The following is a 72,089-nucleotide window of genomic DNA, read 5'->3' as shown; positions in this document are numbered from 1 at the left end:
ACTGTAGACATTGGTGACCAGATCATCGAAGCATTGGGGGGTATATCCCGACAGCTGGCTACCATGACTGAGTACATTCCATGAATGGCGGATGCCCTGGAAGCGATAGCCAGGAACACTGCTTGCACAAGCCTCCCAGTGATCCCAGAGCGCAGCACTCCTCCCCTAGGTTCCACACTGATACGTCCTTACTGTACAGTATAAATGCACACGAGGCCCATGCTTGAGAGAAGGTCAGTCTGTGACCTGTCCTTTATTTCATAGCACTCAAGTGCTGGAAGTGGGTGGAGCTTCCCCTTTTATATCTGAAGGTCTAGATTAGGAGTGTCTCCCACAAGTTCACCACCTAGTGGTCATTGTTCTCACAGTGTACAACTTAGGTCAGATTATACATGGGTTACAATGCTGGTTGAATATATGACATCACCTCCCCCCCCCCCAAAGTCTTATTGGGATCACAGGTTGAGTCTCTCTGGTAGTTTACGCTCCCTTGTAGAGCGCCTGAGTTGGGGCTCCGGTTGTTGGGCGCTGGCTTGAGTGTCTGCTGTTTGCGGTGCCTCAGGCCTGTCCGGACTGCCCACAGTGACTGGGCTCTCCTCCCTTTGGTTCCTGTGTTCGGTCACCTGTGGTGGAGTGAACTCTACATCGGGTTCTTCCTCTGCTTCTTCTATGGGGTTGCTGAACCTCCTTTTTGTTTGATCCACATGTTTGCGGCAGATTTGTCCATTGGTAAGTTTAACTACCAGAATCCTATTTCCCTCTTTGGCAACCACAGTGCCTGCGAGCCATTTGGGCCCTGCAGCGTAGTTGAGGTCAAAAACAGGGTCATTTACACCAATACATCGCGCCCTCGCATTCCTGTCATGGCAGTCATATTGTGAATGGCACCTGCTCTCGACAATTTCTTTCATGGTGGGGTGTATAAGGGATAACTGGGTTTTGAGCATTCTTTTCATTAGCAGCTCTACAGGTGGAACCCCTGTGAGCGAGTGTGGTCGGGATCTGTAGGCCAACAGGAGGCGTGATAAGCGGCATTGTCGGGAACCCCCTTGGATTCTGAGCATCCCCTGTTCGATTATCTGCACTGCTCGTTCTGCCTGGCCGTTTGAGGCCGGCTTGAATGGTGTCGTTCTAACATAGTTAATTTCATTGCCTGCCATGAAGTCCTGGAATTCAGTGCTTGTGAAGCACGGGCCATTGTCGCTGACCAAGGTGTCCGGTAGACCGTGGGCGGCGAACATTGCCTGTAAACTTTCTACCGTGGCAGAGGATGTGCTTGAATTTAAAATGTCACACTCGATCCATTTGGAGTAGGCGTCTACTACGACCAAAAATATTTTCCCCATGAAAGGATCTGCGTAGTCCACATGGATGCATGACCAAGGCTTGGCAGGCCATGGCCAGGGGCTAAGGGGGGCTTCCCTGGATGCATTGCCCAGCTGGGCACACGTGTTGCACCTGCGAACACAAAGTTCCAGATCTGCGTCGATCCCTGACCATCAAATGTGTGACCTGGCAATTGCCTTCATTGTGACAATGCCCAGGTGCCCATTGTGGAGTTCTCTGATGAACACCTCTCTGCCCATCTGGGGCATGACTATGCGGTTTCCCCACAGTAGGCAATCGACCTGAATCGAGAGTTCATCCTTGCGCCTGTGAAATGGTTTAAATTTCTCAGGGCATGCTCTGTACGTGGCTTCCCAGTCCCCATTCAGGACACATTTCTTGACTAGAGACAATAGCGGGTCTCTATTTGTCCAGACTTTAATCTAACGGGCTGTCACGGGTGAGCCTTCGCTTCTGAAAGCTTCAACAGCCATGACCATCTCAGCAGCATGCTCGGTAGCCCCCTCAGTGGTGGCTAGTGGGAGCCTGCTGAGTGCATCGGCGCAGTTTTCGGTGCCCGGTCTGTGCCGAATTGTGTAGTCATCGGCGGCTAACGTGAGTGCCCACCTCTGTATGCAGGCCGATGCGTTTGCATTTATGGCATTGTTGTCGGCCAAAAGGGACGTTAGGGGTTTGTGATCTGTCTCCAGCTCAAATTTCCTGCCAAACAGGTACTGGTGCATTTTCTTTACCGCATATACACATGCGAGCGCCTCTTTTTCTACCATCCCATAGCCCCTTTCAGCCTGGGACAGACTTCTAGAGGCATAAGCTACCGGCTGTAGCTGACCCTTGGCATTGACATGCTGCAACACACACCCGACACCATAGGACAACGCATCGCAAGTTAACACAACTTTCTTACATGGGTCATATAGCGTTGGAACAAAACAATTTGCGTGCTCTATTAAAAGCCGTTTCCTGGCTGTCCCCCCAGACCCATTCACGACCTTTGCATAGGAGCACGTGTAGCGGCTTGAGCAGCGTGCTCAATTTGGGAAGAAAGTTACCAAAATAGTTCAGGAGCTCCAGGAATGAACACAGCTCCGTCGTGTTACGGGGTCTGGGTGCTCTCTGGATTGCTTCCGTCTTGGACGCAGTAGGGCTGATCCCGTCTGCTGCTACCCTCATCCCCAGGAATTCTACCTCTGAAGCTAGGAAGACGCACTTCACCTTTTTCAGTCGCAGCCCTACCCGGTCCAGTCTGCGTAGCACCTCCTCCAGGTTGTGGAGGTGTTCTTTAGTATCGTAACCCGTAATGAGGATGTCGTCCTGAAAAACCACCATCCTTGGAATCGACTTGAGGAGGCTTTCCATATTTCGTTGGAAGATCGCAGCGGCCGAGCGAATCCCGAACGGACATCTGTTGTAGTCAAACAACCCCTTGTGTGTCGTGATGGTGGTCAGCTTCTTCGACTCACTCGCCAGCTCCTGGGTCATGTAAGCTGAGGTCAGGTCCAATTTTGAAAAAGGTTTTCAAAGAGGTCCTCCGCTCTCGTTAGCGGGTACTGGTCTTGGAGTGACACCCGATTGATGGTGGCCTTGGAATCGCCACATATCCTAACTGACCCATCCGCCTTGAGCACCGGCACAATCGGGCTCGCCCAGTCACTGAAGTCGACTGGCGAGATGATGCCTTCCATCAGCAGGCGGTCCAATTCGCCTTCTATCTTTTCCCGCATCACGTACGGCACCGCTCTGGCCTTGTGGTGTACTGGCCTGGCGTCCAGGTTTATGTGACTCACTACCTTGGTCCCCATGAAAGTGCCAATGCCAGGTTGAAATAATGAGTCAAATTTGTCCAGGATCTGTGAGCATGATACTCGCTCCATAGAGAAAATTGCATTGACATCGCTCCATTTCCAGTTCATGACAGCAAGCCAACTCCTCCCCAGTAGTGCAGGACCGTTCCCTGGGACAATCCAGAGTGGCAGTCTGTTCTCCGAATCTTTGTGGGTCATGACTACCGTGGCGCTGCCTAGCACCGGAATGATCTGCTTTGTGTAAGTCCGTAGCTGTGCGTCAATCGGCGATAATTTTGGCCTCCTGGCCTTGGACGCCCACAATTTTTCGAACTGTTTGATACCCATCAGGGACTGGCTGGCCCCCATGTCTAGCTCCATTGATACTGGGATGCCATTGAGGAGCACTTTCATCATTATCGGTGGCGTCCTGGTGTATGAACTGTATACATGCTCCACATGAACTCGCTGAACTTCAGCTTCCAGTGATTTCCCCCAGCGTTCATTTCTGCAATTTCTGCAGGTATTTTGCTCACCTCTGCAAACTCCGGCTGAGTGTGTGCCACCACGCCTCCAGCATGAGCTGCTGTTTGAAACAAAAGGTCCCTTGCCAGTCGATCGTCCCTGACTGCCCCTGTTGTTGCTAGCGGCCATTCGTGCGTGGTTTAAATCCCAGTTTCTTGTCGCCATTGATACGTCCTTACTGTACAGTATAAATGCACACGAGGCCCATGCTTGAGAGAAGGTCAGTCTGTGACCTGTCCTTTATTTCATAGCACTCAAGTGCTGGAAGTGGGTGGAGCTTCCCCTTTTATATCTGAAGGTCTAGGTTAGGAGTGTCTCCCACAAGTTCACCACCTAGTGGTCATTGTTCTCACAGTGTACAACTTAGGTCAGATTATACATGGGTTACAATGCTGGTTGAATACATAACACGCACCACCACTGCGAATGACAGATGAGAGCAAGGACCAAGATCCTGCTTCAGCATCAGAGAATGTTGCCCCCTCGGCACCCCCCCGCTCCCGTACCCGTGCAACCACTGCCTCTGCCTTCATCCCCTCCAATGAGGCACGGCCTGAGGAGTTCCTCGGCCAGGCGCCTTAGAGCGAGGAGGGGAAGGGGTAGAGGTGGGGAGAAGAAGGGGACGGGGGAAGGAAAGTGAGGTGCATGTCCGCAGGTGATGGCTGTGTTATATCTCCATCTGGGTGTTTGCAATTTGTTGTAATGTTTGGGGGGAGGGGACCACCCTCCGACTTTGCCTTTGTATTCTGTGTTGCTGGACATGCTGAACATTTAATTGATGTCAATGGTGGAAAAAGTGGGGTGTGGGCTTTTTTTGGGTGTTTGGGGGTTGGGTGTTGGGTGTTTTTGCCTGTGATATTTATGATTTCAGACCAATGTTGGTATAATTTATTTTTTATTGAACATAACCTTGTTGCGCATTGCCTCAGATAGCTGGACCGTTACACACTGGTGATTCCTTAACATGAAAGGTTTAAATAAAACTTAGCTTCAATCAAAGCAAACGTTAACTGCCACCAAGGTGATAGGCACCACTGATGTTTGAGCTGCACACACACAGTAGTGTGTCAGCGTTGTCACTCACAGCAACGTTCTTTCAGGCAAATCGTTCAAATATCAGCTCCTCACGTAAGAGTCTTGCAGTTATGAAGCCACCACGGGCCCTTTCCTGCGGTCTGGAGGGGGTCGTGGGCATGGTTGCAGAGCCAGCCTGATTGTCTGGCCCTAGGTCAGCGTCCAGCCCCTCGTCCTCCTCTTCCTCTCTCTCCTAAGGTGGAGCATCAGTCCCTTCTGACAATTCTTGGCCCCTCCTGATAGCAGCATGGAGCACACAACCACAAATTTACCTACTTGCTCAGGGTTGTATTGTAGCTCCCCTACTGAGTTGTCCAGACATCTGAAGCACAACTTAAGCAGTTATTGTTTTGTGGACCACATTGCGTGTGTCTCTGTGGCTCTGATTGTATCGCTTCTCGGCCTTGGTGTGCGTGTCACACAGGGGACATCAGTCAGGTGATTAGGCCATATCGGTTATCACTAAGAATTCAGCATTGTCCTTGTGGCTGACTCTTAAAGATGTCAGAGACAGCGCTCTCACGCAGGATGTGAGCCTTATCGAAGGTGTCCGGACATTTGGCATTCACCGCCAGTATGATCTGGTTGTGGTCGACAAGTAGTTGGAGCTTCAGGTAGTGAAATCCTTTTCTGTTACGAATATGCTCCAGGTCCTGAGAAGGTGGCCACATGGCGATGTGAGTACACTGTATAGCTCCCTGCACCCGGGGGAACTTAGCAATGCGGTAGAATGCTCCAGCCCTGTCAGTCTGAGCTTCCGTGGTCATGGGGAAGTTGATAAAGTCCATCCTTCTCGCATACAGGGCCTCCGTAACCTGTCTAATGCAGCGATGGGTTGCATGGTGAGACAGATGGAGGCCTGAAAGGAATCGGATGGGTAGAAAGACAATGCCGTGGTGACCTTGACGTCGACCGACACTGATGTCATAAGAACATAAGAACATAAGAAATAGGAACAGGAGTAGGCCATACGGCCCCTCGAACCTGCGCCGCCATTCAATACGATCATGGCTGATCTGATCATGGACTCAGCTCCACTTCCCCGCCTGCTCCCCATAACCCCTTATCCCCTTATCATTCAAGAAACTGTCTATTTCTGTCTTAAATTTATTCAATGTCCCAGCTTCCACAGCTCTCTGAGGCAGCAAATTCCACAGATTCACAACCCTCTGAGAGAAGAAATTCCTCCTCATCCCTGTTTTAAATGGGTGGCCCCTTATTCTAAGATCATGCCCTCTAGTTCTAGTCTCCTCCATCAGTGGAAACATCCTCTCTACATCCACCTTGTCAAGCCCCCTCACAATCTTATATGTTTTGATAAGATCGCCTCTCATTCTTCTGAATTCCAATGAGTAGAGGCTCAACCTACTCAACCTTTCCTTTTAAGTCAACCCCCTCATCCCCAGAATCAACTTGGTGAACCTTCTCTGAACTGCCTCCAAAGCAAGTATATCCTTTCGTAAACATGGTAACCAAAACGCAGTATTCCAGGTGTGGCCTCACCAATACCTTGTATAGCTGTAGCAAAACTTCTCTGCTTCCCCAGGGTGCAGGGAGCTATACAGTGCACTCACATGTCCTGATGGCAGACTGCATATCTGGCCTGATGAGCTCGCATATTTCATTGTTCACCATCTTGTGGAAGCGCAATCTCCGAAGGCAGGTGTGGTCGGACACATCGAGGTAAGACCTCTTTTCCCTGTACATGCGGGGTGTGTATGGTCTGGCCCACCTCCTCATTCTTGCATGTCTTAAATTGGGGACATAATGATGTGCATCACCCATTGAGCCATCTGCACTCTGCAGCATCTGCGTATTAATCGATGCAGGCCGAGAAATGGCTGGCAATGAAAGTATACCGATTGATCAGAAGCAATAATTTCCTCACTAAAATACATCTAGAGTAAACCCTGAATAGTCCAGAGTCTGAAAATATGTCAGTTGGTCACTTCACCTGAGAAGAACTCCAGAGTAAATGCAAACTCCCCCGAAGTTGAAGCAGCTTTTTGAATGAAGCAACCTGCGATTTTAAAAATGGCAGCCACACCGCTGGCTTTAGTTCAGACCAGTTCCACTTTTTCTGGCGTTTTTTTGGGCAAGCGATATTGTGGGCGATATGTGTGCGAGGTGGTGAAAGTGACAGTGGGTGATCTCCTGGGAATTAGTTTCGCCAAATGTGCTCTTTACAACAAAAAAAAATGGGCAGGCGGTATTCCGTGCAGAAAGTAACGCTGGGCGATATTATGAGCGTTTCACCTATTCTGGTGTTTCCGGCCAAAAATAGTGGGCGGGCGGTAATAGTTTTTTCCGACGTTACGCACATGTAATGCTCGGCGATAAGTTTCCGAAAAATGCCCGTCAGTTTCCATTTTGTGACTAAATGGGCGCTATATGGGCGTTATACATCATTTCAATGGTAAAATGGACGTTAAATGGGTGGTAAGCATGCAAAAAACGAGGAAAATCTAGCCCAAGGATTTATTTTTCCATATTTACAAATCCAGGTTTTAAAATACCTTAAAACTCCTAAGACCCTTTGGGTATTTGTGTGTGACCTATGATCCGAATCTTACACTGAGAGTGCGTGAAGCAAAAGCAATTGCTCTCTCCTCCCCACTAACTAGTACATGAGAGATCATTGCCCCAACTCAATACAGAGAGGCGTCACATGTTAGCTTGATCTCCTTAGATACATCATAGTGAACTAACATGGTACTCTCTACCAATTGGCTTTTACACTCCTTGAATGCTGCGTCACATTTTTCTGACCACTTCCAATGGACCTATATTTTTAACAGCTCATTCAGTGGATGTAAAACTGTAGCCAAATTTGGTAGGAAATTCCCATAATAGTTCAAAAGACCCAAAAATGATCGAAGTTCAGTGACATTCTTGGGAGCAGGTGCATTTCTGATTGCATCCAGCTTTCCCTTGATTGGATGTAAACCATCTTTGTCTACTCTGTGCCCTAAGTACTCCACTGAGTTTTGAAATAACTCACACTTGTGAGCAATCACTCATACTCTGCGCTTCTCTAGCCGTTTGAGCACTTCATTCAATACATTATTATGGATTTGCCTGTTTGGTGCTGAAATGAGTATGTCATCTAAATAACATAGTACCCCTTGCAAAATCTGGTTCATCGCTGCTTGGAGTACGGTGGGAGCAGAAGACACTCCAAATTGATATAGGCCTAGATGAGTTTTTGTAGTCAAGCATGACTTGGTCTCCTCATCTAGTTCAAGTTGGAAGTAGGCATTTGTGAAATCTAACATTGAGAAGATCTGGTCACCTGTCAGCATGTGAACAAATTTTATACATTTGGCAATACATTACCCTCTAGAATGTGATTTACGGGTACTTTATAATCGCCACACAACCTTACCTTACCATCAGACTTAGGTATAACAACAATGGGTATAACACCAATTACTTTTATCTACCTTAGAGATAATGTTCTCAGTCTCTAGTCTTTTGAATTCTTGCTCAACTTTCTCCTTGAGTGCGTATGACTTGCAGTAAACTGGTCTTGCATCCTTCTGCACTCTGACACTCACCTTGAAGCCTTGGATCAGACTGCCTGTTTCATGGAGCACCTTCGGATACTGCTTGATGACATGATCTTTTGATACAAATCTTGTTTCCATATGAAAAATCTCATTCCAATCCAGTTTCAGTCGTCCCAAACAATTTCTACCTATCAAGGCCGGCTTGCCTCCTGCCATTACTATGAGAGGCATGCTCTGAAGCTGATCTTTGTATTCAACTGGTACGGTGATACGTCCTACAAAAGGAATTTGCCCCCCTGAGTAGCCTCGCAGCTCTATCTCTGATTTCTCCAGTTGAAAATCATGCAACTTGTCGAAGTATAGAGCAATTCCAGTACTATGCTCATGGATGCACTAGTGTTGATTTCCATGGGTATCCTGGTTCCTGCAAAATCTACTTGGACGACGATACTTTGAGAATCACTGTTAGATACCTTTGTGCTCCTGATGACATGTATCTCCAGAACCTCCTCGTACTGTTCTTCTCTTCAATGCTATGTAGTGTCTGGCGATTTCTACTTCTAGCATTGAACATTGGTTTACTCTTCAGTCAGCATGCCTTCACAAGATGCCCAGTTTTCTTGCAGTAGAAACACTGTGCCTTCACATATGGACAACTTTTTGCAATGTGTTGTCCCAGACACTGATAGCACAACTTCAATGCACTGGTACCTTAGCCAGTTGCTGAGGCCTTGGGGCCCAACTGCCTTTTACTTTTAATCTGCAGGTGATTCATCTCAGTTGTCTGACGACCGGAAATGGCACAACATTCTTGGGAGCATTGGTCGGCCATATCAATCGACATAGCTGTCTGACAAGCTAAATCAAAAGTCAAGTTAGGTGCTGTCAACAACTTCCTTTTGATTACTTCATTTTTCCTCCCACAAACAAAGCGGTCATGCAATGCTCAGTCCTGAAAGTTTCCGAAATTACAGTGAAAGGATAGCTTTTTTATGGCTACAATGTACTCACTGATATGCTCATCATTCAATTGATCTTATATTCCAAAATGATAACTTTCAGCAATTTCCAAAGGATCAGGATTGTACTGCTGTTTTAACTTGATTAGAATCTCCGTCAGTAACATGACCTTTGGCTTGATGGGAACAAGCAAATTTTTCAGGGTTTCATATACCTCGGGGCTTGCTTCAGTCAAGAAAATAGCCTGTTTCCTTTCCAAAACCACCCAGTTACAGTTTTCATCATCGGTGACTTCAACAATACTATTCGAGGTGAAAAACATTTCTAGCCACTCCAAATGTCTCTTGGTCATGATGGAACTCACCCAAGTGCCCTATTATTCCCATTGGTGTGGCCATCTGGACTCATGCAATGTCGACAGTTCAGCCTAGTGTGATTGTAATTCACCTTGGATTTTTTTTTAGCTGTTCTGCAAAACAAAGAACCTCTCAAAGTCTCTCTGTTGGTTGGCTGGAACATCCACCAACAAAAATTTCAGCTAGGGAATCCAAAAATCCTATCCTCATCACCAATGTGATACCTTCTTACGAGTAGTTGCATTACTACAGTAGTCCACTAGGTGGAGCAGTAGTCCACTAGGGGGAGCTCTATCACACTTATAACCTGGTATATTCAGTTCCCAGTCCTGAACATCTTGCAGCCATATCTCAGAAATGGCTACCACGTCATACCCAAGTTGAATTTGTACCTGCAGTTCATTCAATTTATTCCTTATAATCCATGTGTTTATATAAAGAATGCTTATTTGGGCCACACACCTTAACCTGTCCTTGAGCTCTGATGTTTTACTCACATGTTTCTTATTTCTCTCTCCTGGTTTAATCACTTAAATCTTTTAGTTTTCCCTTTATCTGTAATGTCCAAAGTACAATTTCTGACTGCTATTCTACTCTCTTCCCTTTCATTTATTTTTGAACTGTTAGTTGTATTACATTTTCCACCTGAGCCCTCCCCGCCTTTTACTAGTTTATCGTCCTTGTGACCGCCCAATTTATCCTTTCCACTAGAACCCTGGTCGCAGCTATGATTTTCACCCTTGAAGAGATCAGAGGAGTCGAATTCTGAAAGATGAATGTATCGTGGCAACTTTCAATAAATTTTGCATTTTGTGGCAGGATCTTTGCATGTTGTCACCCAATAGGGCATTAAGGGAGTGGAACCCTTTTCTGTTGCGTATATTGAGGGAGTTAACGATGGGAGTTTTCAAAGTAACATGGGTGCCATCTATTGCACCCTGGACCTTGGGAGAGCCAGAGCGTCCATAAAACCAGATGCTTCTATCGCCCTGTTGCCCAGCTACGATACCAAACTGGATGATTTCCCCAATTCTGTAGACAAGTACAGCAATTCCCTGTAGAATGCAGTCCTGAATTGCACCCTGACTCATATTACAGTAATCCCTGGGGATGACTCAAATGAGCCATGGACTATTTTAAATTTTGGTGGCGTTAGAAAACAGATGGTCGCAGATCATCCGTCCAATATACACCCCACCCAATATCTCTTTCTTTTGAGTAAATGGACGTTTCTTAGATTGACAAGACACAGCTAATAGTGTGCTCCACGGAAGCAAATAGCAATTTCTCTTGTTCTCCACTGACCTGATTTGGATATGGTATAGAAGTAATAATATGAAAACTTAGGGCACATCAAACTGACAGGAAGAATGTTGGAGGCTGCTGGAGGACATAGATTAGAGGATTGGATAGATAGGTGGCAAATAGAGTTCAACATAGATTTCTTACATTACAACAGTGACTACAGACAAAATTATTAATTGGCTGTAAAGCGCTTTGGGATGTTCTGAGGTTGTGAAAAGCGCAAAATATTTTTATTTGGAAAAATATAGAGAAAGAAATTGTATTTTAATCAACAAAACTTTCAATGGAGTGGAAGAACCGAAAGATCTAGGAGTGAAAATTCACAGATCTTTAAAAACAGGATGGCAATTATAAAAGAATAAAAAGGGAAAATGGACTATAAAAAGGGCGAGTTGGATTTTATATATAGCGATATTAAATACTAAAGCAAGAAGGTGACTATGATTATTGGACAAAATTCTGAGGGACGAATTAATCAAGGACAGTCAGCATGGATTTGTTAAGGGAAGGTCGTGTCTGACCAACTAATTGAATTTTTTGAAAACGTAACAAGGAGGAATGATGATGGTAGCATGCTTGATGTAGTCGATGTGGATTTTAGTAAGGCTTTGACAAGGTACCACATGGCAGCATAGTCAGAAAAGAAAAAGGGGCTGAGATTGCCCCTTTTTAGAGCCCTATTAGTGCGGGCGCGAGGGTTTGCGCCGCGCCCCAAACATTTCACGAGGGTACCCATAGCAATGATGTCATCACGGTGCATGCTGACCCTTATCGCCCCACGGGGGAAATTACCCCGCGGGACGCAAGATTGGTGTGGGGCGATGCCAATGACAGCATCGCGGGTCACGAAGCTGTCGTGGCTGAGGCGCCCTGGCCACCCTTAAAGGGGAGGGCGTGCGCCACAGCATCCATCTTTTTGTCGGCCGACTTTGCAGTCAGCCCGACAATGGTGGCTGCTGGTTCAACTGGGCCACCAACATTCAGCCCGGCAGCCCCTCTTGGCTGCCGGGCCACTGGCCCGGCCGAAACCCGACCTGGTGGCTCAGTGGGCACCAGGAAAGTGGCTGCAGAGTACGCAGCGGCCCTCCCCTTTAAAAGAAAGCTGAGCCTCACACCCCACTAAAGCCGCGGTACAGACCTACGGAGGCTTTAGACAAAGACCCCAATTTAGCGACATTTAGCGGCCCATCTCGGCGGGCGCTAAATATTCATTCAATTCAAATAGTGTGCCCCAAAGGGCAATTTCACCCCCAAAGTTCCTGGGATCCGAGGAATATCGCAAGTTAAGATCCAAAATTGGCTCATTGGCAGGCAGCATAATGTACTGCACAAGATAAAAGTTCACGGGGTTGGGGGTAATATATTAGCATGGATAGAGGATTGGCTAACTAACAGAGAACAGAGAGTCGGGATAAATGGGTCATTCTCTGGTTGGCAACCAGTAACTAGTGGGGTGCTTCAGGGATCAGTGCTGGGACCCCAACTATTTACAATCCATATTAACAACTTGGAAGAAGGGACTGAGTGTAACGTAGCCAAGTTTGCTGACGATACAAAGATGGGAGGAAAAGCAACGTGTGAGGAGTACACAAAAAATCTGCAAAAGGACATAGACAGGCTAAGTGAGTGGGCAAAGATTTGGCAGATGGAGTATAATATTGGAAAGTGTGAGGTCATGCACTTTGGCAGAAAAAATCAAAGAGCAAGTTATTAGTTAAATGGACAAAGATTGCAAAGTGCTGTAGTACAGCGGGACCTGGGGGTACTTGTGCAAGAAACACAAAAGGATAGTATGCAGGTACAGCAAGTGATCAGGAAGGCCAATGGTATCTTGGCCTTTATTGCAAAGGGGATGGAGTATAAAAGCAGTGAAGTCTTGCTACAGTTGTACAGGGTATTGGTGAGGCCACACCAGGAATACTGCGTGCAATTTTCGTTTCCGTATTTATGAAAGGATATACTTGCTTGGGAGGCAGTTCAGAGAAGGTTCACTAGGTTGATTCTGGGGATGAGGGAGTTGACTTGTGAGAAAGGTTGAGTAGGTTGGGCCTCTACTCATTGTAATTCAGAAGAATGAGAGGTGATCCTATCGAAACTATAAGATTATTAGGGAGCTTGACAAGGTGGATGCAGAGAGGATGTTTACACTGATGGGGTAGACTAGAACTAGAGGGCATGATCTTAGAATAAGGGCTGCCCATTTAAAACATAGAAACATAGAAACAAAGAAAATAGGTGCAGGAGTAGGTCGTTCGGCCCTTCGAGCCTGCACCACCATTCAATATGGTCATGGCTGATCATTCACCTCAGTAACCCTTTCCTGCTTTCTCTCCATACCCTTGATTCCCTTAGCTGTAAGGGCTATATCTAACTCCCTCTTGAATATATCCAATGAACTGGCATCAACAACTCTCTGTAGTCGGGAATTCCACAGGTTAACAACTCTCTGATTTAAGAAGTTTCTCTTCAACGCAGTCCTAAATGGTTTACCCCTTATCCTTAGACTGTGTCCCCTGGTTCTGGACTTCCCCAACACTGGGAACATTCTTCCTGCATCTAACCTGTCGAGTCCCATCAGAATTTTATATGTTTCGATGAGATCCCCTCTCATCCTTCTAAACTCCAGTGAATACAGGCCCAGTCGATTCAGTCTCTCCTCATATGTCAGTCCTGCCATCTCGGGAATCAGTCTGGTGAACCTTCGCTGCACTCCCTCAATAGCAAGAACGACCTTCCTCAGATTAGGAGATCAAGACTGAACACAATATTCCAGGTGAGGCCTCACCAAGTCCCTGTACATCTGCAGTAAGATCTTCCTGCTTGTTGTGTTCCTAACTCAGATGAGACTGTACACAGGGAGGTTAAAGTCACAGTGACCTCAGTCTTTATTAAGACACTCCAGAGTGCGGAACAGACCTTAGGGGCCGGCTTATATACAGCGTTCCCAAGGGATGCTGGGATCCCTTGGGACTTTAGGTGATGCACTCCCTGGTGGTGGAACATGGGAGTGCATGCTTTACAGATACACAACATCAATCCTCCCCAAAGTCAAAGTGAAAACTATTCACAAGGTGAAGCGGTCAGGAGCCTTTCTTTCCCTGGTGGACCGCCTCGGTACAAATGTCAGTTCTGGTGTGTTGGCTGTGCCCTTGCTTGGCAGGCATGTTGTTGGCCCTGCAGGGCTGCTGGGTGAGCCTGGCCTTGCTGGGCTGTTGGGCGTGATGGGTTCGATTTCCTGGTCCGGCGTGGTGTCGTTGATCCTTTGGGTGTGTGTTGTGGGCTCAAAAAAGGTGCTGTCTGCTGTGGGTTGTTCAGGGCAGTCTGTGAACCGCAGCCTCGTTTGGTCCAGGTGCTTTCTGCAAATTTGTCCATTGTCTAGTTTGACTACAAGCACCCTAGTCCCTTCTTTAGCTATCACCGTGCCCGCGATCCACTTGGGACCATGTCCATAGTTTAGCACATACACAGGGTCATTCAGATCAATTTCCCGTGACACAGTAGCACGACCATCGCTTGCATTTTGTTGCTGCCGCCTGCTCTCCACCTGATCATGCAGGTTGGGGTGAACCAGTGAGAGTCTGGTTTTAAGTGTCCTTTTCATGAGTAGCTCAGCCGGGGGCACCCATGTGAGCGAGTGGGGTCTCGTGCGGTAGCTGAGCAGTACTCGGGACAGGCGGGTTTGGAGTGAGCCTTCTGTGACTCATTTGAGGCTCCGTTTGATTGTTTGTACTGCCCGCTCTGCCTGCCCATTGGAGGCTGGTTTAAACAGGGCCGGGGTGACATTTTTGATCCCATTGCGGGTCATGAATTCTTTAAATTCGGCACTGGTGAAACATGGCCCGTTGTCACTGACCAGTATCTCAGGCAAGCCGTGGGTGGCAAACATGGCCCTCAGGCGTTCAATGGTGGCGGTGGCGGTGCTTCCCGACATTATTTCACATTCAATCCATTTTGAAAAAGTATCCACCACACCAGGAACATTTTACCAAGAAACGGGCCAGCATAGTCGACATGGATCCTCGACCATGGTCTGGAGGGCCAGGACCACAAACTTAGTGGTGCCTCTCTGGACGTGTTGCTCAACTGAGCACACACGCTGCATTGCCGTACACAGGACTCTAAGTTAGAGTCGATACCGGGCCAGCACACTTGGGATCTGGCTATCGCTTTCTTCATCACTATACTCTGGTGTGTGCTGTGGAGATCCGAGATGAACGTCTCCCTGCCCTTTTTTGGTAGCACTACGCAGTTACCCCACAACAGGCAATCTGCCTGAATGGACAGCTCGTCCTTTCGCCGCTGGAACAACTTGATTAGCTCTTGTATTTCAACGGGGATGCTGGCCCAGCTCCCATGCAGCACACAGTTTTTTCCTCGGGACAGCAGAGAATCTTGGCTGGTCCAAGTCCTAATCTGGCGGGCCATGACAGGTGATTTACCATTTTCAAATGCTTCCAGGATCATCAACAAGTCTGCGAGCTGCGCCACCATCAACAAGTTTGCAGGCTGTGCCATTTCCACCCCCATGGTGGTCAATGGTAGCCGACTGAGAGCATCCACACAGTCCTCGGTGCCTGGACTGTGGCGGATGGTATAGTTATACACTGATAGCGTAAGTGCCCACCTTTATCTGCAGGCTGAGGCATTTTTATTTATCCCCTTGTTTTCAGCAAACAGGGATATAAGGGGCTTGTGTTCGGTTTCCAGCTCAAATTTGAGGCCAAACAGGTGCTGATGCATTTTCTTTACCCCGAACACACACGCTAATGCCTCTTTCTCAATCATGCTGTAGGCCCTCTCAGCCTTAGACAAGCTCCTGGAAGCATAGGCGACAGGTTGCAACTTCCCCGCAACCTTAGCTTGTTGTAATACACACCCAACACCGTACGACGACGTGTCACATGCTAGCACAAGTCTTTTACATGGATTATACAATACAAGCAGCTTGTTGGAGCATAAAATGTTTCTGGCTTTCTCAAAAGCAATTACTTGATTTTTTTTCCCATACCCAGTTCTCACCTTTACTCAATAACACATTTAGGTGCTCTAAGAGGGTGCTTAACCCTGGGAGGAAGTTACCAAAATAGTTGAGGAGTCCGAGGAATGACCGCAGCTCCGTGACATTCTGTGGCCTGGGCGCATTCCTGATAGCCTCTGTCTTGGTGTCTGTGGGCCGAATGCCATCCGCCGCGATCTTTCTCCCCAAAAACTCCACTTCTGTTGCCATGAAGACGCATTTCGACTTCTTCGGCCGCAGCCCTACGCGATCCAATCGCTGGAGGACCTCCTCCAGGTTTTATAGGTGCTCGACAGTGTCCCGACCCGTGACCAATATGTCGTCCTGAAAAACCACTGTGCGTGGTACCGACTTGAGTAGGCTCTCCATGTTTCTCTGGAAGATCGCTGCAGCCGACCGAATTCCAAACGGGCATCTGTTGTAGATGAACAGTCACTTGTGTTGATGCAGGTGAGGCCCTTCGCAGACTCCTCCAGCTCCTGCGTCATGTTGACCGAAGTCAGGTCGAGCTTGGTGAATGTCTTGCCTCCTGCCAGCGTCGCAAATAGGTCGTCTGCCTTAGGTAGCGGGTATTGGTCCTGTAGCGAGAAACGATTAATAGTTACTTTATAATCGCCGCAAATCCTGACTGTGCCATCACTTTTGAGTACTGGAACAATCGGGCTGGCCCACTCGCTGAATTCCACTGGGGAGATGATGCCCTCGTGTTGCAGCCTGTCCAGCTCGATTTCCACTCTCTCCCTCATCATGTGAGGTACCGTTCGCGCCTTGTGATGAAAGGGTCGTGCCTCTGGGACCAAGCGGTCCACACCTTCGCCCCAGAAAAGTTTCCAATGCCTGGCACAAAAAGGAAAGGAAATTTGTTAAGAACCTGGGTACATGAGGCCTCATCGACATGTGATAGCGCTCGGATGACATCCCAGTTCCAGCGGATTTCACCCAGCCAGCTCCTTCCAAACAGTGTGGGCCATCGCCCGGGACAATCCAGAGTGGCAATTCGTGCACCGTTTGCTTGTAGGTGACCTTGACCATGGCGCTGCCCAGGACAGAGATAAGCTCTTTGGTGTACGTTCTCAGTTTCGTGCGGATGGGGCTCAGGGCTGGTCTGAGTGCCTTGTTGCACCACAGTCTCTCAAACATCTTTTTACTCATGATGGATTGGCTAGCACCAGTGTCCAGTTCCATGGCTACGGGTAAGCCATTCAATTTTACGTTTAGCATTATAGGTGGACATTTCGTCGAAAATGTGTGCACCCGATGTACTTCAGCATCTGCCTCCTCTCTCTGAGGCTCGAAAGTGCTTTGGTCCACCATGGACCGATCTTCCTCTGCCACGTGATGGTTAGTAGGTTTTGCAGAGCTTGCAGCTCATTGGAGGTGCCCCATTGTTCCACAGCTCTTGCAAACATAGCCTTTGAAGTGGCATGAATAGGCTGATTGGAAGCCTCCACAACGCCAACAAGTTGTGAATTGCATTGCATTCATCCTTTGTTGCGGACTCTGAGTCATCTGGGTCACCTGAGGCCTGCTGTCAGTTGCAGACCCATGGGTTCTGCCCTGTATATTTCTGCTCACAAACACAGTTCCAGTTAATTTATGAACATTGCTTGCAATTGTGTGCTGAGAGATTTGTTTGGTGTTATCACTGGTGGACATAAACGCCTGTGCTATCACAATGGCATTACTGAGGGTCGGTGTCTCTACAGTCAAAAGTTTTCGTAGGATGGTCTCATGGCCAATGCTCAGTACAAAAAAGTCTCTGAGCATTTGCTCCAGGTGGCCATCAAACTCACATTGTCCTGCAAATCACCTTAGCTCGGCGATATAGCTCGCCACTTCCTGACCTTCAGATCACTGGTACGTATAGAACCGATACCTCGCCATCAGCACGCTCTCCCTCAGGTTAAGATGCTCCCGAACCAGTGTACACAGCTCCTCATACGACTTATCTGTGGGTTTCACCGGAGCCAGAAGATTCTTCATGAGGCTGTAGGTCGGTGCCCCGCAGACCGTGAGGAGGACTGCTCTCCTTTTTGCATCGCTTCCTTCTCCGTCCAGCTCGTTGGCTACAAAGTACTGGTCTAACCATTCGACATAGGCTTCCCAGTCCTCACCCTCCGAGAACTTCTCCAGGATGCCCACAGTTTGCTGCATCTTTGCCTTGGATTCGTGTACTTGTCGCCGGTTGTGTTCCTAACACAGATGAGACTGCACACAGGGAGGTTAAAGTAACAGTGACCTCAGTCTTTATTAAGACACTCCAGAGTGAGTAAAAGGCCTTAGGGGCTGGCTTATATACAGTGCTCCCAAGGGATGCTGGGATCCCTTGGGACTTCAGGGGATGTGCTCCCTGGTGTTGGAACATGGGAGTACATGCTTTACAGATACGCAACACTGCACCTGTACTCAAATCCCCTAGCTATGAAGGCCAACATACCATTTGCCTTCTGCACCGCCTGCTGTACCTGCATGCCAACTTTCAATGACTGATGTACCTTGACACCCAGGTCTCGTGGCACCTCCTCTTTTCCTAATTTGCTGCCATTCAGATAATATTTTGCCTTCGTGTTTTTGCCCCCAAAGTAAATAACCTCACATTTATCCACATTATACTGCATCTGCCATGCATTTGCCCACTCACATAACCTTTCCAAGTCACCCTGCAGTCTCTTAGCATCCTCCTCACAGCTCACACCACCACCCAGCTTGGTGTCATCTGCAAACTTGAAGATATTACACTCGATTGCTTCATCTAACCCATTAATGTAATCTAACCCATTAACCCATTACTGAGCCCTGCGACACTCCACTAGTCACTGTCTGCCATTCTGAAAAGGACTCGTTTATTCCGACTCTCTGCTTCCTGTCTACCAACCAGTTCTCTATCCATGTCAGTACATTACCCCCCCAATAACATGTGCTTTAATTCTGTTCACCAATCTCTTGTGTGGAACCTTGTCAAAAACCTTTTGAAAGTACAAATACTCCACATCCACTGGTTCTCCCTTGTCCATTCTACTAGTTACATCCTCAAAAAATTCCAGAAGATTTGTCAAGCATGATTTCTCTTTCATAAAGCCATGCTGACTTGGACCGATCCTGTCACTGCTTTCCAAATACGCTGCTATTTCATCTTTAATAATTGATTCCAACATTTTCCCCACTACTGATGTCAGGCTAACCGGTCTATAATTACCCGTTTTATCTCTCACTCCTTTTTTAAAATGTGGTGTTACATTAGCTACCCTCCAGTCCATAGGAACTGATCCAGAGTCGATAGACTGTTGGAAAATGATCACCAATGCATCCACTATTTCTAGGGCCACTTCCTTAAGTACTCTGGCATGCAGACTATCAGGCCCCGGGGATTTATCGGCCTTCAATCCCATCAATTTCCGTAACACAATTTACCGCCTAATAAGGATTTCCTTCTGTTCCTCCTTCTCACTAAACTCTCGGTCCCCTAGTAGTTCCGGAAGGTTATTTGTGTCTTCCTTCGTGAAGACAGAACCAAAGTATTTGTTCAACTGGTCTGCCATTTCTTTGTTCCCCCTTATAAATTCACCTGAATCTGATTGCAAGGGACCTACGTTTGTCCTCACTAATCTTTTTAGAGATGAGGTGAAATTTCTTCTCTCAACTGATTGTAAATCTGTGGAATTCGCTGCCTCAGAGAGCTGTGGAAGCCGGGACATTGAATAAATTTAAGACAGATATAGACAGTTTCTTAAACGATAAGGGGATAAGGGGTTATGGGGAGCGGGTGGGGAAGTGGAGCTGAGTCCATGATCTGATCAGCCATGATCTTATTGAATGGCGGAGCAGGCTCGAGGGGCCATGTGGCCTACTCCTGTTCCTATTTCTTATGGTCTTATGTAATAGTCAACAGGTGTTTTTGTGATTGGAAGGCTGTTTCCAGTGGGCGTCCACAGGGCTCAGTCCTAGGTCTCTTGCTTTTTGTGATATATATCAATAATTTAGACTTCAATGTAGGGAGCATGATTAAGAAGCTTGCAGATGATACAAAAATTGGCTGTGTGGTTGATAGTGAGGAAGAAAACTGTAGAATGCAGGAAGATATCAATGAACTGGTCAGGTGGGCAGAAAAGTGTCAATTGGAATTCAATCCGGAGAAGTGTGAGGTAATACGTTTGGGGAGGGCTAACAAGGCAAGGGAATGCACAATAAATGGTGGATACTGAGAAGTGTTTAGGAACAGAGAGACTTTGGAGTACATGTCCACAGATCCCTGAAGGTAGCAGAACAGGGAGACAAAATGGTTAAGAAAGCATATGGGATAATTTATTTTAAAAGCTGAGGCATAGCATAGAAGAGAATGGAGGTTATGCTTGAACTGTATAAAACACTGGTTTCGCCACTGCTACTGTACTGCATACATTTCTAGTCATTACAGGAAAGATGTGATTACACTAGGAAGGGTACAGAGGAGATTTATGCAGATGTATACAGGAATGGAGAATTTTAGCTATGAGGAAAGATTGGATAGGCTGTGGTTGCTTTCTTTGGAACAGAGGAGGCTGAGGGGTGACTTAATTGAAGTGTATAAAATTATGAAGGGCCTAAATAGAGTGGATATGAAGGACCTATTTCCCTTAGCATGGATGTCAATAACCAGGTGCATAGATTTAAAGTAATTGGTAGAAGGATTATAGGGGAGTTCAAGCAAAATCTTTTCACCCAGTGGGTGGTGAGGGTCTGGATCACACTGTCTGAAAGGGTGGTAGAAGCAGAAACCCTCATCGCATTTAAAAAGCACTTGGATATGCACTTCAAGCTAAAGGAAAGTGGGGTTAGGCTGGGTAGCTCTTTTATGGTTGGCACGGATACGGTGGGCCGAATGGCCTCCTTCTGTGCCATAAATTTCATGATTTTGTGATTCTATGAAAGCAAGGAGACAGAGTTAAAGGACGGATATCAAGAAGCACTTCAAGCCAAGGGTAGTTAATACTTTGAATGGCCTGCTGGAAAGGGTAGTGGGGGATCATTGAAGATGCAGTTCAATTCTATGACTGGAGAACTGTTGATTTTTATACAGGATGAGCTAGAATACTTCTTAAGCTGTGGTTCATCATCATCATCATAGGCAGTCCCTCGAAATCGAGGCAGACTCGCTCCACTCTAAAAGTGAGTTCTCAAGTGACTGTACAGTCCAATATAGGAATTACAGTCTCTGTCACAGGTAAGACAGATAGTCGTTGATGGAAAGAGTGGGTGGAGAGTCTGGTTTGATGCACGCTCCTTCCGCTGCCTGCGCTTGTTTTCTGCATGCTCTCGACGACGAAACTCGAGGTGCTCAGCATCCTCCCAGATGCTTTCCCTCTAATTAGGGTGGCCAGGGACTCCCATGTGCCGTTGGATATGTTGCATTTTATCAAGGAGGCTTTGAGGGTGTCCTTGAAGCATTTTCTCTGCCCACCTGAGGCTCGCTTGCCGAGCATGAGTTCCGAATAGAGCGCTTGCTTCGGGAGTCTCGTGTCAGGCATGCGGACGATGTGGCCCGCCCAATGGAGCTGGTCAAGTGTGGTCAGTGCTTCAATGCTGGGGATGTTGGCCTGATCACCAGCACTGATGTTGGTGCGTCTATCCTCCCAGTGGATTTGCAGGATCTTGTAGAGGCAGCGTTGGTGGTATTTCTCCAGCGATTTGAGGTATCTACTGTATATGGTCCACATCTCTGAACCGTATAGGTGGGTGGGTATCACTACAGCCCTGTAGACCATAAGCTTGGTGCCAGATTTGAGGTCCTGATCTTCTAACACTCTCTTCCTCAGACGGCCGAAAGCTGCACTGGCGCACTGGAGGCGGTGTTGGACCTCATCATCGATGTCCGCCCTTGCTGATAGTAGGCTCCTGAGGTATGGAAAATGGTCCACGTTGTCCAAGGCCGCGCCGTGGATTTTGATGACCAGGGGCAGTGCTGTGTGGTGGGGTCAGGTTGGTGGTGAACCTTTGTCTTACAGATGTTTAGTGTAAGGCCCATGCTTTCGTCTGCCTCGGTGAAGATGTTGACGATGGCTTGGTGGTCAACCTCTGAATGTGCGCAGACGCAAGAGTTGTCCACATACTGTAGTTCAATGACAGAGAATGGGATGACGTTGGATTTAGCCTGGAGGCACCGAAGGTTGATCATGTTCCCATTGATTCTATAGTTTAGTTCCACTCCAGCGGGGAGCTTGTTGAGCGTGAGATGGAGCATTGCAGCGAGGAAGACTGAGAAGTGCTTTGGCGCGATCACGCAGCCCTACTTGATGCCAGTCCGGACGTGGGTTGGGTCTGTGGTGGATTCGTTGGTCAGGATCAAGCTTGCATGTCATCGTGGAGCAGGCAGAGGTTGGTGACAAACTTTTGGGGGCAGCCGAAATGGAGGAGGATGCTCCATAGGCCCTCGCGGTGGACAGTGTCAAAGGTCTTTGTGAGGTCAAACAAGGCCATGTACAAGGGTTGATACTGTCCTCTGGATTTCTCTTGTAGTTGTCGCATGGTGAAGATCATGTCTGTTATACCCCTTAGTGGACGGAATGCGCATTGTGACTCTGGGAGGAGCTCTTCAGCCACAGGAAGAAGACGGTTGAGGAGGATTCTAGCGATGGTTTTCCCAGTGGCTGACAGCAGGAAGATTCCTCTGTAGTTGCCGCAGTCGCACTTGTCCCCTTTTTTAAAGGTAGTCACGATTACGGCATCTCTGAGATCTCCCGGCATGCTCTCCTCCTTTCAGATAAGAGAGATGAGGTCATGCATGCGTGCCAATAGTGCCTCTCCGCCATATTTTAGTGCCTTAGCGGGGATTCCATTTGCTCCTGATGCCTTGTTGTTCTTGAACTGACAGATGGCCTTTTCTACCTCATGCAGGGCTGGGTTTTTGCTGAGATGGTGGCGGGTAGAATGCTTCGGGATGGAGTCGAGGACACTCACATCAAAGACAGAGTCTTGATTAAGGAGATCTTCCAATTGTCCCTTCCAGTGGGCCCTGACTGCCTCAGTGTCCTTAATGACGGCCTTCCCATTCTTGGCCAGCAGTGGGGTGGGGTCTTGGGCCGTAGGTGGACTTAACTGCGGTGAAGAATCCTTGCATGTCATGGCTGTCGGCCAGCTGCTGAATCTCCTGTGCTTTCTTCACCCACCATCTATTCTTTAGGTCGTACGTTTTTTGTTGGACCTCGGCCTTCAGCCTTCTGTAGAGCTGCTTTGCTGCTCCTTTTGTGATGTTCAATCTGTACAAAACATTGATTGTCACAATTGAAGTTATGTATGCAATTTTCAGCATCCCAGTAACAAAGGATGTTGGAGCCATGAAAAAAGTGCAAAAGCAATTCTTAGGATGATACTTAAGATGAGAGCTTTCGATATGATCAGATACATTAGCAACTAGAGCTGTATATTCTAGAGCAGAGGCGATTGGAGGGATATAATAGAAGCGTTCGAAATTTTGAAAGACTTTGAGAGGATAGCAGTGAAAGATTATTAATATTTGTCAGTGAAATGATAAGAAGGGGCACATATTTAAGATTAGTACTGGAAGCATAATGGGGAAGATGGAATAATGTTTTAATGCAATGTACAATCTATTACCACAAGTGGCTGTTCATGATATGTAAGAGGGAAAAAGATAAACACTTAAAAAAATAAAAATATTAAAGTGTCCTGGGAAAATGCAGGAAAGTTGGATTAGAGTAGATAGCTCCAAAGTGGTTGCTAACAATAGTATAGGCACAATAGACTGAATGGTTTCTTTTAGTGCTGAAATTCTAAGATTCATTTGTACAAATTAATACCTGCTTTTTTCCAATTCAAAATAATCTACAGTAAGGTAAGGCTTTGGGGTAAAATTTCTATCAAGTATAGACTTGAATGTAGGGGGGTATGATTAAGAAGTTTGCAGATGATACTAAAATTGGCTGTGTGGTTGATAATGAAGAAGAAAGCTGTGGATTGCAGGAAGATATCAATGAACTGGTCAGGTGGGCAGAACAGTGGCAAATGGAATTCAATCTACAGAAGTGTGAGATAATGCATTTTGGGAGGGAACGGGAATGCACATTAAATGGTAGGATACTGAGAAGTGTAGAGGAACAAAGGGACCTTGGAGTGCATGTCCACAGATCCCTGAAAGTAGCAGGCCAGATAGATAAAGTGGTTAAGAAGACATACAGAATGCTTGCTTTTATTAGTCGAGGCATAGAATACAAGAGCAGGGGGTTTATGTATGAACTGTTAGGCCACAGCTGGAGTACTGTGTGCAGTTCTGGCCACCATATTACAGGAAAGACGTGATTGCACTGGAGAGGGTACAGAGGAGATTTATGGGGATGTTGCCGGGAGTGGAGAATGTAAGCTATGAGGACAGATTAGATAGGTTGGATTTGTGTTCCTTGGAACAGAGGAGGCTGAGGGGAGACCTCATTTGAGGTGTATAAAATTATGAGCGGCCTAGATATAGTGGATAGAAAGGGCGTATTTCCCTTAGCAGAGGGGTCAACAACCAGGGGGCATAGAATTAAAGTAATTGGTAGAAGGTTTAGAGGGGATTTGAGGGGAAATTTCTTCACATAGAGGGTTGTGAGGGTCTGGAACTCACTGCCTGAGAGGGTGGTAAAGACAGAAACCCTCACCACATTTAAAAAGTAGTTGGATGTGCATCTGAAGTATCATAACCAACAGGATTACGCACCAAGAGCTGGAAAGTTGGATTAGGCTGGATAGCCTCTTATTGGCCGACATGGACACGATGGGTCAAAATGGCCTCCTTCTTGCTGTAAACTTCTATGATTTTATGATTCTCCTAATCTCCTGCTCTAACTTTGGGGAAATTTTGGAAGAAATCCAGAAGAAACAGTGTAAATAGCTGTTTATGCGCTTTCTCAGGGTTTCATCTGATGTTACGATGAGAGAACCCATGCAGAAAATCCAGGGGCTAGACTTTGCATTAGTGTCCAGATCACCTAAAAGTGGGCGGTACTTCCAACGTTAGCAATTATATTTGTTTCTGTGATCGCCGGAATATCGCTCATTTTGAAACCCGCTAGTTTCCACTTTTTAATTTGGGCGTTAGCTGCAGCGATGTGAAACGGGAGTTAGCGATTTATTCCGTCGTGCAAGGCTGGCATCCAAAGCAGCAGGCTTTTCCCGCTTTTTGGGAAATGAGGGGTCATCTGCCCATGTGCAGAAGAGAGAGGAGAGAAAGAGAGAGACAGAGAGATAGAGGTGGAAGCGTGTATTGATTGGAAATAGGTGGAATTATTGATTTATTGCATTATTACTCCCAGATTTTTCAATATGGATATTGAATTAGTTGAGGAAGCATTAGTTGAAGAAGTTATGCGTAGAGGGGAGGATGTGGCCCAATTGGAAGAGGAAATTGGAGGACAGCGGCGTGCAAAGCGCTTCTCTGAAGAGGCCAATGCTGCCCTGGTTCAGGAGGTGGAGAATTGATGGGCCCAATTGACCCGGGGTGGTCCTGGGAAACCACCCCCCAGGATGTACCGGAGAATATGGGCTGAAATTGTGGAGGTTGTGTCGGTGTCCAAGGACAACATAAAAGAGCCGAACCAGTGCCGCAAGCGCTGGAATGACCTCGTTGGTTCCAGCAGAGTAAGTATTACATTTATTTATTTAATAAGTTGTAATGATGCAATGCTTATTGTAAATATAGATCTGCAGGATTGTAATTAGGCTGGTAATCTTGATGTCATGCGTTTAATCCTAACCTTATTCAAGTTATTCTCAGACGGTAGACATAACCATGCATTTAATTGCATACGAGGCATATTAACATATAACGTTAACATTAATGATGATTAGCATGGGATGACTAATTGGGGACTGTCTGTGTGCTGTGTGTGTTGTGTAATAGTAATAATAATAATGTGATATCTGTCAGTATTCTGATATATGTCATATCTGTAATAGTACCTAGGCAATGATCTTATGCCATGCCATGCTCTTGGCACCTTGATAGAAAAAACTATCCAAGAACTGTCCAAGGCGCACTGGAAGAGGACCAACAGATTATTCCCCTTTAACAGACCTTGAGGAAAGGGCGTTGACCTTTGTGGGAGTGCGCAACAGGTTGTCCACCCATGGTGGTGCTGAACCAGTTATAGTGCCATGTGAATAATGTATAAACCATTGGTGATTCAATTTAATGCTATTTCAGTATAATATATGATTGATGTAATATTATTTAATGTTATGTGATGTTATGTAATTAATGATGGGATCATGAAATATCATTATAAAGCAATGCAGATTCTGTACTATCATGGTGTTAATTAGGGATGGTTTTCTGGACCAATATGTCGAGGAACCAACTAGGGAGCTGGCCATCTGAGACTGGATGATGTGTAATGAGAAAGGACTAATTAGCAATCTTGTTGTGCTAAGCCCCTTGGGGAAGAGTGACCATAACATGGTAGAATTCTTTATTAAGATGGAAAGTGACACACTAAATTCAGAAACTAGTGTCCTGAACTTAAGGAAAGGTAACTTTGATGGTTTGAGGCGTGAATTGGCTAGAATAGACTGGCAAATGATACTTAAAGGGTTGACGATGGATAGGCAATGGCAAACATTTAAAGATCATATGGATGAACTTCAACAATTGTACATCCCTGTCTGGAGTAAAAATAAAACGGGGAAGGTGGCAAACCGTGGCAAACAAGGGATATTAAGGATGGTGTTAAATCCAAGGAAGAGACCTATAAATTGGCCAGAAAAAGCAGCAAACCTGAGGACTGGGAGAAATTTAGAATTCAGCAGAGGAGGACAAAGGGGTTAATTAAGAGGGGGAAAATAGAGTACGAGAAGAAGCTTGCCAGGAACATAAAAACTGACTGCAAAAGCTTCTATAGATATGTGAAGAGAAAAATATTAATGAAGACAAACGAAGATCCCTTGCAGTCGGATTCAGATGAATTTATAATGGGGAACAAAAAAATGGCAGACCAATTGAACAAATACTTTGGGTCTATCTTCACGAAGGAAGACACAAATAACCTTCTGGAAATACTAGAGGGCCGAGTGTCTAGTGAGAAGGAGGAACTGAAGGATATCATTATTAGGTGGGAAATTGTGCTGAGGAAATTGATGGGATTGAATGCCGATAAATCCCCGGGGCCTGATATCATCCCAGAGTACTCAAGGAAGTGGCCCTAGAAATAGTGGATGCATTGGTGATCATTTTCCAACAGTCTATCGACTCTGGATCAGTTCCTATGGACTGGAGGGTAGCTAATGTAACACCACTTTTTAAAAAAGGAAGCAGAGAGAAAGCGGATAATTATAGATCGGTTAGCCTGACATCAGTAGTGGGGAAAATGTTGGAATCAATTATTAAAGATGAAATAGCAGCGCATTTGGAAAGCAGTGACAGGATTGGACCAAGTCAGCATGGATTTATGAAGGGGAAATTATGCTTGACAAATCTTCTGGAATTTTTTGAGGATGTAATTAGTAGAGTGAACAAGGGAGAACCAGTGGATGTGGTGTATTTGGACTTTCAAAAGGCGTTTGACAAGGTCCCACACAAGAGATTGGTGTGCAAAATCAAAGTACATGGTCTTGAGGGTAATATATTGACATGGATAGAGAACTGGTTGGCAGACAGGAAGCAGAGAGTTGGGATAAATGGGTCCTTTTCAAAATGGCAGGCAGTGATTAGTGGAGTGCCACAGGGCTCAGTGCTGGGACCCCAGCTCTTTACAATATATATCAATGATCTGGATGAAGGAATTGAGTGTAATATCTCCAAGTTTGCAGATGACACTAAACTGGGTGGCGGTGTGAGCTGTGAGAGGAACACTAGGAGGTTGCAGGGTGACTTGGACAAATTAAATGAGTGGGCAAATGCATGGCAGATGCAGTATAATGTGGATTAGTGTGAGATTGTCCACTTTGGGGGCAAAAACGCGAAAACAGAATATTATCTGAATGGCGGCAGATTAGGAAAAGGGGAGGTGCAACGAGACCTGGATGTCATGGTTCATCAGTCATTGGGTGAAGAAGGCAAATGGCATGTTGGCCTTCATAGCTAGGGGACTTGAGTATAGGAGCAGGGAGGTCTTACTGCAGTTGTACAGGGCCTTGGTGAGGCCTCACCTGGAATATTGTGTTCAGTTTTGGTCTCCTAATCTGAGGAAGGACGTTCTTGCTATTGAGGGAGTGCAGCAAAGGTTCACCAGACTGATTCCCGGGATGGCCGGACTGACATATGAGGAGAGACTGGATCAACTGGGCCTTTATAAATTGGAGTTTAGAAGGATGAGAGGGGATCTCATAGAAACGTATAAGGTTCTGACGGGACGGGACAGAATCGATGCGGGTAGAATGTTCCCGATGTTGGGGAAGTCCAGAACCAGGGGACACAGTCTTAGGATAAGTGGTAGGCAATTTAGGACTGAGATGAGGAGAAACTTCTTCACTCAGAGAGTTGTTAACCTGTGGAATTCCCTGCCGCAGAGTTGTTGATGCCAGTTCATCTGATATATTCAAGAGGGAGTTAGATATGGCCCATACGGCTAAGGGGATAAAGGGGTATGTAGAGAAAAGAGGAAAGGGGTACTGAAGAAATGATCATCCATGATCTTATTGCATGGTGGTGCAGGCTCGAAGGGTCGAATGGCCTACTCCTGCACCTATTTTCTATGTTTCTATGTTTCTATTATATGTGAGGTCTGTCAGTATTTTCAGCAGTAGTGTTGCTCCTCGTATATATGCCTGCGTAGCATAAGCATTTTCATGTGACCCTGACCTCTCCTTCTCTTCTACTAACCTCATTTATGTTTTCTAGGTCAACAGGCCTCGCAGGTGCCCCAGTTGCCCCAGGTCGCCCTGCTCAGCATTAGACTTCACAGGATCCCCAGCTTCAAGCTCAAGTTGCACCTATTGTCTCTGGAGGAGAGGAGACAAGAGCATCTCCTGTACTCCTGCAGGTCTTCCTTTCCACAGAGAACAATGAGGACATGGAGGAGGAGCCTACAGCTCAATTATCTTATATCCCTGCGGCCACGTCCTCTTCAACCGAGGAGGTAGCGGGGCCAAGCGTTTTACAGCAGGGCACCCCGAATGGTTCCATGCCTGCGACGACCCTGCAGAGGTTGGTTCCGCGAGGTCAGACTGCTCCAAGACCGATGGATCTTAGTGTGGACATGGCCAATTTATCCAGGATGAGCATCGACATAGGTCGAGAGCTCCTCCGAGCAATGGGCAGATTATCTGGCCAGGTTGCCGCTCTGTCCGCGATCGTCTCCGAGAAGATGACGCGGATAGCAGTGGCGCTGGAAAGAATAGCCGAGACCATGGATGCCAGAGGGCAGCCAGTGGTCCTGAAATACGGCACTACACCGTAGTGTAGTGCCATACCGCCATTGTTAAGGAGACATGCGAGTCAGGAGGAAGCTCTTGGAAATGTCCTCTCCATCAACAGCCCAATCAATGGATCCACTGTTACCCTCCCCACCAAAGCAGCGCTCAAGGTGCCCTGTTGCAAAGTGGCTTGTAGTTGCTAGGAGGAGGGAAAGAGGTGGGGTACAGTCAAGGGGAGGAAAAGGAAAGGAGAGGCGTGGCCACAGGTAGGGAGGATGCGCATTGTTATAATTGTTCTTGTTGTTTCTGTTAAAAAAATTGTTGAATGTTGGGTGGTTAGGTGGGTGAGCGGATGTTATATTTTTAAAGTATGTTGTTGTTGCTGTTGTTCTTAGTGTAGTTTTTAATTTAAAACATTTTCACTGTTGGGTTGGGGTGAGGAATGGGGGTTACATGGGTATTAATAAAATTTGTTCTTGTTATTTATAAATATTTCACTGTTGGGGTGGGGGAGGGAGCTACATGGGTTTTAACTTGATGTTGTGGTTGTTTAAAAAAAATTGTAGTAATAACATTGAAACATTTTTATTTAACTTAATATTGTTGTGCAGTGTCTTCAGATAGCAAAAACATTAAGCATATACAACGTTTGCAAACACTGGCGAGGCTAGGCCAGGAAAGGCAAAGATGAAACGTAACACAACTTTAACTGTAACTTTCACCAACGTAATGCAAAGCGTTCATTTATGAGCTGCAGAGACAACAGTCTTGCAGCTGCGTAACTAGCACCAACATTAGTTAAAGCAAAGTGTTCATTTATGAGCTGCTGACACAGCAGTCTTGCAGCTGCGTAACTACTATTTCTGCAGTCTAGGGTGGGGTGGGGACATGGTTTCAACACCCGCCTGATTGTCCTCCCCGAGGCCCCCATTCACCTCCTCATCCTCCTCTTCCACCTCCCTTCTCTCCTGAGATGGACCGGCATTCCCATCTGGCAATTCTTATCCCCTCCTGATATTCAACATGCAGCACACCACAATGAATTAAGCGACCTGCTCAGGGTGGTATTGTAATTTGTCTCCTGAGTGGTCCAGGCATCTGAAGCGCTGCTTAAGCACTCCAATTGTCTTTTCAATGATATTGTGTGTGGCTATGTGGCTTTTGTTGTATCGCTTCTCGGCTTCTGTTTGGAGCTTACTCAGAGGGGTCATCAGCCAGCTGGCAAGGCCATATACTTTATCCCCCAGCATCCAACCATGACCTTGTGGCTGACTCTTAAACAGGTCAGAGACAGAGCTCTCATGCAAGATGTGCGCATCATGGATGCTCCCTGAATATTTTGCATTTACTGCCATTATAATTTGCTTGTGGTCGACAACAAGTTGCAAATTCAGGGGGTGGAATCCCTTTCGGTTCCGAAACACCTCTGCATCCTGAAAAGCTATTCGCATGGCAATGTGCATACAGTCTATTGGTCCCTGCACCTTGGGGAAGTTTGCTATTCTCGAGAAATCCAAAGCCCTCTCAATCTGTGCCTCCCTGGTTATAAAGTCCATCCTGCGAGCGTAAAGGGCTTCAGTCACCTATTGAATGTAGCAATGCATGGCATGCTGTGAGATACCGCACATGTCGCCAGCTGAGGCCTGAAAGGACCCCGATGCATAGAAGGAAAGAGCCGCAGTAACCTTGACCTCAATGGGCAGTGCGGTCCTGATGGTGCTATTAAGCTGCAGATCTCCCTTAATGAGCTGGCATATCTCATTGAAGACCTCCTTTCGGAAGCTCAGCCTCTTAAGGCACGTGCTATCAGACAAGTCCAGGTATGATTGCTTATCCCTGTAAGTGCGTTGGGTATAAGGTCTCCTCCTCCTCAGCAGTCTGCCACCTCTTTGATTGGGCACATAATGCTCTTCAAATACCTTCTCCCATCTCTAGTCTGCAGCATGTGAGCAGTCATCAATTTCGGCTGAGAAATTACAGGCCCCATTACTATTACTATATTTTATGTATTCAGAATTAATAAATTGTCCTCCAAAAACTCAATTAAAAATTCAAATTGACCACAATATGATTAGATGATTGTTAAGATTTTAAACAACATTAAAATCACTCAAATTAATTCAAAACACCCATGAACTTGAAGCATCCTTTTATGAAAAGTCCTCCAAATTACAAAATGGCGTCCATACCGCTGGGTTAATGTCAGGTGAGTGCAGCTTTTTTTCAGCGAATTTTTGGGCGAGCGATCTTTTGGGCGGTATATGAGCTAGATGTCGAAAGTAACACTCGTCGATATTCTGGGCGGTTTCTGGACATTGGTTTCCATTCTAAACTGTCTTCTGGGTGGTGCACGATTGATGATGTCATAATTAAAAAAAATAATATGGGCGGGTGGTTTAGCTAACTCTCGGCGTTAGCTTTATGCCGAAACTAACGCTGGTGATAAATGGGCGATAATTAGGCGTTAGTTTCCATTTTTATGGAAATATGGGCGTTAGACTAAATCTCAGCAGTTAAATGGGCAGTAACTGGGCAGTAGCGGGGTGAACCCAATGGAAAGTCTAGCCCCAGGTGTTTAACTTTATCCTATACACACCATTTAGAACACATTACTAAATACATAGCCATATCAAAACACCTCAACAAAATAATATTTTTTTGTGATGCTACTCCATAGATGTTTTATTACTAGCTTGAAGAACATTTCCCCTATATGCTCCCTTCTCTCTCCTAATCTATCTACAAATGACATGGAGGTCATGTTAAGTAGGTCTTAGAAGAGCAATGGGCCATGTAGGATCATGAAAAAACACTCTCTGCAAAACAAAAACTCTCAATGTTATTTACACATCAAAGACCTGCACATAAGAATCACATTTCTCCTTTTGAAATGCAGTGTAATGCTCAGAGTAAGTCAATTCATGTTGCATTATGTCAATGTATAATATACCCTAAGAAAAACATTTTCTACAGGCATTCAATTAGTTTTGAAATTCAGACAAGATCCCACATGAACTTGACAGTCTTAGGTTATTTCAAACAGTGCCCTCTCTTTGTTTTGTCTGGATGGTGAATTGCTTTCAGAGAACTACCCTGCTGTGTGGTGCATATCTTTTCTCTTAACTCTCGCACTGCAAAATATTTCATGCCTTAGTCATGTAAAATTGACTGGCATTTTAACCCTTCAAATAATAAATGGAACAAATGTGGTTGATCTTATTGACCTCAGGTGCTCACAACTCATTTGCACTCTGGGTTCAATAACAAGCCCGCCCATGCTGAGGGAACTTTTCTTTCCATCGCACTGACTTATCCATTCATAAATTATCTTCAAAATTACGATTCAGGAAAAACAACATAAGTAAAAACATATAAATGTAAATAGCATTAGATTCGCTAATGGATAATATTATATTCTCATTAATAATTTATAGTTTTGAGGGGGAAACAAGTCAAGTTTTTAATAGTCAATTTACAATTGGTCATTATTTAGGCTGGGATACTATCTAGACAAAATTCTAAGGCTGATAATGTAAGTATTATATATATATTGAAAATATTTACTTACTGTGGATAAAAGGATTTATGTGTAAATGCTGAAAGCATCTGAAAGCAAAGGCAGGTACATTGTCATCATTGGCTTGTGAAACTCGAATGCAAATTTAACAGATGACAAGTGGGAAAAACATGAAAGTGTAATGAACAAAGAATGGCAGTCAAGTCATGAAGACTCATGTTTTTTAAAAGTGTGATTCATAGCTGATTAGAGAATTAGGAGTTATAATTATAGAAAGATGACCACAGATATTAACCATGAATGTTGTGAGATGTTCACTTAATGCACTAAAACCTTGCAGGTGCTGCCTCATTATCATCTGTAACCAGTGGTTTGGAGATCTGACTTCTATAATTCCTAAAGAAAAATTACAAAATGGAATAGTAAAGCTTTCATCAGGATCTGCTGAATTTTGAGAGATTTAATTGCTCTATAATAACCAGTTTGCTAATATTACAGCCCAGCGAGTATAAAACAGACAACAGTTGTATTGTAACAGACAAGTGCTTTGACTTTCAGGACAGTATTGTATTTCAGCTGAGTTGACTAGACCCACCACTTTCTCCACATTTCAAGTAATAGCCACAAACCCCATCCCCCACCCCTGTAACAGAGGTCTCCCACCTTAAAGATGAAAAGAGGTAGAGAACATTGTGCCTTGATGAAATACATTAACCTTGGTGAGTGGATTGTGATCTATAGGAGGCCCAGTGCTGGTGTGTTGGGGGTCATGTGTAGCTTGTTGACATTATCTAATGATAACCTCCTGAAAGGTCCTTGTCATCAGTTTTTGTTTACAGCATTATTTGCATAATACCCTCAATATCTTGAAGTACAGAATCATACAGGTGCAATATTTAAAGGAAACTGAACTTGAAAAAGTCAAAATGAAAGTCAACACTAGCACTTGGCATTATAACACCGAATGCAAAATACAGACATAAATGTTGCCTTTTCAATATAAACCCGATCGAAAGATGCCCTAATTTGTCAGCAAATGTGTGAAAAAATCTAAAAGCTGAATATGCTGTGTTTCCTAATTCAAATAATATTTGTTATTATCATTTCTGTTTTGCAAAGCAGTACTAAAATGTACCTATCATGAAGTCAACACTTAGAGGGTGGTTTTGACATTGGGTGACAGTGTAAAACGGGCGATATCGGGAGAGGTGTACAATGGGCAGCTGAAGATATATTGCTCATTTTACACTATCACCCAAAATTAAAATTATCCCCTTAGACTGTATATTACACAGACTGTTTACGATCATTACCTATTTAGAGTGCTGTAGGGCTAGCAGACCAACATCATAATGCCAGTTCCATGATGCTCTCAGACTACGGCACATCGTATATTCATAGAATATTACATCTGAGACCATGGGCTAGATTTTCCATTATTTTTGCATGCATAACTCCTACTTAACGTTCATTTTACTGCTGAAATGAGGTATAAAGCCCAGATATCACCCATTTAGCCACAAAATGGAAACTGACGCCCATTTTTCAGACACTTATCACCACGTGTTACTTTCGCCATGTATGTAACGCTGGTAAAAAATACTACCGCCCGCCCACTTTTTTGGGGTGGAATCATCAGAATGGGCGAAACCAACGCCCATAATATCGCTAGCATTACTTTCCACACGTAATTAACGCCGAGATTCAATAATACCGACCGCCCACTTTTTTTTGGCGTAAAGATCACATTTGGCGAAACTAAAGCCCAGAAGATCGCCCAGCGTCACTTTCACCACCTCGCACACATCTCACCCACAATATCGCTCGCCTAAAACACCGCTCTGAAAAAGTGGAACTGTTCTGAACGAATCACAGCGATGTGGGTGCCATTTTTCAAATGGCAGGTCGCTTCATTCAAAAGGCTACTTCAACTTTGGGGGAGTTTGGATTAACTCTGGAGTTCTTCTCAGGTGAAGTGACCATCTCAACAGACATTTTTTTCAGACTCTGGACGATTGGGTTTTACTGTAGGTGTATTTTAGTGAGGAAATCATTGCTTCTAATCAAGCGCTATTATCATTTTATTGGAATGGGGCCAGCCATTTCTCAGCCTGCATCAATTAATACGCAGATGCTGCAGAGTACAAATGGCACAACGTCTAATGCACATCATTTTGTGCCCAATCTAAGATGTGCCAGAATGAGGAGGAGGTCTAGACCATACACACACCACACTTACAGGGAGAAGGGGTCTTACCTCGACGTGTCCGAGCACACCTGCCTTCAGAGACTGCGCTTCCACAAGGTGGTGATCAATGAAATATGTGAGCTCATCAGGCCACATATGCAGCCTACCATCAGGACATCACTGTCTGTTGAGGTCAAGGTCACCGCGGCATTGTCTTTCTACGCACCCGCTTCCTTTCAGGCCTCCACGGTCGAGATTTCTCCTTTGTCTCACCATGCTACACACCGCTGCATTAGACAGGTCACAGAGGCCTTGTACACGCATAGGATGGACTTTATCAGCTTCCCCATGACCACGGAGGCTCAGACTGACAGGGATGGAGCATTCTACCGCATTGCTAAGTTCCCCAGGGTGCAAGGAGATATACAGTGCACTCACATCGCCATGTGGACATCTTCTCAGGACCCAGAGCTTTTTCGTAACAGAAAAGGATTTCACTCCCTGAAGGTTCAACTCGTTGTCGACCACAACCAGATCAAAATGATAGTGAATGCCAAATGTCCGGGCAGCTTCGATGAGGCTCACATCCTGCGTGAGAGCGCTGTCTCTGACAACTTTGAAGAACAATGCTGGATGCTTAGTGACAATTGATATGGCCTAGGCACCTGGCTGATGACCACCCTGCGAGACACCCACAATGAGGCCGAGAAGCGATACAACTAAAGCCACAGAGACACATGTAATGTGGTCCACAAAACAATTAGTGTGCTTAAGCAGCGCTTTAGATGCCTGGTGCACTCAGGAGGGGAGCTACAATATAACCCTGAGCAAGTAGCTCAATTCATGGTCATGTGCTCCATGCTGCACAACCTGCCTATCAGGAGGGGACAAGAATTGCCAGAAGGGATTGATGGTCCACCTCAGGAGAGAGAGGAAGAGGAGGACGAGGGGCTTGACACTGAGCTAGGGTCAGACAATCAGGCTGACTATGCAACCATGCCCTCGCCCCCCTCCAGACACAAGGAAAGGGCCTGTGGTGGCTACATAGCTGCAAGACTCTTACATCAGGAACTCATAACTGAGCGATTTACCTGAAAGAACGTTGCTGTGATTGACAACGCTGACACACTGCTGTGTGTGTGCAGCTCAGACATCAATGGTGGGCATCACCTTGGTGTCAGTTAAAGTTAAGTTGATTCAAGTTAAGTTTTATTTAACTCTTTCATGTTAAGGAATCACAAGTGTAACGGTCCAGCTATCTGAGATAATGCGCAACAAGGTTATGTTGAATAAAAAACATTTTATACGACCATTGATCTGAAATCATAAGCTAAAACACCCAACACCGCCCACAACCCACTTTTTTGACCATGACATCAATCAACTGGTCAACATGTCCAGCAACACAGAATACAAATGCAAAGCAGGAGGGTGACCCCCCTCCCCCCCATACATTACAACACATTGCATACACCGCGATGGAGATATAACACAGCCATCACCTGCGGACTTGCACCTCACTTTCCTTCCCCCCTCCCCTTCTTCTCCCCATCTCTACCCCTTCCCCTCCTCGTTCCATGACACCTGGCCGAAGTGCTCCTCAGGCGGTGCCTCATTGGGGGGGATGAAGGCAGAGGCGGTGGTTGCACGGGTACAGGAGCGAGCCAAGGTGGGAATATTCTCCGATGCAGAAGCAGGATCTTGGTCCTGCCTCTCATATGTCATTGACACTGCTGGTGCGGAACCTAGGAGTGGAGTGCCGCGCTCCGGGACCACTGTGCGGTCTGTGCCAACAGTGTTCCTGGCTATCGCCTCGAAGGCCTCTGCTACCCGTGGAACGTACACAGTCATGGTGGCCAGCTGTTGGGATATGCCCCCCAATGCAACGAGGATCTGGTCACCAATGTCTACAGTCCTCCTGGACAACTGTATCATCTCTTGGCTGTCATGTGGCGTGGAACAGATCTGCCACATCCACGAAACCTCCGCGGGGTCAGCGCCGTTCTGGGGACAAATGGGGTGCCCTTTTGCGAGGTGCTTGGGTCCGGTACCTCCAGTGGTCTTGCCTGAGGCCGCGCTGCTGGCTGAGCTGCAAAACACAAATGAGGTTATTAGAGGAGAAGAGGGTGCTAGGGTCACAAGGTGAGTCCAGCGCTACACACAGCATATGCACGACAAAAGCACCACCGCTATCAAAATCATCACAGACATCACATTTCATGACCATCAACACATTCTGCATTGCAATGATTTTCATTAGGCTAGCGTTATTTATAGGACACTTTTAGAAATCATATAAATGTTATATAAATGCAGTTGTAACCGCTAGTAACATCTTTGTGAAATTATGTGCACCTTTTCCTTGCTTTGTCTCCTTCCTGTACACAACTAAAGTCTTGTTCAAATTCAGCATTGCCTGCTTGCTTTTGTATTTTTTCCCCAGATACAGAAGGAAGGATTCCATTTTCCTTCTTATGGTCTTAGAGACTTGCACTGATACCTTTAATAACCTTTGTATCTGCACACCAAGAACCCTATGCTCCATTTAAAATCTTAGCATTTAAGAAGTATTTTATTACCCTAATCCTACTTCCAAAATTCCTAATTTTCCTATAGTGAACTTAATCTGCCACCTATCTGCCCTTCTTGCTAGCCTATCTATCTCCTCTTGCAGTCTTTCAGCATCCATGTGACAAGTTACTAATAGCTAACAGTTTAGTGTCATCAGCAAATGTTGATTTTGTCCCCTTCATTCTGAAGTCCAGCTTATTAATATATATGGTAAATAAGAGTAACCTCCGAGCAGACCGATGTGGATAACCACTTGCAACATCTTCCCAGTCCAATTTCATGGCTTGACGGTTATGCATAAATGCATGGTTTGAATAGACAAATGGTTGATGGTTCATATAATAGAATCAAAGATTTTTTTTTGCTCTACCCTTTGTTTTCTGTCAGCCAGCCATGTCTCTATCCAAGTGAACATGTTACAGCATAGATTCCTCTTTGATGACTGCACAAAATGGGTGATAGTGAATCACAAAACGAGCTGCCAATTCACTATTGCTCATTAAGCACGCTATCCAATATGAGTATATTCTTTTTAATTCCATGTGATTTTGTGCTGGGGATGGAATTGCTTAACTAATTTACCAGTATTTTGTTCTGAAAATGTGCAGGGAAGCCAAAGTGAAGCAGTTCATTTTATATTGTCTGCTTTATGCCTTATTTGGGTTCGCAGGTCACATGATTTACATATAAACATGTAATATCAATTTAATATAATAATCGTATTCTTTTCATAAAGATCAGAACAAAGGAAGAGGCCACTTGGCCCATCTATCTCATCCTATCACAGGACCTTACGGCCCACCAACACAGTATCAACTGCCACTTGAATCATTTATGAGCTTCATGTCATTCCATTGTGTGAACCTTTAACCACGTTCAACCTAATATTTATGCATACACTTCAAACCTTGCAGCTATTATTTGAATATTAGAATAAGAATGAACTGCATCGTTCACTAGTGTGTCTGCCTGGCTTAATTGGTCGCACTTTTATCTGTGTGGATTCATTGTCCATTCCAGGACTTAAGCATGTACTCAAAGCTGCCATTTCAGTGTATTAGTGTGGGAGTGCTGTATTGGTGGAGGTTCTCTTTTACATGGCGTTTCTAAAGGCATTGCTGGCCTTCCCAGGGAATTCCACTCAAAGGCTCCGAATAAGTCTAGAGGGACCGACCTCGAGTTAGAGCAGGTGTGCAATTCTTAGAGTTAAGAGTTAAGAAATACTGAATAAAGAAAAAGAGAATAGCAATCAATCCCTTTTCCAGAGCAAAGATTAAAAATATTTTTAATGCCCTTTCTTTTCAGACTGATTTTGGTCTTATGTTCCCTCCTCTCTGAGCAATATAGTGCCACTTTCAGATCCACTTTGCTATGGATTTCTCAGCCGTGGCTCAGTGGATAACACTCTCGCTGCTGAGTCAAAAAGGTTGTGATTTCCCATCCCACTCCAGAGACTTGAGCACAAAATCTAATCTGACACTCCAGTGTGGTACTGAGGGTGTTCTGTGTGGTTGGAGGTGTTGTTTTTCAGATGAGACATTAAACCCTATCTGCCCTCTCACGGCACTATTTAAAAGAAGAACAGGGAAGTTCTCCTTGGTGTTCTAGCTAATATTTATCCCTCAACCAATACCTAAAACTAAATTATCTGGGTCATTAACATAGTTGTTTGTGGGACCTGCTGTGTGGCCTACATTACAACAGTGACTACGTTACAAAAAATACTTAATTGGCTGTAAAGTGCTTTGGGACATCCTAAGGTTGTGAAAGATGCTATATAAATGCAAATCTTTCTTCTATGGGTCGGGATCCCATGTTGAGCCATTACTACATTTTACTACATTAAATGCTCTACATAAATGCAAATTGTTGTCATACAGGCATCAATGTGCACCCCAAATATTAAATGATCCCATCCCTAGGAGTCAGTGATTGGTCACAGCGATGGGTGGAAGTCTCACCCCACTGCTCTTTGCTCCCTGAACTGGGACATCGAATATGTAGATTTAACAGTTTAGCAGATTGGATAGATATTGAAGGGTTGCAAAATTCATGGGAACCCCCACCCAGTGTTTGGATTCATTGGAAAGGAAATTTAATTTGGAACAATCTACCAGAAAGTTTGAGATCCTAAAGTGCACATGGAAGAAACTACGAACTTTAATCAAATTTGGGATTTTATAAAGCAGATTGAGTTTGTGTGGGCAGGGCTGAGAACTAAAGGAACTATTCTTCAAAGAAGCCAGTTTTGAGTATTGAAGCTGTCTGGGGTATTGAAGCTAAACCAAATTGTCTGGAGAATTGTGGATACTCGAAAACCTTTCTCCCCAGGAGACATTAACATAGCAACAATTAACCAAGAGATAGCGAACCATCATCCTGATCTGGAAAACCATTCCAGTCCATACATACGAACAATGACACATCCAGCACGCATGAAAACCCCAAGCACAGACAGACGTTGCAAATACCAAAGCTAATATTTCCATCAAGAATCAGATTTAGTAGATCGACACATCCGAGACAGGTTAACATTTAATGAGCCTGCCAAAATATGACAAAGAAATATCAAGCCCGTCAAAATTAAACAAAGAATCAGGGGCTGATTTGGCGTGAAGATTAGAACAGCTCCAAAGGTATAACTGGGCCCTGCTTTAACAAAGGGTATGCAATGCTGAGCAGAACATGCTTTTGCTTCAGAAGATACTGCTATGGATGCTTAGCAGAAGATATGCACACAGCAGCATAGCATCATAGAGCATCAAGAAGGGAGAGAGACTACCACAGCAGTTTTAACTAGCTTCTCCAGTCTCGACATCCTGAAATCGGAAAAGGAAGGAAGACATCACCATCATGGCAGCAACCGACCACAGCCAACGTGGTACCACCAAAAGCACCGCGATCGACCAACTTCGAAACAAAACTCCACAAGGAAGAAATCGAAGAATCGAAAGTTTCCACTCTACAACCTAGGCCTGACTACCAACAGATGAAAACATTATCTAAAAAAACTTTGAAACCTATTTCTAACACAAGAAAACGGGTACTTACCCCATAAGTCCAAAACACGCCTTACCGCATCAGCGGACAACACCCAACTGAAGATTGTGTAGTAAGAAGTCTTCTACGACGTTCGGGGTATGGCAAGCAGAACCTACAGAATCCAGTGAACCCATAAATCGAGAACCACTGCTAGCTACTAGTAAAGGATTGGTGAGCATAGTGCCTGTTTGCCCTGAAGTTTAACCTAGTCAGTGTTAAACATTGGGAAGTGGGAGGTGTAACCCCTTTGAATGTTTGATGTACTGTTCTTGACTTGAGTGACTAGACATTGTATTTTCTTGCCTTTAATAAAATCAAAGTTCTTTTCACCAAACCAGTTGTCTCTTGCACTTTATCACATCTCCCAAATAAATCCAGAGTCTAGAATCCAGTGAGTGGGAGCTTTTCGAACCGCTCAGAAGGTCAGAGGTGAACCTGACACCAGACACCACCCCCTACAGAAAATCCCAGAGGAACCTTAATGTGGAGAAAGGTGAAGTGATGCATTTTGAGAGGAAGAATAAGGAGAGGAAATCAATACTAAATAGTAAAAATCTAAAAGGAGTAGAAGAGCAGAGACTTATAGGTTCAGATACGTGATCCTTAAAATCGGAGGGCAGACTGATAACTGTGCTTTACAAAAAGGAGCATAGTGCACAAGAGCAAAGAGGTAATGCTAAACCTATGGGCTAGACTTTCCATAAGTTTTGCATCACTACCGCCCACTTAACGTCCATTTTAATGCTGAGATGAGGTATAACGCCCAGATATTGCCCATTTAACAACAAAATGCAAACTAACACCCATTTATCGCTTACTCATCGCCCAGCGTTACTTTCGGCATGTACTTAACGGCGAGAATTAATAATACCGCCCGCCCATTTTTTTTTGCCATAAAGATCAGAATGGGCGAAACTAACGGCCATCATATCGTCGAGCGTTACTTTTGGCATTTCGGTCGAATATCGCCGAAAATATCGCTCGCCGAAAAAAACGCTGAGAAAAATTTGCTCTCAACTGAACTAAACCCAGCGGTATGGCGCCATGTTGTAAGTCAGAGGTCAGTTCACATAAAAGGCTGCTTCAACGTCTGAGGAGTTTTGGTGTACTCTGGAATTCTTTTAAGGTGATTTGAACATCTGAGCAAACATCTTATCATACTGTGGATGATTTGAATTTATTTTAGGTGTTTTAGTTGGTAAATTTATTGTTTGTGAACAATAGGTATAATATTGATTGTTCTTGTAATAGCCTGCAATTTCTCAGCCTGTCTTGATGACTACGCGCATGCTGCAGACTAGAGATGGCAGAAGGTATATTGAAGAGCATTATGTGCCCAGTCAAAGAGGTGGCAGACTGCTGAGAAGGACAAGAACTTACACTCCACGCACTTACAGGGAGAAGCGGTCTTACCTGAACTTGTCTGATAATATGTGCCTTAGGAGACTGCGCTTCTGGAAAAAGGTTATCAGTGAGATATGCCAGCTCATCAGGGGAGATCTACAGTCTGCCAGCACCATCAGAACCGCACTGTCCATTGAGGTCAAGGTCACCGCGACACTTTCCTTCTGCACAGCAGATTCCTTTCAGGCCTCAGCTGGTGACATTTGCGCTATATCTCAGCATGCCACACATTGCTGCATTCAACAGGTCACTGAAGCCCTTTACGCATGCAGGCTGGATTTTACCCATTTCCCTATGACCAGGGAGGCACAGACTGAGAGGGCTCTAGGATTCTCCAGAATTACAAACTTTCACAAGGTGCAGGGAGCAATAGACTGTATGTACATCGCCATTCGGGCACCTTTTCAGGATGCAGAGGTTTTCAGGAACCACAAGGGATTCCACTCCCTGAATGTGCAACACATTGTCGACCACCAGCAAATTATAATGGCAGTAAATGCCAAATTTCCAGGCAGCATCCATGATGCTCACATCCTGCGTGAGAGTGCTGTATCTGATATGTTTACCAGTCAGCCACAAGGTCAATGCTGGATGCTTGGTGACAAAGGATATGGTCTCACCACCTGGCTGATGACCCCCGCTGCGTAACACCCAGACAGAAGCCGACAGAAGCCACATAGCCACACGCAATAGCGTCGTGAATCATGAAATGCTTAAGCAGTGCTTCAAATGCCTGGACCATTCAAGAGGCGAGTTATAATACCATCCTGATCAGGTAGCTCAATTTGTGGTGGTGTGCTGCATGCTGCACAACTTGGCTATCAGGAGGTGACAAGAATTGCTAGAAGGGACTGCTGGTCCACCTCAGGAGAGAGAGGAAGAGGAGGACGAGAAGGTGGATGATGACCTTGGGGCAGACAATCAGGCTGACGATGAAACCATGCCCCCGCCCCCCTATAGACCGCAGGAAAAGGCCCGAAGTGGCTACATAGCTGCAAGACTCTTACGTCAGCAGCTCATGAATGAGCGCTTTGCTTGAAATAATGTTGGTGGTATTTACCAAAGCTGCAAGACTGCTGTGTCTGCAGCTCATACATGAATGGTGTGCATTACCTTGGTGACAGTTAAAGTTAAAGTTCATTCAAGTTACGTTGTATTATCCCCTTTCATGTTAAGGAAACACCAGTGTTTAACGTTACAGCTATCCGAGAAAAAGCAGAACCATGTTATGTTAAATAAAAAAAATTTAATGATAACATTTGTATAAATTTATAATTATAACTTAAAAAAACACCCCAACCTCACCCCCACCCCACCCCACCCCACAACAAATTTATAACATTTATAAAATTTATTACATTTTTTTACATTTCCAATAACACTAATAATACAAATAACACAAATGCAAATACAACAAGGTACCCCTCCCCCTCCCCCTTCCCTCAAACCTCCCAGCTTTTATTAACTAGCAACAAAAGCAAGAACAATACTGTCACAACTCCAACTCCTACGGCCATGCACCTCATTTTCCTTTTCCCCCTGCATCTTCTCCCCATCGCTACCCCTTCCTCTTCCCCTCCCGACTCCAAGGTGCTTTGCCGTAGTGCTCCACAGGCACTGCTTCATTGGGGGTAATGACGGCAGATCCGCTGGTTGGCCGGATGCGGGAGAGGACGTTCCTGAGGAGGAAACGTCCTCCAAGCCAGAAACAACAGATTCCTCCTGGCTCGCATGTGTTGTTCGCAATGGGGGTGCGACACATAGAAACATAGAAACATAGAAAATAGGTGCAGGAGTAGGCCATTCGGCCCTTCGAGCCTGCACCACCATTCAATGAGTTCATGGCTGAACATGCAACTTCAGTACCCCATTCCTGCTTTCTCGCCATACCCCTTGATCCCCCTAGTAATAAGGACGATATCTAACTCCTTTTTGAATATATTTAGTGAATTGGCCTCAACAACTTTCTGTGGTAGAGAATTCCACAGGTTCACCACTCTCTGGGTGAAGAAGTTTCTCCTCATCTCGGTCCTAAATGGCTTACCCCTTATCCTTAGACTGTGACCCCTGGTTCTGGACTTCCCCAACATTAATAAGAACATAAGAACATAAGAATTAGGAACAGGAGTAGGCCATCCAGCCCCTCGAGCCTGCTCCGCCACCCAACAAGACCATGGCTGATCTGACCGTGGACTCAGCTCCACTTACCCGCCCGCTCCCCATAACCCTTAATTCCCTTATTGGTTAAAAATATATCTATCTGTGATTTGAATATATTCAATGAGCTAGCCTCAACTGCTTCCTTGGGCAGAGAATTCCACAGATTCACAACCCTCTGGGAGAAGAAATTCCTTCTCAACTCGGTTTTAAATTGGCTCCACTGTATTTTGAGGCTGTGCCCCTTAGTTCTAGTCTCCCCAACCAGTGGAAACAATCGCTCTGCCTCTATCCTGTCTATCCCTTTCATCATTTTAAATGTTTCTATAAGATCACCCCTCATCCTTCTGAACTCCAACGAGTAAAGCCCAGTCTACTCAATCTATCATCATAAGTTAACCCCCTCATCTCCGGAATCAGCCTAGTGAATCGTCTCTGTGCCCCTTCCAAAGCTAGTATATCCTTCCTTAAGTAAGGTGACCAAAACTGCGTGCAGTACTCCAGGTGCGGCCTCACCAATACCCTGTACAGTTGCAGCAGGACCTCCCTGCTATTGTACTCCATCCCTCTCGCAATGAAGGCCAACATTCCATTCGCCTTGCTGATTACCTGCTGCACCTGCAAACTAACATTTTGGGAATCATGCACTACACTCTGTCCCCTCTTCCAGGTCATCTATGTATATTGTAAACAGTTGTGGTCAAGCACCGATCCCTGTGGCACACCACTAACCACCGATTGCCAACCCGAAAAGGACCCATTTATCCCGACTCTCTGCTTTCTGTTAGCCAGCCAATTCTCGATCCATGCTAATGCATTTCCTCTGACTCCACGTACCTTTATCTTCTGCAGTAACCTTTTGTGTGGCACCTTATCGAATGCCTTTTGGAAATCTAAATACACCACATCCATCGGTACACCTCGGTCCACCATGCTCGTTATATCCTCAAAGAATTCCAGTAAATTAGTTACACATGATTTCCCCTTCATGAATCCATGTTGCGTCTGCTTGATTGTACTATTCCTATCTAGATGTCCCGCTATTTCTTCCTTAATGATAGCTTCAAGCATTTTCCCCACTACAGATGTTAAACTAACCGGCCTATAGTTACCTGCCTTTTGTCTGCCCCCTTTTTTAAACAGAGGTGGTACATTAGCTGCTTTCCAATCCGATGGCACCTCCCCAGAGTCCAGAGAATTTTGGTAGATTATAACGAATGCATCTGCTATAACTTCCACCATCTTTTTTAATACCCTGGGATGCATTTCATCAGGACCAGGGGACTTGTCTACCTTGAGTCCCATTAGCCTGTCCAGCACAACCCCGCTAGTGATAGTGATTGTCTCAAGGTCATCCCTTCCCACATTCCCGTGACCAGCAATTTTTGGCATGGTTTTTGTGTCTTCCACTGTGAAGATCAAAGCAAAATAATTGTTTAAGGTCTCAGCCATTTCCACATTTCCTTTTATTAAATCCCCCTTCTCATCTTCTAAGGGACCAACATTTACTTTAGACACTCTCTTCCGTTTTATATATCGGTAAAAGCTTTTACTATCTGTTTTTATGTTTTGCGCAAGTTTACTTTCATAATCTATCTTCCCTTTCTTTATTGCTTTCTTAGTTATTCTTTGCTGTCGTTTAAAATTTTCCCAATCTTCTAGTTTCCCACTAACCTTGGCCACCTTATACGCATTGGTCTTTTATTTGATACTCTTCTTTATTTCCTTGGTTATCCACGGCTGTTTATCCCTTTTCTTACCGCCCTTCTTTTTCACTGGAATATATTTTTGTTGAGCACTATGAAAGTGCTCCTTAAAAGTCCTCCACTATTCCTCAATTGTGCCACCGTTTAGTCTGTGTTCCCAGTCTACTTTAGCCAATTCTGCCCTCATCCCACTATAGTCCCCTTTGTTTAAGCATATTATGCTCCTTTGAGACACTACTTCCTCACCCTCAATCTGTATTACAAATTCAACCATACTGTGATCACTCATTCCAAGAGGATCTTTTACGAGGAGATTGTTTATTCTTCCTGTCTCTTTACACAGGACCAGATCTAAGATAGCTTGCTCCATTGTAGGTTCTGTAACATACGGTTTGAAGAAACAATCCCGTATGCATTCTATGAATTCCTCCTCAAGGCTACCCCATGCGATTTGATTTGACCAATCGATATGTAGGTTAAAATCCCCCATGATTACTGCTGTTCCTTTTTCACATGCCTCTATTATTCCCCTGATTATTGGCCACCCCACCGTGAAGTTATTATTTGGGGGCCTATAAACTACGCCCACCAGTGACTTTTTCCCCTTACTATCTCGAATCTCCACCCACAATGATTCAACTTTTTGTTCATTAGAGCCAATATCGTCTCTCACAACTGCCCTGATATCATCCTTTATTAACAGAGCTACCCCACCTCCTTTCCCTTCTTGTCTATCTTTCCGAATCGTCAGATACCCCAGTATATTTAATTCCCAGTCTTGGCCACCCTGAAACCACGTTTCTGTAATGGCCGCCAAATAATACCCATTTGTAATGATTTGTGCCGTCAACTCATGCCAACACCTTGGGGTTCAGTGCCTCATTCCGGGAACACTGGTAGCCCTCTGGTACCAGTGTTCCTGACTATCACCTCCAAGGCCACTGCCATCCCCGGCATGTACTCAGTCATGTTGGCGGATATGGTGGCCAGCTGTTGGGATATGCCCCCATTGTCTGGAGGATCTGCTGACCTATGTCAACACACCTCCTGGACAAATGTACCATGTCCCTGCTGAGATCTGCCAATCGTGGAGCAGTCCTGCTGCATCGAACCAAACTCCGCGGGGTCGGCGCCGGCATGGAGACACTTGGGGTGCCCTTCCTCCATGCCTTCCATGTTATTTTTGTTTTTAGGGCTGATATTTTTGTGTCACAAAACTAAATAGTGCTATTTTTTATTATTACTCCTCAGAAACATAGAAACATAGAAAATAGGTGCAGGAATAGGCCATTCGGCCCTTCAAGCCTACACCACCATTCAATAAGATCATGGTTGATCATTCACCTCAGTACCCCTTTCCTGTTTTCTATCCATACCCCTTGATCCCTTAAGCCGTAAGGGCCATATCTAACTCCCCCTTGAATATATCCAATGAACTGGCATCAACAACTCTCTGCAGTAGGGAATTCCACAGGTTAACAACTCTCTGAGTGAAGAGGTTTCTCCTCATCTCAGTCCTAAATGGCTTGCCCCTTATCCTTAGACTGTGTCCCCTGGTTCTGGACTTCCCCAACATCGGGAACATTCTTCCTGCATCGAACCTGTCCAGTTCCGTCAGAATTTGATATGTTTCTATGAGATCCCCTCTCATCCTTCTAAACTCCAGTGAATAAAGGCCCAGTTGATCCAGTCTCTCCTCATATGTCAGTCCTGCCATCCCGGGAATCAGTCTGATGAACCTTCGCTGCACTCCCTCAATAACAAGAACATTCTTCCTCAGATTAGGAGACCAAAACTGAACACAATATTCCAGGTGAGGCCTCACTAAGGCCCTGTACAACCGCAGTAAGTGTCAAAGGCCTTTGTAAGGTCAAAGAAGACCATGTACAAGAGTTGGTGCTGTTCCCTGCATTTTTCTTGCAGCTGTCGCACCTTAAAAACCATGTCCGTTGTGCCCGGTAGAGGACAAAATCTGCACTGTGACTCCGGGAGGAGCTCCTCAGCCTCAGGGAGAAGACGGTTGAGGTGTTTCTAGCGACGACTTTCCCAGTGGCTGATAACAGGGAGATTCTTCTGTAGTTGCCGCAGTCAGACTTGTCCCCTTTTTTTAAGATGGTCACAATTACTACATCTCTGAGATCTCCTGGCATGCTCACCTCCTTCCAGATGAGAGAGATGAGGTCATGCATTCATGCCAATAGTGCCTTTCCGCCATACTTTCGTGCCTCAGCGGGGATTGCATCCGCTCCTGTTGTCTTGTTGTTCTTGAGCTGGCGGATGGCCTTTTCTACCTCGTGCAGGGCTGGGGCTTTGCTGAGATGGTGGCGGGTAGCATGCTGCGGGATGGAGTTGAGGACACTCGAGTCAAGGACAGAGTCTCGGTTAAGGAGATCTTTGAAGTGCTCTTTCCAGCGGGTCCTGACTGCCTCACTCTCCTTGATGAGTGTCTCCCCGTTCTTGGCCAGCAGTGGGGTGGAGCCTTGGGTGCTTGGGCCGTAGTTGGCCTTGACTGCGGTGAAGAATCCTTGATTATCCTGGCTGTCAGCCAGCTGCTGAACCTCCTGTGTTTTCTCCACCCACCATCTATAATTTACGTCACGGGATTTTTGTTGGACCTCGGCCTTAAGATGTCTGTAATGCTGCTTTGCTGTTCCCAAGTTGGGTTTTTGTTTTAGGTTCAGAAATGCCCTGCGCTTGCGATTTATTAGCTCTTGGATCTCCTGGTCATTCTCATCAAACCAGTCCTGGTGTTTCCTGGTTGAGTGACCGAGCATCTCTTTGCAGTCATTGGTTGTGGTGGCCTGGAGGGCAGACCAAGGGTTGTGGGCATTCTACGTCGCGGGGTCATCAAGGGTCGCCAGGTTAGCAGTGGGGTGCTGGCTGTAGAGGGTTCTCTTAACTGGGTCTTTGAGTGCCCCGGCATTAAATTTTTGCGGCACTGCTTCAGCTGCCGTCGCCGCTTTGGGGCTATGTTGATGTTGATGATGGAACGGATTAGGCAGTGGTCCATCCAGCAGTCATCAGCACTGTCATGGCACGGGTGATGCGCAAATCCTTGCGATCCCTGGCTCGAACGATGACATAGTCGAGCAGGTGCCAGTATTTGGAGCGAGGGTGTGGCCACGATGCCTTGAACAAAAACAACAACAACAGTAGCAAAGAAAGGCTGCAGCCATCTCTCCTCCACCTTATTGGAAGTGGCAGAGTCAGCATGGACTTATGAAGGGGAAGTCATGTTTGACAAATTTGCTGGAGTTCTTTGAGGATGTAACGAACAGGGTGGATAAAGGGGAATGAGTGGATGTGGTGTATTTGAACTTCCAGAAGGCATTTGACAAGGTGCCACATAAAAGGTTACTGCACAAGATAAAAGTTCACAGGGTTGGGGGTTATATATTAGCATGGATATAAGATTCGCTAACAAACAGAAAACAGAGATTCGGGATAAATGGTTCATTCTCTGGTTGGCAACCAGTAACTAGTGAGGTGCCGCAGGGATCAGTGCTGGGACCACAACTATTTACAAACTATATTAACTACTTGGAAGAAGGGACTGAGTGTAATGTAGCCAAGTTTGCTGACGATACAAAGGTGGGAGGAAAAGCAATGTGTGAGGACGACACAAAAAATCTGCAAAAGGACATAGAAAGGCTAAGTGAGTGGGCAAAAATTTGGCAGATGGTGTATAATGTTGGAGTGTGTGAGGTCATGTACTTTGGCAGAAAAAAAATCAAAGAGCAAGTTATTATTTAAATGAAGAAAGATTGCAAAGTGCCGCAGTACAGCGGGACCTGCGGGTACTTGTGCATGAAACACAAAAGAATAGTATGCAGGTACAGCAAGTGATCAGGAAGGCCAATGGTATCTTGGCCTTTATTGCAAAGGGGATGGAGTATAAAAGCAGGGAAGTCTTGCTACAGCTATATAAGGTATTGGTGAGGCCACACCTGGAATACTGCTAGCAGTTTTGGTTTCCATATTTACAAAAGGATATACTTGCTTTGGAGGCAGTTCAGAGAAGGTTTACTAGGTTGATTGCAGAGATGAGGGGTTTGACTTATGAGGAAAGTTTGAGTAGGTTGGGCCTCTACTCATTGGAATTCAGAAGAATGAGAGGTGATCTTATCGCAACGTATAAGATTATGAGGGGGCTTTGCAAGGTGGATGCAGAGAGGATGTTTCCACTTGAATTAGAGGGCATGATCTTAGAATAAGGGGCTGCTCATTTAAAACAGAGATGAGGAGAAATTTCTTCTCTCAGAGAGTTGTGAATCTGTGGAATTCGCTGCCTCAAAGAGCTTTGGAAGCTGGGACATTGAATAAATTTAAGACAAAAATAGACGGTTTCTTAATCTTAGGTCAGCCCTGATCTTATTGAATGGCAGAGCAGACTCGAGGGGCCATATGGCCTACTCCTGTTCCTATTTCTTATGTTCTTATTCTAAGACCGACTGCTGCACTTGGTCTTGGTGACTCCACCTCTGCCCGTAGGCAGTGGCACAGCATTTCTCGGGATGGTACCAAACTTATTCTTTCGAATATCACGGCTAATACGCACTTCTTGATGGGGGGGCAGCCGGTAATGTGGAAGGCCCGGCTTGGGCCTCTTCAGAGGCTAGCCTGGTGAATGGAGTGTCGTGGCATTTGATTCTGTCAATGGGCGCGGCGGGGTTTGGGTGTGTTCCCTTATTGCAGCAGCTAACTCCAACATTCCCTCCCTCATGTGCCTTGGCAGTTTCTCAACTACCTCCAACATTCCCTTCTTCATGTTCGCCAACAGTATCTCAGCTACCTGTGACCTGCCCTCCCTCATGTTGAGCAAAAGTGTGTCAACTACATGTAACATTCCCTTCCTCATGCTCACTGACAGTGTTTGAACTCCCTGCAACATTCCCTCCCTCATGTTCCCGGACAGTGTTCCCATTTCTCGTGAGAGTGTTGTTACTTCTACCGTCAGTCCAGATACCTCATCAGCCACCTCACTGATGGTGTCCAGGAGTGATCGGGTAAGGTCAATACTCTCCGCACTCTGCGGGAGTTCGGAGCAGCATGAGTCCGGGGAGTCGGCGATGACCAGCTGGTGCACTGCAGTAGGGGCAGAAAGCAAACAAAGAAGTAGAAAGAAATCAAAAGGTGATGTCACAGCCAAGGGGGTAAATAATTGGCTGGTGACTGGTGAGTAGTTTTTCTTTTTCTTTTCCTTTATCAGTAGGTAACCTTTATCATTGTTGTTGCCAAATTAAGTTAATCTAGGAGTTAATCATGGCAGGAGAACTCGGACATGTGTCATGCTCTTCCTGTGCTATGTGGGAAATCAGAGACGCTTCAGGTGTCCCTGACGACTACATGTGCCGGAAGTGTATCCTGCTGCAGCTCCTGACAGGCCGCATTGTGGCACTGGAGCTGTGGGTGGATTCACTCTGGAGCATCCACGATACTGAGGATGCCATGAATAGCACGTTTAGTGAGTTGGTTTTACCGCAGGGTTACACAGACAGATAGGGAATGGGAGATTAACAAAAAGAACAGTGGAAGGAAGGTAGTACAGGGGGTCCCAGTGGTCATCCCCCTCCAAGACAGATAGACTGTTTTGGGTACTGCTGGGGGGGATGATTCATCAGGGGAGGGCAGCAGCAGCCAAAACCATGGCACCGTGGGTGGCTCTGCTGCACAGGAGGGCAGGAAAAAGAGTGGGAGAGCTATAGTGGTAGAAGATTCTATTGTAAGGGAATAGATAGATGTTTCTGCAGCTGGAATCGAGACTCCAGGATAGTATGTTGCCTCCCTGGTGCAAGAGTCAAGGATGTCTTGGAGCAGACGTTTTGGAGAGGGAGGGTGAACAGCCAGTTGTCGTGGTGATTATAGGTACCAATGATATAGGTAAGAAATGGGATGAGATCCTACAAGGTGAATTTAGGGAGCTAGGATTTAAATTAAAAAGTAGGACCTCAAAGATAGTAATCTCAGGATTGCTACCAGTGCCACATGCTAGTCAGAGTAGGAATCACAGGATAGCTCAGATGAATACATGGTTTGAGGGGTAGTGCAGAAGGGAGGGATTCAAATTCCTGGGACATTGGAACCGGTTCTGGGGGAGGTGGGACCAGTACAAACCGGACGGGCTGCACCTGGGCAGGACCGGAACCAATGTCCAAGGAGAAGTGTTTGCTAGTGCTGTGGGGAGGGGTTAAGCTAATATGGCAGGGGGATGGGAACCTGTGCAGGGAGACAGAGGGAAGTAGAATGGAGGCAGAAGCAAAAAATAGAGAGAAGAAAAGTAAAAGTGGAGGGCAGAGAAACCCAAGGCAAAAATAAAAAATGGCCACATTACAGCAAAATTCTAAAGAGGCAAAGTGTGTTAAAAAAACAAGCCTGGAGGGTCTGTGCCTCAATGCGAGGAGTATTCATAATAAGGTGGACGAATTAACTGCACAGGCAGCAATTAATGAATATGATATAATTGGCATCACGGAGACATGGCTCCAGGGTGACCAAGGCTGGGAACTCAACATCCAGGGGTATTCAACTTTCAGGAAGGATAGACAGAAAGGAAAAGGAGGTGGGGTAGCATTGCTGGTTAAAAAGAAAATTAACACAACAGTAAGGAAGGACATTAGCTTGGATGAAGTTGAATCTGTATGGGTGGAGCTGCGGAATACCAAAGGGCAGAAAACGCTAGTGGGAGTTGTGTACAGAACACCAAACAGTAGTAGTGAGGTTGGGGACAGCATCAAACAAGAAATTAGGGATGCGTGCAATAAAGATACAGCAGTTATTATGGGCGTCTTTAATCTACATATAGATTGGGCTAACCAAACTGGTAGCAATACGGCAGAAGAGGATTTCCTGGAGTTTATTAGGGATGGTTTTCTCGACCAATATGTCGAGGAACCAACTAGAGAGCTGGCCATTCTAGACTGGGTGATTTTAATGAGGAAGGACTAATTAGCAATCTTGTTATGCGAGGCCCCTTGGGGAAGAGTGACCATAATATGGTAGAATTCTTTACTAAGATGGAGAGTGACACAGTGAATTCAACGACGAGGGTCCTTAACTTAAGGAAAGGTAACTTCAATGGTATGAGACGTGAATTGGCTAGTATAGACTGACGAATGATACTGAAAGGGTTGATGGTGGATAGGCCATGGAAAACATGTAAAGATCACATGGATGAACTTCAACAATTGTACATCCCTGTCTGAAGTAAAAATAAAATGGGGAAGGTGGCTCAACCGTGGCTAACAAGGGAAATTCAGAATAGTGTTAAATCCAAGGAAGAGGCATATAAATTGGCCAGAAAAAGCAGCAAACCTGAGGACTGGGAGAAATTTAGAATTCAGCAGAGGAGGAAAAAGGGTTTAATTAGGAGGTGGAAAATAGAGTATGAGAGGAAGCTTGCTGGGAACATAAAAACTGACTGCAAAAGCTTCTAGAGATATGTGAAGAGAACAAGATTAGTGAAGACAAACAGATTCAGGTGAATTTATAATGGGGAACAAAGAAATGGCAGACCAGTTGAACAAATACTTTGGTTCTGTCTTCATGAAGGAAGGCACAAATAACCTTCCGGAAATGCTAGGGGACCGAGGGTCTAGTGAGAAGGAGGAACTGAAGGAAATCCTTATTAGGCGGGAAATTGTGTTAAGGAAATTGATAGGATTGAAGGCTGATAAATCCCCGGGGCCTGATAGTCTCCATCCCAGAGTACTTAAGGAAGTGGCCCTAGAAATAGTGGATGCATTGGTGATCATTTTCCAACAGTCTATCGACTCTGGATCTGTTCCTATGGACTGGAGGGTAGCTAATGTAACATCACTTTTTAAAAAAGGAGAGAGAGAGAAAACGGGTAATTATAGACTGATTAACCTGACATAAGTAGTTGGGAAAATGTTGGAATCAATTATTAAAGATGAAATAGCAGCGCATTTGGAAAGCAGTGACAGGATCGGTCCAAGTCAGCATGGATTTATGAAAGGGAAATCATGCTTGACAAATCTTCTTGAATTTTTTGAGGATGTGACTAGTAGAGTGGACAAGGGAGACCCAATGGATGTGATGTATTTGGACTTTCAAAAGGCTTTTGACAAGGTCCCATACAAGTGATTGGTGTGCAAAATTAAAGCACATGGTATTAGGGATAACGTGCTGACATGGATAGCGAACTGGTTGGTGGACAGGAAGCAACAAGTCAGGATAAATGAGTCCTTTTCAGAATGGCAGGCAGTGATTAGTGGCGTGCCGCAGGGCTCAGTGCTGGGACGCCAGCTATTTACAATATACATTAATGATTTAGATGAAGGAATTGAGTGTAATATCTCCAAGTTTGCAGATGACACTAAGCTGGATGGCGGTGTGAGCTGTGAGGAGTACGCTAAGAGGCTGCAGGGTGACTTGGACAGGTTAGGTGAATGGGCAAATGCATGGCAGATGCAGTATAATGTGGATAAATGTGAGGTTATCCACTTTGAGGGCAAAAACATGAAGGTAGAATATTATCTGAATGGTGGCAGATTAGGAAAAGGGGAGGTGCAACAAAACCTGGATGTCCTGGTACATCAGTCATTGAAATTTGGCATGCAGGTACAGCAGGTGGTATGTTGGCTTTCATAGATAAAGGATTTGAGTATAAGGGCAGGGACGTCTTACTGCAGTGGAAACAGGGCCTTGGTGAGGCCTCACCTGGAATATTGTGTTCAGTTTTGGTCTCCTAATCTGAGGAAGGACGTTCTTGCTATTGAGGGAGTGCAGCGAAGGTTCACCAGACTGATTCCCGGGATGGCAGGACTGACATATGAGAAGAGACTGGATCGACTGGGCATGTATTCACTGGAGTTTAGAAGGATGAGAGGGCATCTCATAGAAACATATAAAATTCTGATGGGACTGGACAGGTTAGATGCAGGAAGAATGTTCCCGATGATGGGAAAGTCCAGAACCAGGGGACACAGTCTTAGGATAAGGGGTAGGCCATTTAGGACTGAGATGAGGAGAAACTTCTTTACTCAGAGAATTGATAACCTGTGGAATTCCCTACCGCAGAGGGTTGTTGATGCCAGTTCGTTGGATATATTCAAGAGGGAGTTCGATATGGCCCTTACGGCTAAAGGGATCAAGGGGTATGGAGAGAAAGCTGGAAAGGCGTACTGAGATGAATGATCAGCCATGATCTTATTAAATGGTGGTGCAAGCTCGAAGGGCCGAATGGCCTACTGCTGCACCTATTTTCTATGTTTCGATGTTTCTATGTTTCATTGCCATCATGTGAACCACATCTGTTAGATCCTGCACCTCAGGAGAGCGCAGTCGAGCTCTCCTTCCCCTCCTCACCCTTGGTGTGGCACGCTGCAGCCCACTGGGACCCGCAGCCTGGGATGATGGGGCCTTGGGTGTGCCTCGCTGCACCCCACTGGAATACCCAGCCTCGAACAGTGGGAAACCATGGAATGTCCAACCAAAGCTCAAACCATTACTCAGGGAAGAGGCTAGCACCTCAATGCGCGGCATCTGCACCTCCTCCAAAGTGAATACAACAGTGGGAGACTCCATCCATCCCCTCCCCCTCACGCCCATGCTCTTGGTCTGGAGGGTGGGATTGGAAGATGTTCTCCTCTTCATGCTTGTCCTTGTCTGAATCTTCTTCTGCATCATCACGGTTGGCTTCAAGTTCAGCAAAATATAACAGAACAGACAAATGGTTAGCAGCAGAGGAAAGAGCAGGATAGCTTGAGTAGGCACACACAGCGCAGGCAGCAGTCTGATTTGAAGGAGCACGAAGAATGATAGCACATTGCATTAACTGAAGCATAGCTGAGGGAGACATCCCATGAACTGAAGCATGGCTAGAACATTTCGGAAAGCCCGTCCGTGGAATTTGCAGGACTTATCCTCTCCCTCAAGTGTGGGCCCAGCTTGTGCAGTGATAGTTGCTTTTCTCCAGGCAGGACCCATCAAAGCAGCGACCCTCTCTTCCAAGGGTGTCAGTGGGTGTAGATTTGCTGGGCCTCCTCCTGTTCGAGTTCTTTCTCATTTGTTGTGTGCCACTTTCCTCTGCAAAGATGAAAATATAACTTTTTAGAGAGGGTGTCTTTCTGCTGGGTGGGGCATGTACAGATGGTCACATTTACAGTTGCAATCCCATTGAATAATGAAAATATTACTTACACTAACTGCTTGACCAAGGTTCTGCCAATTCTTTTTGCACTGGCCTCTCGACCTCGAGTGATCAGCATTGCACAGTAATCTTCTGCAAGTTGGTTCCAGCGTTTCTTCATTTCTTTCGGTGGAACTTTTATGAGACGTCTGCTGGTGTCCAGCTCATGCCATCTCCCCTCAATCATCGTGCCTCCACTTCATCCTGGAAGAAATTCTTGGTCCTTGCACCTCCGATTTTTCCAATGAGAATTAAAGTTCTCACACACAACTGGCTCTTTAAAAATGGCCGATTGCAGACCGGGAGCTGTGCTGGGCATGCGCAGTCTTTCTACGCGTCCGGTTCCTTTCGGGCCTCCGCAGTCGAGATTTGCCCTCTGTCTCACATCACTGCATTAGACAGGTCACGGAGGCCCTGTGCGCGAGAAAGATGGACTTTATCAGCTTCCCCATGACCACGGAGGCTCAGACGGACAGGGCTGGAGCATTCTACCGCATTGCTAAGTTCCCCAGGGTGCAGGGAGCTATACAGTGCACTCACATCGCCATGCAGCCACCTTCTCAGGACCCGAAGCATTTTCGTAACAGAAAAGGGTTTCGCTCCCTGAAGGTCCAACTAGTTGTCGACCACAACCAGATCATATTGACAGTAAATGCCAAATGTCCAGGCACCTTCAATGAGGTTCACAGCCTGCGGGAGAGCGCTGTCTCTGACAACTTTAAGAGTCAGCCACAAGGACAATGCTGGATGCTTGGTGATAACCGATATGGCCTAGCCACCTGGCTGATGATCTCATTGCGTGACACCCACACCGAGGCCGAGAAGCGGTACAACCGGAGCCACAGAGACACACGCCTTGGAAGAAGGGACCAAGTGTAACGTAGCCAAGTTTGCTAATGATACAAAGATGGGAGGAAAAGCAATGTGTGAGGAGGACACAAAAATCTGCAAAAGGACATAGACAGGCTAAGTGAGTGGGCAAAAATTTTGCAGATGGTGTATAATGTCGGAAAGTGTGAGTTCATGCACTTTGGCAGAAAAAAAATCCAAGAGCAAGTTATTATTTAAAGGAGAAAGATTGCAAAGTGCCACAGTACAGCAGGACCTGGGGGTACTTGTGCATGAAACACAAAATGATAGTATGCAGGTTCAGCTAGTGATCAGGAAGGCCAATGGTATCTTGGCCTTTATTGAAAAGGGGATGGAGTATAAAAGCAGGGAAGTCTTGCTACAGCTATATAAAGTATTGGTGAGGCCACACCTGGAATACTGCGAGCAGTTTTGGTTTCCATATTTACAAAAAGATATACTTGCTTTGGGGGCAGTTCAGAGAAGGTTCACTAGGTTGATTCTGGGGATGAGGGGATTGAATTATGAGGAAAGGTTGAGTAAGTTGGGCCTCTACTCATTGGAATTCAGATGAATGAAAGGTGATCTTATCGAAATGTATAAGATTATGAGGGTTCTTGACAAGGTGAATGCAGAGAGGATGTTTCCACTGATGGGAGAGACTAGAACTAGAGGGCATGATCTTAGAATAAGGGGCCGCCTATTTAAAACAGAGATGATGAAAAATTTCTTCTCTCAGAGGGTTGTAAATCTGTGTAATTTGCTGCCTCAGAGAGCTGTGGAAGCTGGGACATTGAATAAATTTAAGACAGAAATAGACAGTTTCTTAAATGAAAGGGTGATAAGGGGTTATGGGGAGCAGGCGGGGAAATGGAGCTGAGTCCATGATCAGATCAGCCATGATCTTATTGAATTGCAGAGCAGGCTCGAGGAGCCATATGGTCTACTCCTGTTCCTATTTCTTATGTTCTTGTTCAAGTTGGTCCAGAAAACAATAACAATGCTTAAGCAGCACTTCAGATGTCTGTACCACTCGGGAGGGGAGTGTTATGTTCAGAATAACTCCACAAGACTGTGTGCTGTAAGCTCAAACTGTTGTGACCTTGGTCTTTTTAATGTAACTCCAGAGTGAAGAAGCACCATGGTAGACTGCCTTTTGTATCTGCATGCCCAGGGTGTGCAGGTGTCCCTTGGGTCACCCACAGGTGCGCCCCCTGGTGGCAAGTCTTACACCAGTAAAGTTTACATACATAACATCACTCCCCCTACAAAGTCTTAGATACAAGTTATTTACAAGATGAGGCGATCCGGGGCTCTACGTTCCCGGATTGATCGCCTGAGTTGAAGTCCTGGCATGGTTGAGTTGGCCGGATCATTGCTGCACTGATCGGACTGTAGGATATAGTGGGTTCATCCTCGTTGACCACTGGTTGGGTGTGTGTCGGTGGATCAATGATAGTAATGTCCTCTTCAAACTGTTCTTGGCTGTCAGTGAATCGCAGTTTGATCTGATCCAAGTGTTTTCTTCACATTTGTTCATTCAAAAGTTTGACAACAAACACTCTATTACCCTCCTTGGCTAATACAGTGCCAGCAACCCATTTGGGACCATAACTGTAAGTAAGAACAAACACAGGGTCATTAACCTCAATGTCACGCGATACAGCCGCGCGATCGTGTTACACGTTATGCCGGAGACGCCAGGTTTCTACATGATCATTGAGATCCGGGTGGACTAAGGAGAGCCTGGTTTTGAGTGCTCTATTCTTTAACAATTCTGCAGGGGGACCCCGGTAAGCAAGTGGGGTCGCGTGCGGTAGCTGAACAGAATCCGCGATAACCGGGTCTGCAGGGAACCATCCATCATGCGTTTCAAGCTCTGCTTGATAGTTTGGACTGCCCATTCCACTTGACCATTGGATGCGGGCTTAAACGGGGCAGACCTGACATGCTTGATGCCATTGCGGGTCATGAACTCGTTGAATTCCAAGCTGGTGAAACATGATCCATTGTCACTAACAAGGATGTCAGGCAGACCATGGGTGGCGAACATGGCCCGGAGGCTTTCAATGGTGGCAGTGGATGGACATGTTGATGTTATTACACATTCAATCCATTTAGAGTAAGTGTCCACTGCTACTAGGAACATCTTTCCTAGAAAGAGACCAGCGAAATCTACGTGGACCCTGGACCACGGTTTGGAGGGCCATGACCACAGACTCAGTGGGGCCTCCCTTGGTGCATTGCTCAACTGTGAGCAAGTGTTACATTGGTGTACGCATGACTCCAATTCCAAATCAATGCCGGGCCACCAAACGTGCGACCTAGCGATAGCCTTCATCATGACTATGCCTGGGTGGGTACTGTGTAGGTCACGTATAAACGTTTCCCTGCCTTTTTTGGGCAAAACTACGCAATTCCCCCATAGGAGACAATCCAAATGGATGGACATTTCATTCTTGTGTCGGTGAAACAGCTTAATTTCATCTTGAATTTTCCCAGGAACCGCCGGCAATTAAGGATGCAGCTTTTTACTAGTGATAGCACAGGGTCCTGGCTAGTCCAGGTCCTCATCTGGTGAGCCGTGATGGGTGATCCTTCACTCTCAATAACATCCATTACAAGAAGCAAGTCTAAGGGTTGCGCCATTTCCACCCAGGTGGTGGGCAATGGTAGCCGACTGAAGGCACAGTTCTTAGTGCCTGGTCTGCGGCGGATTACATAGTCATACGCAGATAAAGTTAGTGCGGGACGAAGCATTGGTGTTAATACCTTTGCTTTCTGAGAACAGCGAAATGAGCGGTTTGTGGTCGGTTTCGAGCTCGAACTGGAGTCCAAATAGGTATTGGTATATTTTCTTAACCCCGTATACACATGCTAATGCTTCTTTCTCAACCATACCGTAGGCTCTTTCAGCCTTAGATAAACTTCTGGACACATATGCAACCGGTTGCAGTTTGCCTGACACATTTGCTTGCTGTAACACACAACTGACCCCGTACAAAGATGTATCACAAGCTAGTACTAAATATTTACACGGGTCATACAATACAAGTAACTTGTTAGAACATAACAGGTTTCTGGCCTTATAAAAGGCTGTCTCTTGAGATTTACCCCAAACCCAGTCGTCACCCTTGCGTAGCAATAAATTCAAAGGTTCCAGCAAAGTGCTCAACACCGGTAGAAAGTTACCAAAATAGTTGAGGAGTCCCAGGAACGAACGCAGCTCTGTCACATTCTGTGGTCTGTCGCATTCTTGATGGGCTCCATCTTGGAGTCCGTGGGTCTGATGCCACCCATTACAATCTTTCTCCCCAGAAATTCGACCTCTGGCGCTAGGAAAACACAGGGAGCGTTTCAGCATGAGTCCCACTCTGTCCAGTTGCTTTAGAACCTCTTCCAGGTTGTGCAAGTGTTCGGTGGTGTTGCGACCAGTGATCAGGATATCGTCTTGAAACACCACGGTGCGTGGAACCGGTTTCAGCAGACTCTCCATGTTCCTTTGGAAGATGGCCGCAGTCGAGCAAATCCCCAAAAGGGCATCTGTGGTATATGAACAGTCCTTTTTGCGTGTTGATGCACGTCAATCTTTTCGAAGGTTCAGCCAGCTCCTGTGTCATGTAAGCTGAGGTTAGATCCAGCTTGATGAACAACTTCCCCCCTGCTAGCGTTGCGAACAGGTCATCCGCTTTGGGTAGTGGGTACTGGTCCTGTAACGAGACTCGGTTGATCGTTATCTTGTAGTCCCCGCAGATTCTGACCGTCCCATCGCTTTTCAACACTGGAACAATTGTGGCCCACATGTTGAACTCGACTGGCGATATGATCCCCTCTCGTTGAAGTCTGTCGAACTCGATCTCGACTTTCTCTCGCATCATGTATGGAACCGCTCAGGCCTTGTGATGAACGGGTCATGCATCAGGGACTTGATGGATCTGCACTTTGGCGCCTGTGAAGTTGCCGATGCCTGGCTCGAATAACGACAGGAATTTTTTAGCACTTGGGCGCACAAGGCATCATCCACCGAAGACAGTGCTTTGATGTCATCCCAGTTCCATCAGATCTTTCCTAGCCAGCTTCTGCCGAGCAGCATTGGGCCATCGCCTGGTTCAATCCATAGTGATAAATCATGCACAGCTCCATCGTACGATACCTTCACTGCCGCATTGTCAATGATTAGTATGAACTCTTTGGTGTAAGTGCACAGCTTGATGTGAATCGGGCTTAGATTTGGCCTTTGTGCCTTGTTGCCCCACAGTTTCTCAAAAACCTACTGGTTCATAATTGACTCACTCGCCCCCGTGTCCAAGTGAGTTGACTCTCTTACTCGTTCAGCGTGATCCGCGCCAGATCGGTCATCTTCTGCCGACTCTGCCACGTGGTGGGTCGCAGCATGTCTGCACATTCGCTGGAGGTGCCCCATTGTTCCACAGCCCTTGAACACGTAGTGCTTGAATCGACATTGATGGGCTCAATGATTACCCCCGCAGCGCCAACATGGTGCTAATTGATCGGAATTCACGCTCCACAGCGGATTCTGAGTCACCCTAAGTCTGGCCTCTGCAGGCATGTAGGCCCTGCCATGTACAGTTCTGCCTGCTGAAGGTGTTATTTTATGCATAGTACTTGCTGGTGAGCTTCGAGGCTGCAAAGATATCTGTTTAGTGTTATCGGACATGAAAGTTTGGCCTATCGTGATGGCCTTGCTCACATCTAGCGATTCGGCAGACAGCAGTTTGCGAAGAATGACCTCATGGCTGATTCCAAGCACGAAAAGTCCTGCAACATTTCCCCAAAAATCCAGCAAATACGCACGGTCCTGCAAGGCGCCTTAGGTCGGCGACATAGCTCGCCATATCCTGGACCTCGGAGCGATGCTGCGTATAAAAGCGATACCTGCCCATTAAGATGCTCTCCTTCGGCTTGAGGTGTTCCTGAACCAGCGTGTACAACTCTGCATATGTTTTCTCCGTTCGTTTCGTCGGCGCTAGCAGGTTTTTGATGAGCCATATATTGTGGACCCACAAACGGTGAGGAGAATCGCCCTGCGCTTGACTGCGGTCTCTTCCGTATCCAGTTCGTTGGCCATGAAGTACTGGTCAAGACGCTCAATGAAGGCTTCCCAATCATCACCCTCAACAAATCTCTCAAGAATAACAATGGCAGCCATAACCACGTGAAAGTTTGTGATCTGTTACTCGTCGCCAATTGTTATGTTCAGAATAAGACTGTAAGCTCAAGCTGTTGTGACCTTGGTCTCTTTAATGTAAATCCAGAGTGAGGAAGCAGCATGGTAGACTACATTTTATACCTTCTTGCCCAGGGTGTACAGGTGACCCTTGGGTCTCCCACAGGTGCGCCCCCTGGTGGCAAGCCTTACACCCTGGTAAAGGTTACATAAGTAACAGGGAGCTACAATACAACCCTGAGCAAGTAGGTAAATTTGTGGTCGTGTGCTTGATGCTGCACAACCTGGCTATCAGGAGGGGCCAAGAATTGCCAGAAGGCATTGATGCTCCACCTCAGGCGAGAGATGAAGAGGATGCCGAGGGGATGGACGCTGACCTCGGGCCAGAAAAGCATGTTGGCTATGCAACCATGCCCACGACACCCTCCAGACTGCAGGAAACGGCCCGTGGTGGCTACATAGCTGCAAGACACTTATGTGAGGAGCTGATAGCTGAACGATTTGCCTCAAAGAACGTTGACGTGAGTGACAACGCTGAATCACTGTTGTGTGTGTGCAGTTCAGACATCAATGGTGCCCATCACCATGGTGCCAGTTAAAGTTTATGTTGATGGAAATTAAGTTGTATTTAACCCTTTCATGTTAAGGAAACATCAGTGTGAAACAATCCCGCTATCTGAGACAATGCGCAATAAGGTTATATTCAATAAAACATTTTTTACACCAACATTGTTCTGAAATCATAAGTATCACAGGCAATAACACCCAACCCCCACCCCACCTTTTCCACCATTGACATCAATCAAATGTTCAACATGTCCAGCAACACAGAATATAAAGGCAAAGCAGGAGCGTGGTCCCTGGCCCGCATACATTACAACAAATTGCTCCACCCAGATGGAGATATAACACAGCAATCACCTGCAGACATAGAAACATAGAAACATTGAAAAAAGGTGCAGCAGTAAGCCATTCGGCCCTTTGAGCCTGCACCACCATTCAATAAGATCACGGCTGATCATTCCCTCAGTATCCCTTTCCTGCTTTCTCTCCATACCCCTTGATCCCTTTAGCCGTAAGGGCCATATCTAACTCCCTCTTGAATATATCCAATGAACTGCCATCAACAACTCTCTGTGATAGGGAATTCCACAGGTTAACAATTCTCTGAGTGAAGAAGTTTCTCCTCATCTCGGTCCTAAATGGCTTACCCCTTACCCTTAGACTGTGACCCCTGGTTCTGAACTTCCCCAACATCGGGAACATTCTTCCTGCATCGAACCTGTCCAGTCCCGTCAGAATTTTATATGGTTCCATGAGATCCCCTCTCATTCTTCTAAATTCCAGTGAATATAAGCCTGGTCGATCCAGTCTTTCTTCATATGTCAGTCCTGCCATCCCTGGAATCAGTCTGGTGACCCTTCGCTGCACTCCCTCAATAGCAAGAATGTCCTTCCTCAGATTAGGAGACAAAAACTGAACACAATATTCCAGGTGAGGCCTCACCAAGGCCCTATACAACTGCAGTAAGACCTCCCTGCTCCGATACTCAAATCTCCTAGCCATGAAGGCCAACATACCATTTTCCTTCTTCAGCACCTGCTGTACCTGCATGCCAACTTTCAATGACTGATGTACCATGACACCCAGGTCTCGTTGCACCTCCCCTTTTCCTAATCTGCCGCATTTCAGATAATATTCTGCCTTCACTTATTTGCCACCGAAGTGGATAACCTCACATTTATCCACATTATACTGCATCTGCCATGCATTTGCCCACTCATCTAACCTGTCCAAGTCATCCTGCAGCCTCTTAGCAACCTCCTCACAGCTCACACCACCACCCAGTCTAGTGTCATCTGCAAACTTGGAGATATTACTTCATCTAAATCATTGATGTCTATTGTAAATAGCTGGGGTCCCAGCACTGAGCCCTGCGGCACCCCACTAGTCACTGCCTGCCATTCAGAAAAGGACCCATTTATCCCGACTCGCTGCTTCCTGTCTGCCAACCAGTTCTCTATCCACATCAATACATTACCCCCAATACCAAGTTCTTTAATTTTGCACAACAATCTCTTGTGTGGGACCTTGTCAAAAGATTTTTGAAAGTCCAAATACACCACATCTACTGGTTCTCCCTTGTTCACTCTACGAGTTTCATCCTCAAAAAATTCAAGAAGATTTGTCAAGCATGATTTCCCTTTTATAAATCCATGCTGACTTGGACCGATCCTGTCACTGCTTTCCAAATGTGCGGCTATTTCATCTTAATAATTGATTCCAACATTTTCCCCATCACAGATGTCAGGCTAACCGGTCGATAGATCCCCGTTTTCTCTCTCCCTCCTTTTTTAAAAAGTGGTGTTACATTAGCTACCCTCCAATCCATAGGAACCGATCCAGAGTCGATAAACTGTTGGAAAATGATCACCAATACATCCACTATTTCTAGGGCCACTTCCTTAAGTACTCTGGGATGCAGACTATCAAGCCCTGGGGATTTATCGGCCGTCAATCCCATCAATTTCCCGAACACAATTTCCTGACATGCACCTCACTTTCCTTTCCCACTCCCCTTCTTCTCCCCACCTCTACCCCTCTCGATCCTCGCTCCACGGCGCCTGGCCGAGGAGCTCCTCAGGCGGTGCCTCATTGGAGGGGATGAAGGCAGATGCAGTGGTTGCACGGGTACGGGAGTGGGGGGGGTGCCAAGTGGACAACATTCTCTGATACAGAAGCAGGATCTTGGTCCTTGCTCTAATCTGTCGTTCGCAGTGGTGGTCCGGAAAATAGGGGTGGAGTGCCGTGCTCTGGGACCACTGGGAGGCCTGTACCATCAGTGTTCCTGGCTATTGCATCCAGGGCCTCCACCTTCCATGGAATATACTCAGTCATGGTGGCCAGCTGTTGGGATATGCCCCCCAATGCTTCAATGAGCTGGTCACTAATGTCTACAGTTCTCCTGGACAACTGTACCATCTCTCCGCTCTCATGTTGCACTCGTGGAACAGACCTGCTGCGTCCATGAGGCCTCTGCGAAGTCAGTGCCGTCCTGAGGACAAATGGAGTGCCCTGTGGCGAGGTGCTTGGGACCAGTACCTCCAGAGTGGAGGCGGGAATGACCGGAGGACCACTAGATGGCCTTGCGGTGGAATGGCTTCGGGAGCGTGACGATGTAGGTTCCTTGAAGTCCGCGCTCTCATCCGTGGAGAACAGACCCAGCGGATTGACGAGCTCCTCAGCACCAAATGTAGGATCGTCCGGAGAGTCAGGCCCCGCAACCCCATCTTCTGGCCTCTGTGGCCTTGCCTGGGGCAATGCTGCTGGCTGAGCTGCAAAACACAAATGAGGTTATTAGAGGAGAAGTGGGTGCTAGGGTAGCAAGTTGAGTCCAGCGCTACACACAACATATGCACAACAAAAGCACCACCGCTATCAAAATCATCATAGACATCACATTTCATGACCATCAACACATTAGCATTGCAATGATTTTCATTAGGCCAGCATTATTTCTATGACAATTTTAGAAATCATCTATCATATATGACTGGTCGGATATCAATGGGTGTGTACATTACACAATGGTGTAAGCTTTATTCATGTGGCATCACATCAGAGTCTGCAGATGCTTCCGTGGCTGTCCGGGTGTCCTTCCCCACGAGTGCGAGCACCCGCTCCTCCATCTCAGTGATGTCGCTGGGGACTGGTGGCCCCCTACCTGTTCGCCTCTGCATGGATCTCATCATCGATATCTTCTTCTGTAAAAGGTGACAGGACAACATGGCATGAGATCATTGTGTGATATCATTGCTAGGTACTGTCACAGAGACTGATAGAACACATAATCGACAGATGTAATTATAATTATTATGAAAATTATCATTCTTTACCTAAAGATGTGCACCGTTACCGCAGGCTTTGAGTATAACATTCCAGGTAAAAGTGAAAGACCTCACATCTGCTGATAGTCACTCATGACTGTTAAAATCAAATTATATAAACACACAAGTACATGTAAATCAATGTAATACTTACTCTTGCGGATCCCACAAGGTCATTTCATCATTTGCGGCATTGGTTGCCCTCACGAACATCGTTGGTCGCCAATCAGACCACCTCTGCTATCTCGGTCCATATCTTCTGGTAGGCCTTTGGGATGGGCTTCCCACGCCCTCCCTGTGTCAAATCATCCCAGCTTAACACGATCTCCTGCAGGAGGGAGGCATGTGCCTGGTCAGAGAACCTCCTGGCTCTTTTGCGCCCTCCAATGTGCTCCTCTCCCACCTCATTGCTCTCTCCAGCTTCAGTCTCCACAGCGTGCTGTGATGCCTTCTCCTCTCCCTCCATTATAGACCAAATTCAGGCAAATATGTGGCTGGTAACAGCTAATTTTTCTTTCCTTACTTGCTGTGAAGCTCTAAAGTCTCCCTCCTTGCTCCCAAAAGCAGCTGCACCACACCAACACACACCTTCACTCCCTCTGAGCTCCCTCTCTGTCTCTTCTGCGCATGTCATGATGACCCTTGATCACCTGAATCGCGGGAATCAACTGCTGCTGTGCCGTTGCTAAGGTCGGCGCACTTTACAGCAGACGGTCAGCGAGATTTGACGCTACCGCCCATTTTATATCATGTTAACGCCCATTTTAAAAACTGGAGACTAGGTGCTTTGAGAATGGACGAGAAGCTGCCGATCTGAAAACCCATTTTTACCACCCACGCCGGAAATAATGCCCATTTTTGGGTGATAAGCTCAAAAGTGGAAAATCTAGCCCAAGGTCCCCTCGTTTTAGTTTCCCCTATGAATGGAAATATCCTCTCTGCATCCAACTTGCCGAGCGCCATCATTATCTTATACGTTTCGATAAGATCACCTCTCATTCTTCTGAACTCCAACGTGTTTAGGTCCAACCTACTCAACCTATCCTCATAAGTCAACCCCCTCATCCCCGGAATCAACCTAGTGAACCTTCTCTGAACAGCCTCCAATGCAAATATATCCTTCCTTAAATATGAGACCAAAACTGTACGCAGTACTCCAGGTTTGGCCTTACCAATATCCTGTACAGTTGTAGCAGGACTTCTCTGCTTTTATACTCTATCCCCCTTGCAATAAAGCCCAACATTCCATTTGCCTTTCTGATTACTTGATGTACCTGCATACTAACTTTTTGTGTTTCATGCACAAGGACCCCAGGTCTCTCTGTACTGCAGCACTTTGCGATTTTTCTCCATATAAATTATAATTTGTTTTTCTATTATTTCTGCCAAAGTGGATAACCTCACATTTTACAACATTATACTCCACTGCCAAATTTTTCCCCACATTTAACCTGTCTATATCCCTTTGCAGATTTTTTGTGCCCTCTTCACAATTTGCTTTCCCACCCATCTTTGTATCATCAGCAAACTTGGCTACATTATACACAGTCCCTTCATCCAAGACATTAATATAGATTGTAAGTAGTTGAGGACCCAGCATCGATCCCTGTGGCACCCCACTAATCACTGTTTGCCAACCGGAAAATGACCCATTTATCCTGACTCTCTGTTTTCTGTGAGTTGGCCAATCCTCTATCCAAGCTAATATATTATCAACCCTGTGAGCTTTTATCTTGTGCAGTAATGTTTTATGAGGCACCTTATCGAATGTCTTCTGGAAATCCAAATACACCACACCCACTGGTTCCCCTTTATCCATCCTGCTCGTTACATCCTCAAAGAACTCCAGAAAATTTGTCAAACATGATTTCCCTTCCATAAAACCATGCTGACTCTGCTTGATTGAATCATGCTTTTCCAAATGTCCCGCTACTGCTTCCTTAATAATGGACTCCAGCATTTTCCCAACAACAGATGTTAGGCTATAGTTTCCTGCTTTTTGTTTGGTCCCTTCTTTAAATAGGGGTGTTACATTTGCGGTTTTCCAAAATGCTGGGACTGCCCCAGAATCCAAGAAATTTTAGTAGATTACAACCAATGCATCCACTATCTCAGCAGCCACATCTCTTAAGACCTGAGGATGTAAGCCATCAGGTCCAGAGGACTTGTCCACCTTTAGTCCCATTATTTTACCTAGTACTACTTCATTAGTGACAGTGATTGTAAATAAGTTTCTCCCGACCTATAGCCCCTTGATTATCCGCTATTGTGATGTTTTTAGTGTCTTCTACTGTGAAGACCGACACAAAATATTTGTTCAACGTCTCTGCTATTTCCCTGTTCTCCATTATTAATTCCCTAGTCTCATCCTCCAGGGCACCAACATTTACTTTAGCCACTCTTTTCCTTTTTATGTACTTGTAGAAATTCTTACTATATGTTTTTATATTTCGTGCTAGTTTACTTTCATAATCTAATAGTTAAATTAAAGTGCCGTAACCTACAGGGCTACTGACCAAAATCTGGAAAGTGGGATTAGGCTGGATAGCTCTTGGTCGGCCGGCATGGACGCGATGGCCTCCTACCGTGCTGTAAATTTCTATGATTCTTTGATTCTAAACTGATGTGAAACAGTGACATCGATCTAAAAATATTCAGACAGGCTTGTTGTACTGGATATATTCTCAAAAGGCCTGAGATGAAGACTCAGCCCTACCTATCTGATATGATATAGGTGGAAAGTCTGGCTCCTTCATATATATAATTAAACCAAGTTTCGATAATACTGAGTATGACATAGAGATTGCAACAAAAGCAGAGCCAGCTGGAGAGAGTTTGTAACTGTTTGTATCCCTGAAGTTGACAGTGAAGTTTGCTGAACCATTACGTGCAATACAGCATAGAGGTTGAGTTATTCACATGGAATTAAATCATTTACAACAATAGTGTCACACATGTGAAGCTTCATGAGAAAGTCATGCTAATCCAAGAGAAAACAAAAAACATTAAAGAGTTACGAAGGGAGAAATTCAACGCCCGCTCCAAACAGGCGTATATTTGACAGAGCCGCCGCGCAACCCGTTCAAAGTGAGCATCAGGAGGCTCGAGCCATATTCAGGCTCGTGCATCAATTAAATGCCACTATCGAGCTGGATTGACTGACAATTCTGACCTGTGGAGGGGTGGAGAGTGATCCCAGGAGTGCTTCTTTCGGGAACACAAAAATTAAAATAAAAACATTTCTTGGACCATTTTCTGAGTGGCCTTGGATGCTCAACTCCTGGGACAACAAGACAGAGTATGCACGATGCACGCTTTGCCCATTTGTACCTGAAATTTGCAATCTTGGTCTTAAAACATTTTGCCTGTTTCAGGCAGACATGCAGGTTTCCAATTTACAGGTCAGCCTGAAAATTGTATCAGTGAGTAGCATAATTCCTATGTTGACTTCATAAGTGCATTGAGAATGAATAATAATGAAAAAAGTTTGCAATATACATCTCAGAAGAAAGTTTTCTAAAGGTGTCTAAATAAATAGCCTTGGGCGTTCTACCACGTTAAAGGTGCTATATAAATGCAAGTTGTTGCTGATGATAGTGTTAGTTAATCATGTTCAAAGACACATTGTAAAAGATGTTTGCGCTCATCATTGAATCATAGAATAGTACAGCACCGAAGAAAGCTATTTGGCCCATCGAGTCTGCGGCGGCTTTTTTGAAGAGCCCCGCTTTTTCCCCATATCCCTGCAATTTTTTCTCCTTCACATATTTATTCAATTCCCTTTTGAAGACTACTATTGAATCTATATCCACCACTCTATCAAGAAGTGCATTCCAAATTCTAACTGTTCATTTTCGTCATGTTGAATCTGGTTCTTTTGCCAATTACCCTCTGGTTATCGACCCTTCAGCCATTGGGAACAGTTTCACATTTTTTACTCGATCTAAATCTTTCATGATTTTAAATGCCTCCATCAAATCTCTTAGCGTTCTCTGCTCTAAGAACAACCCCAGCTTCCCCAATATTTCCTCATAACATCACTGGAAGCATTCGAGTAAATCTCTTCTGTACCCATTCCCTGCTAGTGAGCAAGTGTTCCACCTTGTCCAGGTGTTTGATTTATGTTAATGTTTTGACCATGTATAATTTGATTTGCACTTAGACCCAATTGGGGCTAAAAGTTCGGGTGCGTCCTGTTTGGGGGCGGTAACACTTGCGAGATATGAGACATTGCGCCAGGCACAGAAGTGTCCTTGAAAGGAAGTGGAGCGCTACAGCAAGCATTCCACTTCCTTTCTGGGTCGGTAGCACACGGCTCAGCAGCGCTACGCACTGTGCTGCGTAGTGCAGCCACACAGGAGGAGCTCTTCCCTGAATTAAAGGGAAGAGCCCAAGCTGCATGCCCTGCATTAATGAATGCTTCCAACCTGGATCACCATGGAGCGGGGTTGCCACGTGATCAGCCCAACGATCAAGCAGAGTGCCGGGCTGACCGATCACGACATGGATCCCACATCCAAAGCGGCAATGTGGCGCACAAGAAAACATGGCAGTTTTTTTCCGAGAAGCAACCCACCTCCTCTTTAACTTTTAGCACACTAGTGGTCAGCCACCCAGTACACATCTCCTGAAGCCACCCGGTACGCATCACTGTCATCGCCTGCCACAGCTTATGGGGGCAATACCCAATTTAGCATCTGGGGCACTAATGGGGCACTGCTCATGGCGATGACATCAGCATCACCGCGCAGCAGAGCGGGGAGCTACATGTTACCGCCGCTGCTAAACTCCTGCTGAATTTAGCAAGAGTTGTCCACGACACCGTGCCCGGTCTCAAAGTCATATGCGCCCCATTAGCATCCCCTGAGGGCACTAGCAGAAGGCGCAGATAACCCAAATTTCTCCCCGAAAGCCTCTTGACTAATTTGTGGTCAAATTACCTCTCCTGTATCTGGAATTTGTAGTTTGGTAATAAAAGGCAACTTGCATTTAACTATATTTCAAAATTATATGGCATTAAATTACGGAAATTTCCCCTACTTAAAGCATGACAAAAAACCCTGCTTTCACCATAAAGTTTTCTGAGCGAAGAAAGATATGGAAAAGAAAGATAGAAAGATAGATAGATAGATAGATAGATAGATAGATAGAAAGAAAGAAAGAAAGAAAGAAAGAAAGAAAGAAAGAAAGAAAGAAAGAAAGAAAGAAAGAAAGATAGATAGATAGATAGATAGATAGATAGATAGATAGATAGATAGATAGATAGATAGATAGATAGATAGATAGATAGATAGATAGATAGATAGATGGATGGATGGATGGATGGATGGATGATTAGATAGACAGATTGATGGACAGACTTAGTTAATTGGATTAAACTTTTACCTTAGCTTCTGAGAAATCCATTATAATAGCATTCAAAGGATAGAATTATATCATTCAATGTAGTTCCAGCCATTTGCACCCGAACACAACTGGCCACTAGGAATATCTGCGCATTCAGGTATCCGGGGTTGCTGTGGCACCAAAGCGCATTTATAAATTCAAGTGCCACTTTAGCCTGTGCAATTGATCATAGGGTGATGAATTTTGTTTGCTGAAACTCCTCAGATAATGAAGCAGTCCGTGCCTGCATGCAGCAAGACCTTGGACTGATAATGACCATCTCTAACAAGAGAAAATCTATCCACCTCCCCTTAACATTCAATGGCATTACCATCATCGAATCCCCTACCATCAACATCCTGGGGGTCACCATTGACCAGAAATTTAAATGGACCAGCCACATAAATACCGTAGCTACAAGGTCAGGCTGGATATTCTGCAGCAATTAACTCAGCTCCTGCTTCCCCAAAGGCTATCCGCCATCTACAAGCACAAGTCAGGAGTGTGATGGAATACTCTCCACTTGCCTGAATGTGTGTAGCTCCAACAACACTCAAGAAGCTTGACATCATCCAGGACTAAGCAGCCCGCTTGATTGGCAGCCCATCCACCAACTTAAATATTTACTCCCTTCACCATTGGAACTGCAATGTGTACCATCTACAAGATACACTGCAAAAACTCACCAAGGCATCTTCAACAGCACCTCCCAAACCCATAACCTCTACCACCTAGAAGGACAAGGGTAACAGGAGCATGGGAACACCACCACCTCCAAGTTCCACTCCAAGTCACACACCATCCTGACTTGGGAATATATCACCGTTCCTGGGTCAAAATTCTGGAACTCC

Source organism: Pristiophorus japonicus, chromosome 2 (genome assembly GCF_044704955.1).
Source record: "Pristiophorus japonicus isolate sPriJap1 chromosome 2, sPriJap1.hap1, whole genome shotgun sequence".
In the NCBI taxonomy this organism is placed as follows: Eukaryota; Metazoa; Chordata; class Chondrichthyes; family Pristiophoridae; genus Pristiophorus; species Pristiophorus japonicus.
Note: the sequence above shows the minus strand (reverse complement) of the source record.